Genomic DNA, 72,089 nt, shown 5'->3' with positions numbered 1-72,089 from the left:
ACAACCGATGGAAGAAAATTATTGCGTACCACTCCAACGATACAACGCAAGGGTAGGCGAAGGTTACGGTGGACAATATCCAATGGATCTACCACAACCGGAAAGAACGAAGGGAGAAATGATCAGAAACAAAAGTGGCGAAGAATCGCGAATTTCATATGGAACTATGACGAAGTACGGCAACGATCATTTCCCCACAGTCAGAAAATTTCAACACTTTTGAGAAGGAAACTCATTACATCCACGAACTTTTATTATTGAATTACGAGTAGGATTACCAGAACACTGGACGCCACCACACAAATTAGACTTTATATGCGCACACATGTCAGGAACAGTCACAGAAACCATGCAGAATGTTGCAGCGACATGCCGATCGTACGAAGATTTCAGAGAGAAGTTTCTCTCACGATATTGGTCCAGCGAAGCACAGAATAGAGTGAAGTACAAATTATTACAGAACCCATATTTTGTAAATTCAGGAGAGAAGAGTCCCGTGAAATTTTTCGAAGTAATGGCAAACAAAAATCAATGCTTACGTGTACCATACAGTGACGGAGAGTTGATTAAATTATGCGTGAGGAAGTTACCATTGAAATACCAACAATCAATAGTAGGTCTCGGAGGCAATGACGTCGAAGCATTTAAAGGTATTCCAAGGGAACTAGAGTTCATATTTTCGGAAGATGACGCAAGAAAAAGACGAAGCGCACGTGAAAACGAAATAAAAAAGCAGTGGAATCCACAAGATACAGTACGAAGAAACAATAATTACGAACCATGTGATAACTTCGCACCAAGAAACGACAATAGATTTCAACAAAGAACCGGTTATGGATTTAGAAGAGAATATGGCAATAACTATAATTCACCCAGGAACGGCAACAAGTAATACAGAGGGAATAACGACCACCGGAACGGGTACTGGAGAACCAACAGACCGACAAATTATCAACAAAGAAACTACTATCAACAAGCTGAACAAGAAAAGAGAATACAGATAGAAGAGGTGGAGGTAAGACCACCAAATCCTGATAAACGTTCGAATTGACAGCTAAGCGCCCATGCCAAAGGGAATGATGCACCGACCCAGGACAATTTCAGCATCTTGAACAGAGAAGTAAAAATCTTATCACGAGAAGAGAAGAAGGAAGAAACAAATCCGCAGGGACCAGATGAAAACGAAGACAGGAAAACAACAATATCGTGTTGGGACGAGATTAATTGGGAGAATACTGACGAGGAAGATGAATTACCAGAAGCGTGCACAACGAATGTAGGAGGAAAGGACGAAGTAATGAGAATTGCAGAGCTATTTGAGATGGAAACCAGGGAAAGCGAATTCAATGAGGATAATGCGCAGTCGACAGATGTTAAAAATAAGTTACTAGTGGGCACAAAACCCAACGTATATAATGAAGCGATAATTAGAGCATTTAGATGCGATTATGTGGAAGTAGCGACGAAGAAGGAGAAGATAGACGAGGATGAGGAAAAAGTAGAGGATGTTGAAGAAAGTGTAAATTAAGGAAGAAATAGAGAAGAGGAAAAAAAATAGAGAGAAGTAGCAGTCGAAGCTTATGCTACAGAAAGTTCGAATTCACAAGGGAAATTCCTGAAAAGACTCATGTATGATTCAGTGGAGGATTCGTTGATGCAAGAAGAAGAAGAACATAACCAACCCTTTCAAATTCAACCAATTGTGAAGGCCATGGTAAAGCATATCCCAGTCAATATTGTAATTGATAGCGGAAGTGAACTGACTGCGATCTCAGAAAATTTATTCATGCTGTGTAATGCCAATGAGGAATTACCAGATCTGAAAACACGTAAGATTAAAGTAAGAGGTCCAATTAGAAACAATGCTGCGGAAGTTACGAGACAAACAATGTTAACTCTTTCGTGACAGGGTCAAAAGATCGAAGCCAACTTCGTGATTATACCGAAACTAACTGTAGATTTGATTATAGGTGCAGATTTTTTAAATGAGAGACAAGTGATAATAGATATGGGGAAAGGTAGCGCAACATTCGGGAATGTCACACTTCTCTTTGAGCAAAAGCTAAAATTAGAAGAAATACCAGTTATAAAGAAACAATTAAGAATGACGTGAGATAAAGAGGATGAAGAATTAGAATGGTATGCACAAAAGGGGAGATCGCCTCAACTCATGTTAGAAGTCCATAAAGAAAGCGACGAAAAATTGCAAGAACTTCGAGGTATTTCGGAACACAGTAAAAGAGAATTAGAGGGTATTTTACGAGATAAAGCAGAGGTATTTTTACCTAAGACTGGCAGTATTAAACACCTTCAGTACAAGTTTGAAGCAAAACAGCACAAACCATTTAGAGTGCCACCCTATACAATCCCATTAAGCTACAGGAATAACTTCACCATATGAGCCATATCAAAAAGTTTGAAGATTAATTTTATTACTGGTAAATAATCAGCACAATATTTCAGGATTATATTGGAGATAAGATCATCAGGAGAAAGAAGAATGAAGAGAGAGGAAGGTGGGAAAACGAAAGTAGTTTCAATTAAAACAAAAACAAAAATAACACCAATAGTAGCATAGATTACGGTGAAGGGATAAAGGGTACATAGTCTAACAGCATGAAATACTAAAATGCTATACACCACAACACTACACAAAAATAAAAAACGAATTTGAGGATTCTTGTAGAAGTTAAGACTCAAAATATCTTAGAATAGTAACATGGAAAGGGCCCCAAAATTTGTAAAGCTTTTTAAGAAGGTGTAAAACAATGTAGGTACTAGACATATGTTAGATGATTATAAGTAAAACTTTTTGTAAGAACCATTGTAAAAACTCCAGCAAGGACAAGATGCAACGATCCACAAGTTGCAATGTGAGAAGTATCAAGAAAGAAAAGGACATAATTAGTAAGACACGATTCCTACAAGGCAGAAGCGTCGAGAGAAGGGAAAGGACAGCGAGACCAACAGAGGGTAGTTGAAGTGGACAGTAAATCTGCTGAACCACAGGGTGGCAGAGCCCTCTGGGACAGAACATGGAACCACCCCCCACTCAGCAGAGCGAGCAGAAAACGGCCTGACGAGAAGACAGCCTGGGCAAGCCACCACTGGCAAAAAAAAAAAGTGTAAAAGTCACACTACTGCTATTAAACAGCACGCTGATGCACAAAACTGAAGAAAACTTCCACAAAGTAAAAAAGGACACGCCCAAACAATTTATCAAACTGTTGCTAAGAGGAGAACGTCAAAGCGACTAGTTATCAATAAAAATTTCCATATCCTGTCTAAAGAAGAACCAAGAAGCAAGTAAGAAGCAGAGAAAAAGCAGTAAGAACAGAAGTTGAAGAGTCACAAGATTGAGACCAAGAAAGAAGATGGGTGAAGAATAGACGACATACCTTACCAAATCCCTATCCTATTGTAAACTAGTCGTCTGCGAAGTATTACTACAAAAACCGACTGCTTTCAGCGACACATAACGATGACTTTCACGCATACAAAGCCAGTAAACCACGAGATTCTGCACTCACAGCTCCATTCCATTATGGGACCTCCACAACAGCAACACACACTTGCAAAGCCAACAAGGAACGACAAACAAAGCTGTAAATCAAATACTTGCTCACATCCATCTCGCTCAAGTCCATCACCTTCTTGCAAAATCATTCGCCAACCTCATGCTTAAACATTTATAGGATTGTGTGAATGTGTGAAATCAAATTATGTGATGTAGGAATTGTGCAAAAGAAATGTGTGACATACTAAATAAATTAAGCACACCAGACAGTTAATAAACTACAAAATAACTGTCACTGACTATGGACTGAAGTAAAAAATAGACTGCCGATAAAAATAAGTCATTAGTTCTGAAATGGACAGTATATAAAAAACAAAAGTAAGGCATAATAAATACCAAAACTATATGCCACTTATTTTCTCCTCATAAAAATAAAAGAATAACTATATTTTACTTATTTTCTCCTTATAAAAACAAAGAATAAAAAATTATCTTGTTGGATGTTTTACCTTTCTTTTATCATTTGTACCATTTGTTAGGATAATATCTCAATACTTGTGTATGTATATTTCTTTGTCAAAGCAACTCTTGGAAATAATTCATATTTGTTAGTGCAACAATGTTGAAATGAGTGTCTAGAAACAAAAACATTTTACTTGTGCATGATATTTAGAAAATGTGTTAGGAATAGATTTTACTTAATTACGACATTTATAAAAAAAATATTTGTACGAAAATCGATGTGAAAGACTTCGATAACTTTCGATAACAAACTTCTTAAAAAACAAGCTTCACACATAAATAAAGAAGGAAAATAATTAAAAATTAATAATAATAATAATAATAATAAGATAAAATTATTCTTCTCTTGTCAATATATACATATTTTTGAGAATAATGTGGAAGAATATAAAAATATAAACCAGTAATACAAACTAGCATAGAACCAGAATAACGTGGCTGAACAGTAGGCAACAAAATTTAGATAAAAGAATAATTTTTGACTGGCTTAGACAACGATTCAATCATTGCCTAACTTCAGCGCAAAAATTGAGTTCGAAGGGTGGTGATATTTAACGTGTCAGGCAAATCCAACACCTTCCATGAAAACCCTGACATGATAAGCAAATCCAGTAGTATGTCACATAGCTCCAAATAAATCGTGACATTAAATTAACCAAAGTAATACGAGTAACGAGTGAGCAAATGGAATACCACAGCCTAACACAAGAATGCCTAAATGCATGTCATACCTTCCCACCGTGAGACAGACGCAGTTCCGAGGGGAGAAACGAGAACAGAAGCTGAGAGCAGAACCGTGTTCAGCTAGAAGGCCCTACGATGAGGGACGGACACCCACGTCGCCAGCTAACCGCTAGGACCACCCCCCACCAGCCCATGTTAAGAGATAGAGCCCTCCAGTAGAACAGTATAGATCTTACGATAACACTAAATGGGCCACACCAACTGCAAGGTTTAGCATGAGACTTTTTCGCGTCTCTGTTACGTTGCAAACTTTAAGAACATTGCCCCACCACGAAAAGTATAACGTTTCTCATTGGATAGACAGAATTTTTGTAGGCGGAGCTGAAGGTTAACATTGAGACCCTGATTGGTCAGATGAAAACACAGCCAGATAGGTTTTTTTTAAACCAACTTCGGTAAATTGTAGTAACGACAAGTTAGGGAAGAGTTGCTTCAGAGATGGCGAGATGCATGGAGCTGTGCCGGACGCCGTCCTCTGACGAACACCGACAAGGTAATGAATGCACGCGATGTCGCATTTTTGAGCGCATAAGGCTTCACTCAGAACTGCAGAAGTCTCATCTGTTACATCCCCTTTTTACGTAATACTAGTGTCGATCGTCAATTGAAGCTCATGGTATTCACATTTGTTACGTGAAGTAAAAATCTGAAACACGATGATTTTTCTGTTATATAATTATTGAGAAGCCACATCATCCACTGTAATTTACGACAAGTTAGATGAGTAATTAAAGACTATTGAGGGTCACTGTAGACCATTTTGATAGTTTTCTCTTTTGTGAAACTTAATTTAAACCTAGATTATAGATGTGATATGGCATAGGTCATCCTTCGATCCATTGTAGAACTTGGAAACCCACTCAGGGAATATTCGTTCACATTTTTGTTGAACGCAGTTGGCTTTTATCATCCTGTATTAAAAAAATTCCCTTTTATCAATAGTGCAATTTATAAACAATGTTTTGTGAGTAGAATAAAATTTCAAATGGTAAACTTAACTGCTTTTTCGACGTTATTTTACCAGCTATCTAAAAATAGGAAAGCCATGTAGCCCTTCCACTAAATTTAGTCAGTATTAAGATTCTTTTACAGGGAGTGCAGCGGAGCTGACGCTGAAATCATTAAGTGTTTGGTTATATCATCGCTAGTCTCACCGAACTCTTCTGAACTCTACATGTCATGTGTGGTCTGGCGTCTCCTTACCAGCAACAGGTCCCAGGTTCAAACTAGTCAATTCCCTAAAAAACACGCTCAGAGCGTCGTTGCGCGAAAGTTGTAGGGAGACATGACATAGAACAACAGACACCACGCAGAATGTTAGACATTGTATGAGGTCAAAGCACAGAAGGCACTCCCGACAAATACATATCTTGATAAAAATCCAGTTGGTAAAATGCGCACAGCTGGTAACATGCGCACTTTTGGTAAAACCCACATATCATCCACGCATGTTAGCAACGAAAATGACTCTCACAAGCTTGCCGAGTGCTGTGTGGCAAACTTACGAGAGTCATGTTCGCCATCAACATGCCGAGATGATACGACAGCTTTACCAAACGTACTGTACAGGATGGGCGTATGGGCAGGTGGTGGGCATTATGAAATGAATGGGACAAAATTCAGACAAAGGCCATTTATTGGCGAAACCATGTTAAAAAGGGGTCACATTGGCCTAGGGAGGTGAGGGTGAGCCAGAGCGTATAGTTTGGCGGAACGTAGTTTGCGAAGCTAACGATATAGTTGGCGTCTGCCAATCTGGCCAGTCCAAGTGATATGCCGGCTGCGAAAACTAAGTCCCCAGCGCCGCAGCAACAGGAGAAGCGGGAGATGATCACTGCTACAGGGCGCACGTCCAAGAGAGCGAGAAGACAAGAGAGCGGACCCGGCGACAGGCGTCCGGGTATATTCGACGCACCATGTGGCTTCCTCCGCCGTGGTTGGTCGGGATCGAGAAAATCGTGCGGGCGGCATGGAATTTTCCAGAGCGTCGCCTGCTAAGGGAAGCCTGGGGCGGCGTCAGCTCGTCAGCGCGTGGCCAAGGTGCCCTTCGTCGGTGCTGATTTCCTGTTGCGAAACTGTGGGACGAAAGAATTTACAGTCAGCTAACACTGCCGGAAATGGAAAAATGATGTTACCGTTTGGAACCTCATATAATAAAGTAAAACCCCTTCTGTCTGGCTCATCCTTTACACTCCTCCACCTCCCATGGGAGTGGAGAACGTATGTGAATTCGCTCAAAGCAATTATTATTTAGATGTAAACAATTTTAGTTTGCAAAACAGAGTAAACATCACTTGATTAAGAATGGCCCTCACGGAAGATGGCAGGGGTCTTAATCAATGGGAGAGTTAGAGACTCTAAAGACCTCCTGGGGGTCGCAAAGGGGCTCACACACTTCAGCAATATTATGTGTATACAAGAATCATCGTAAAACATCAAAACATCATAAAACATCAAAACATCATAAAACATCAAAACATCATAAAACATCAAAACAAATTTAGATTAAAACATAACAGTGTGAATGAGGTAAACATGCTAAGTGTTCTTGTTGCTAGAATGAAGTCAAAGTTTCCTTTTTTGTTTTTTGTTGAAATAAGTTGAAAATTTAAACATGTCACCACTGATGTCACAGTAAGAAATAAAAAAAATAGTAGTTTGAATGTAGCAATTTATGCAAAAAAATGTTTTCGTTTTTCCTTTTGAAATGAGATTCAGAGATACATATAACCACTGGTGAGTCACTGCCGGACCGACTGGTGTGAGGCGGCGTTGGGTTGTGTTTTCCTCAGGATGCAGCGCGCCAGCTGCCGGCGGGAAGGGAGCGTGGCCGTGCCCGTACACTAGAACTCAGTGCAGTGGGTATGAGGGGAGATTCACATGTTCCAAACACATTTAGAAAGGGAGTTATCACTAAGGGAACACTTCACTGAACTACACTAGTTTTTGCACATAAGTTGATATCACAACCGCACTCTTAAAACTAACCGAGGGCACATGCCTCATAGGTTTTTTTCCTTAACTGCTTAGTTTCGTTGTTAGTTTTTTTTTTTTAGTTATGGGCGATATTTGCCCTGAGGCTGAGGTTCTGGAACCATGGGAGGGGGCGGCCGGAACTGTCTACAGAATCCCCTCTTGTACAAAGTCCATATTAGTGCAATAATAAGAATGACAGTGGCTGGAGTTATCGTAGCGCGGGATATAGTGGTGGTATGGAATGTGGTGGCTGTTTGCCACTCATTTAAGTGTGCCAACAGGCCAACGCAAGAAATTTGTCCTTTCTCATTTTTTAAGAGGTCGTCAATTGACGCTAAGAAGCGATTATTTCATACATTCGACAAAACCGGCAAGTAAGTTGAGAAGGAACCTCCTGGTATAAAAGACATAAGTAATGGGGCGTGAATACTAAGTGACTAGACCGTACTGGCATGAAATATTATAAGTGGTGCTCCAAGAGGAACCGTTTGCTAAAGATCTGCGCGGAGGCTATGCCTGAGTGGCAGCTGACTGCAAGGTAGGATCTTGCGCTATAGAGCGACACAGAGAGTGATGAAGTATACCGACAGTGTTCACTGCGCTATCTGTACTTTACAATCTCTCCACATGTTCTTGGCCTCCTGCGCCCGATGAGCGTATTTATGTGCTTCAAAGTAAGAAGTGACGAATATTAATGTCATAAAAGGGGTATACTATTACTGAATAAAGGGGAATAGATGTGCTTAATCGCCATGGTTTTTTTTTCCAATGATGACCAGCAAAACAATAAACATGGCGCTACGTCAAAGCGACGGGCGATAGAAGTGAGATTACAGGTGACATCACGCTAGATGCGTTGTTACAGTGGGTTCTGTTTAAAATTACATTATCCATTAGTAAATTGTTTCATAACAAAGTTCCTATGAAATCCTTTATAGCCTAAACGTAATTAACACGTAACACGGAAATATAAAAGTAAGGTACACAAGTATCATATTAAATTGCTGCACATGCTATATCAATAAGTAAACAAAGTCAAATGCCTCTTTGAGCTGACCATCCAAGTGTAATAACGTTCAAGTTGTGAGAAGAAGTTTCTCGGCATCAATCTATTTGCTGACCACCATAACGTGAGAATGACAAAGAAAAGTGACACCAGTTTGTTGCAGGTTTGAATTTCCATTCTCAGACACGAAAACTGTGCTGATGAATGTCAACGCTGTCGATAGCAAGAGGAGAAAATCAAAACTCGACAAGAATCTAGAGATATCCACAGTCGAAACCGAAAGTGTAAGGATTTGAATTAGAAACAACTAAGTTGAGCGTAATTTCTGAAGTATTTTTCCTTTATAATGGTATAGTGCACGGCGCAACGTTGACGCGACGTTATCGCCTGATTATCTGTGTATATGACAAGGCTGCGATTCCAAGATAGCTCCTATGAACTTTTTCCTAAAACTCGACATGTCTCACATAAAAAGAAAACTTTACTGCGCGACCAAATTCGCCGTCTCTATCCTCTCAACATATTGCGACTAAACTCGCCGTCTCTATAACTCCGTGGTGCTGGCCTCCTCGGGCCCAGCTGGTTGCTTAAATCGCCGTCTATCCTTGGGTACATCGCAGTGTCCTGGCACACGTCATACAGTTAAGTGCTACTACCTCAGTGGTCGATATTCCTTCGGAAAATACAACGGAAAAACAGTGCCAAAGAAGGAACAAGTTTTGAACGGAGATTTCCGTTTACTGGCGGTTTAGCTGCGGGCTAGACGCAGTTCACGTCTGATGGTGCCTGATCAGCTGTTGTCAGAGAGCACGGAACACTATTCTCGTGAACTCTTCTTCGACATGAAAGATTAAGGTCTAAATGTGTTAGTCCTCATGAACTGAATAGTTTTGTGTTGGAATACGGCTAGATAATAAACTCCAAGAGGCGCTGTTCTGTTGAAAGTTGACAGATGAAAGTGTTTAGGATGGACTATGTTGCGAAATGGAAAAGTGAAGAAACGAAACAGACAGCTAAGGGTCCGCACGGGCGCCAGCCGCGACACGTCAGGCACGTGCCCTCGCGGGTGTGGTTCTCTTGTTCATCCAACAGACAAGGTGTATGGCCAAAGCTTGCTCGTTCTGTGTGCGTGATTCACTCTGTTTATGTTATCTAACACGGGGGTAGGCATGTGGTATGTCCCCACAGATAAATATTCAAATGCAAATGAAAATTAAACATGGTTACATCTTAAATTACCATTCCAAAACATTATTACTAAGCACTTAAATAATTGGCAATAGTCGGGAACTTATTCTAGAATCCTTGAAATCCCACGAAAATGATTATCCTGATCATTCTAGTAACACAGTGACACATGGAAACACTCGGTTAATACAAATACTAAATTACTGGTGCTCTCAGACTCTAGCTAAAACTCTCTAAACATGTAATAATAGTATAAATGAGACATGGATAAAATGACAATACTAAAAAATAACACATCGGCATAAGTAATTGGACATAAATAACTAGACATAAGTAATTGGCAACTCGTCACAGTGATACGAGCGGTGGCAATACTGCAACAAAAGCAAAAGTTCGAAATATTATTTCCTTCAAACAAAACTTCCACACCCTCCAGTTACATTTCGTAGCAAAATGAATGCAAGCATCCCCTGGTATCCCTTTATTGTCTCGTTTATATTTTCATGCCAACTTACAGTCTTTGGTACTATTACGTTCAAGAAAACTGTCGTTAAGTCATGGCAATGTTGTGTGTAATGCTGTAGAATAGTGCAACGTCATGTTAAAACTTCCTTTAAGAAGATTCTGATGAAAATTGGTTCTATGTCTCATTCAGTGAAGAGACAAATAATTATTAAACGTGTGATAAGCAGTTTCCTGTGTTGATTTGTATTTGCAAATATTGGTGATCATCAGTCACCCAGTTAATCGTTCAAGGTTATGAGTGTTGTTCAAAAATGGTTCAAATGGCTCTGAGCACTATGGGACTCAACTGCTGTGGTCATAAGTCCCCTAGAACTTAGAACTACTTAAACCTAACTAACCTAAGGACATCACACACATCCATGCCCGAGGCAGGATTCGAACCTGCGACCGTAGCGGCCGTGCGGTTCCAGACTGTAGCGCCTTTAACCGCTCGGCCACTCCGGCCGGCCTCTGTTGTTCCTTTTGTTAATTCTCTCACCTACCTGCTTCCATATATTCATTATTGGCATCTCGACGAAGCTAGTTGCATCGTCGATATGACTTACCTGTCGGCGCTCATGTTTTTAATAAGAGTTCATTTGCCATATATAAAGTGTGTAGGGAGCAATGTAAGGTCCTTAGTATTGAAAAGATGCGTAAAGTTATTGAAAGGGTTTGTTATATAATGGTTAAGAATTTCTGTGTGGAGATTCAGTGCAGCTTGAGGTGCTAAGGTGCGACACGCGTCGCGCTTGAGAGATTGTAAGTTGCTGACCGCACAGCTGACGGTACGACTGTGTCCGGTTTCATCTGGCTTGGCGGTAGTACTGGCGTCCACACTGGGTCCGTCCTCTTTCTTTGCGTGGACTTAAGTTCCTCGGTATGGTCACAAAATTTCCTTCCAGAGTGACCTTATGTTGTTCACGACAGTTATACATGAAGGATGTTCTTTCCTTCAGTCGCTAGAGGTCACAAAGCTATCGGGTTCCAATTCTTTTACTTTAACACTCTGTTCTTCTAAAATTTAGGTAACTGGCAGGTGTCAGGCTTCCAAATAAATTGTATTTTGCGATGTCATTCCAAACCCAACTCCTTGGCTAACACGTTTACCACACAGTGGTCGTTTACAGGATAGATATAGCGGTAAGTGCCGGCTTCCTTGACGCCATATACACTCCTGGAAATGGAAAAAAGAACACATTGACACCGGTGTGTCAGACCCACCATACTTGCTCCGGACACTGCGAGAGGGCTGTACAAGCAATGATCACACGCACGGCACAGCGGACACACCAGGAACCGCGGTGTTGGCCGTCGAATGGCGCTAGCTGCGCAGCATTTGTGCACCGCCGCCGTCAGTGTCAGCCAGTTTGCCGTGGCATACGGAGCTTCATCGCAGTCTTTAACACTGGTATCATGCCGCGACAGCGTGGACGTGAACCGTATGTGCAGTTGACGGACTTTGAGCGAGGGCGTATAGTGGGCATGCAGGAGGCCGGGTGGACGTACCGCCGAATTGCTCAACACGTGGGGCGTGAGGTCTCCACAGTACATCGATGTTGTCGCCAGTGGTCGGCGGAAGGTGCACGTGCCCGTCGACCTGGGACCGGACCGCAGCGACGCACGGATGCACGCCAAGACCGTAGGATCCTACGCAGTGCCGTAGGGGACCGCACCGCCACTTCCCAGCAAATTAGGGACACTGTTGCTCCTGGGGTATCGGCGAGGACCATTCGCAATCGTCTCCATGAAGCTGGGCTACGGTCCCGCACACCGTTAGGCCGTCTTCCGCTCACGCTCCAACATCGTGCAGCCCGCCTCCAGTGGTGTCGCGACAGGCGTGAATGGAGGGACGAATGGAGACGTGTCGTCTTCAGCGATGAGAGTCGCTTCTGCCTTGGTGCCAATGATGGTCGTATGCGTGTTTGGCGCCGTGCAGGTGAGCGCCACAATCAGGACTGCATACGACCTAGGCACACAGGGCCAACACCCGGCATCATGGTGTGGGGAGCGATCTCCTACACTGGCCGTACACCACTGGTGATAGTCGAGGGGACACTGAATAGTGCACGGTACATCCAAACCGTCATCGAACCCATCGTTCTACCATTCCTAGACCGGCAAGGGAACTTGCTGTTCCAACAGGACAATGCACGTCCGCATGTATCCCGTGCCACCCAACGTGCTCTAGAAGGTGTAAGTCAACTACCCTGGCCAGCAAGATCTCCGGATCTGTCCCCCATTGAACATGTTTGGGGACTGGATGAAGCGTCGTCTCACGCGGTCTGCACGTCCAGCACGAACGCTGGTCCAACTGAGGCGCCAGGTGGAAATGGCATGGCAAGCCGTTCCACAGGACTACATCCAGCATCTCTACGATCGTCTCCATGGGAGAATAGCAGCCTGCATTGCTGCGAAAGGTGGATATACACTGTACTAGTGCCGACATTGTGCATGCTCTGTTGCCTGTGTCTATGTGCCTGTGGTTCTGTCAGTGTGATCATGTGATGTATCTGACCCCAGGAATGTGTCTATAAAGTTTCCCCTTCATGGGACAATGAATTCACGGTGTTCTTATTTCAATTTCCAGGAGTGTAGATCTGTTTATTAACCGTGGTGGTGATACAACCTAGATGGAGATCGATCTGAAATTCCAACGTTTTCTAATCTTGATGGTTTAGACAAGCGAACAAGGAACAACTGCTTCTCTCTCACGATTTTGTTTCTTACTGAAAACTCAAATAGACAACACAAATAGATTCCCATCTTCAGATAAGACTAGTAAAATCTGTAGGGCAATATTAAGCTGGTGAATTTATTTCTACAACTATCCCTTTAGGTTTGCAGTTTATACTGCAACGAATGTACAAATACGTAGCGTGTAGCTGAATTCGCGCAACGGGGCAAGGGGCACGTGGAGAAGGACGGTGTCGTCGAGGGGCGAGGGGGGAGGTGCAGGTGCTGCCCGCGCCAAAGACAAGGGCGACGGGTGGGGGATGGGGGAAATGCAACGGCCGCTCTTCTCGGCAGGCAGGCGGGAGGGAAGTGAAGGGGCCGCGTTGACAGCTGACAGGGAGGGGCGAGACGCGCCGCATGTGAACAGCTGTAGACAACAGCGGCGGTATTTACATGACTCCTTCAGTGGCATTTAATGTACAGAAATACGTGGAACCAAGAAAAACTTACCTTGTTGTCTGTTCACATCGTATCACGAAAACAATAAAATAGCATTTGAGGAAGACTCCTTTTACTTTAGAGTAATATACTGTATTTGTTGTTTAACTTTGACGTACTTATTCATGTTATTATCGTTGTGTTATCATTTAGCAAAACATACATATAATAGGGCGTATTTCAATGACAGGTAGATGACAGCATGTAGTCACCGATCTACTGGCAGTTACGAAGGCGTGTTTCTATCAAGTTCTTATGGTAAACCTTTAAGAGCTGTGTTTGTGTACTATTCACTAAATTTACAGGTGAAGTGTGAATCCCTTTGACATATACACGATTAACCGATTCTTAACTCAGTGTGTTCTTTTGATAAGGAGAACTTTCCCTTTAATTCCATGATTAAAGAACATTTGTGTTTTTAATTCTCGACAGATACGATAACAGTAGTGGAGACGTTAAATGACACAATACAAAATGATTAAAGACCTCATTCACTTACATTAACATGTGACATCATAAATTCTATTATCAATGGTTGCCAATTCTTATGTCTACTTATAATTAACATGCACAACTTAAATAAATGTATAGTAACAACGATGTTTTCCGTCAATTTATTCTCTTGCCAGATCTACTTTCTGGATCGTAAATCATAGGAGTTGACCTTAGAGCATATCTACGTTGCGTTCTAGGTAGTTGCTTTACCTTCTTTCTTGCTTTCTCGGGTGAAACCACTGGCGTGATAGGCCCGGGTTCACTGTTAGGTGGGGGTGGCTCAGGTCCTTTATAGAGTTTCAGTCTGTCAAAATGAACGATCACTGTGTGTTCTGCTAACTGAATTTCCGCATTTATTGGCGAAGTAAGCCGGATGATACGGTACGGTCCTTCATAAGTAGGTGTAAACTTCTTGGTTCTTCCCTTTTTTGCTCAACATAACTAGGACTCCTACTTTGTACTCGAGAACATTTCTTTTTGATTACTTCCCTTTAACAGTTGGCCGGTGGTGTGGGCATTGTTCCCTCTTACTTTTTTCCAAATGGCTTTTAGACGTCGTGCTAGACCAGGGCTTCACAACATACGTGCTCGCGGAGCAAGCTGTGAGCAGCAAGGCGCGAGCTTGGAGCAGCGCGAGCACGCTAACCCCCACTACCGGACCAGAGCGTAGAGTGGGGAGAGTCACGTGGGGCACACAACAGCTGCCGCCAGTCGATGTAAATCCGCGTCCACCTGCAGGGATATCACTCACGAATTATTACTGCTACAAATGAAACAAATAAAGGAGAATGTACACGTGCCACACAATTTTATTAGCTTAGTGTATGCCTCTACCATCTGTAGACACTGAAACTAAGGAATTCCACGACAATCCTATATTTCCATCACTTTCTTCAACACTACTTAAAATATCACCTCCGGTTGTAGTGTTCTTCATGGCTACTACATCGAGGAGCTCCTCCCTCACCTGAAGATCTCTATTAACACCTCTAATAAATATGGCAAGCTGCGCTGTTCCAGTGATATCAACACTTTCGTCCAGAGCTAGAGAATACGCCATAAAATCTTTACAGATATTTGCAAGCTGGCTCTGGACGTCGTCTGCCATGTCCTGTATGCGACGCATACTGGTCATGTTAGATAATGGCACAGTCCGAAACTGTTCAACTTCAGATGGACACAAATGTTCCGCTGCAACTACCAAACATTCTTTTATTAAATCGCCATCAGTTAAGGGGCGCAGGGATTCTGCTAAAAGCAAAGCAGTTTTGTAACCCACTCTGAGAGCTGCCTCAGTTGATTTTTCTTCGTCGTCCAGATCTTCTTCGGATAGCTTCCTTTTAAGTTTAATAACTTCATGTGCACGATCTGGTCAATCACATTTTCCACGTCCGTAGACTTTCGCGTAGTTCGACATATAATGTCGCTGCAAATTAAATTTCGTAAAAGAATTCAGCGTTTTGTGACATACTAAACATATTGCAACACCATCTTTTTCAGTAAACAGATACAATTCCTCCAAATGGGGGTTGATCTGCGAAATCATGGTTGGGGTTACACAACGGCGACTTCACATGATTTTTAACCAGCGAAGTGACTGTTAAGAGCTGATCGTAGTACTTTAAACGTTACACAGTCGGCGCGAATTCAATAGGCACGCTGCGGCCCTATTCAAACGTGCGCGCGCGTTTCCCCTCCCTCCCCGCCGCCCTACTCCGCGACCTTGCAGCTGCTCGCGAGCACGTGCCTGAGCAGACGCGAGTACTCGCGCTCAAAACCGGCCAAAGCCCTGTGCTAGATCTTACACATCTTTGGATTTAATTCCAGGGGGCAACTTGTCAATTTCAAAAGGTGTATTCATACGGTGGCCATATACTGCTTCATAAGGTGAGTACCCCGTAGCTTCATGGACACGGCTGTTATATGCTGACGTAACGTATTGAACATACCTGTTCCAGTCAGAGTGATGTTTATTAACATAGTAAGACAGCATGCGCATAACGGTGCGGCGGACTCGCTCCAGGCGACCGTTCGCTTTTGGGTGGAACGGCGTCGTTCGCCACTATTTAATTCACAATAAACGACAAACTTCTGTAAACAATGCAGACAGGAAATTCGTACCTTGGTCTGTGAGTACAGCTTCAGGGCTTCCGTATGATGACACCAAATGCGTGACAAAAGCACGCGCTACTGTTTCAGCGGGCATATCCGGTATAGGAATGACAATCAAGAACCTAGAAAAATTATCTATAAGGGACAAAATATACCGGTTATTTTGGGGGCTCACAGGGAAAGGACCGACAATATCTGCTGCTACTACGGCCAGGGATAAGTGGCTTGTCGTACCTGCTGTAAAGGCACTTTCGTTCGTGGTGGTAATGACACCTTAGCGCAAGGTAGACAATTTTGAATATACTTTTGCACGTCTTTCCGTCTTCCTGCCCAGAAATAGCGGGTGACCATTCGGCAATTTGTGGTGCGAAGGCCGTTATGACATGCTTGCAGGCTATCGTGACACTGTGCGATAATCTTGGAAATTAATTCTTTAGGGGTTACTGCCTGTTTACCCAATGGAGTCTTTCGATATAAAATTCCATCTTCGACTGAAAATTCAGGCAAAGCCACATATTTCTGACATTCGACGTCTCTTTACTGTGCTTCCCTTAATTCTTCAATAGAAACGTCATTAGCTACGATCACTCTGACTTTTCGGCTTAATGCTTCGTCGTTTTGATGTAACTTGCCCGGTTTGTGTTTTACATCAAACTCTAATTCGCTCGATTTCTAAGTCCAGCGAGTTAGCCTACTAATAGGGTCATCCACCGTAACGCTGCGTGATCACTGATGACAGTGAATTTTCTCCCATGCAAATAACATCGGAAATAAGTTACGCCAAACATGAGTGCTAGAAGTTCCTTCTCAGTTGTGGCTGTAATTTGACTCTGCTTTATCAAGCTGTCGAGACGAATAACCAATTGGTCGTCCTTCGTCGTCTATCTCTTGTGACAGAATGGCTCCTACAGCATAATCTGAGGCGTCTACTGACAGTATGAATGGTTCTTCAAAATCCGGGTATTCTAGTACAGTGGCTCCAGTTAAAACATGTTGAATTTGTTGCATAGCTTCATCACATTCTTAGGTCCAAAGAAAACTTACTCCTTTTTCCAACAAATTAGTAGGGGCTTAGCAAGGGTAGCATAATTATTCACAAAACGTCTGTAGTTGTTTGCAAGGCCTAAAAATAACTGTAGTTCCTTGACATATGTCGGTGTTGGAAATTCTCTTACTGCGGTGGCCAAACGGGGTCCGGTTAGACACCTTATCCACTTCTTACATGACCTAAATATTGTACTTGTGATTGGGCGAAAGCACAATTTTCTAATTTTACTTTCAGATGAGCTCCTTTTAACCTTTTCAAAACATTCCTCAGTCTTTCAGCATGTTCTTTTATTGTTTTAGAAAAAATAATAATGTCATCAAAGTACACCAAGCATGTTGTGGGTTTCAACCCACGCAGCAACAAATCGGCAAATCTTTGAAAAGTTGAGGGGGCGTTCTCAAACCAAATGGCATTCTTACAAATTCATACAATCCTGCAGGTACAAAAAAAAGCAGTTTTATGGCGGTCCTGGGGTGCAACAGGGATTTGATGGTACCCAGAACGCAAATCAAGGTCGGTAAAATACTTACAGTTGCCCACTCAGTCTAATGTCTCATCAATGTGCAGTAACGGTTATGTGTCTGGTGTCAAATTCAAATGGCTCTGAGCACTATGGGACTCAACTGCTGTGGTCATCAATCCCCTAGAACTTAGAACTACTTAAACCTAACTAACCTAAAGACATCACACACATCCATGCCCGAGGCAGGATTCGAACCTGCGACCGTAGCAGTCGCACGGTTCCGGACTGCGCGCCTAGAACCGCGAGACCACCGCGGCCGGCTGTCTGGTGTCGTTACCCGATTTACTGCCCACATATCGACACATAGGCGATAGGCTAATTGCTGCTGAATCGTGTCTTCAACTACAGACTGCAAATGGTAAGGTAGACGGTAAGATTTTTGTGCAATTGGCCAAGCTTTTCCGGTCGGAATTTTGTGCTGAACCAAATCCGTAGCCGGTAGAAACTGCCTCGCATCAACCACGATAATTTCTCTAATACTGCGACATCTTTATCTCCTCACTGTTTAAATGACCTAACTTCTCTGCTAACTGACTCCTTAACGTCGACGCGACATAGCGCACTTCTCTAACTGAACGTTTCTTTCTTCTCCTTCCTTTCTGATCTTTACCTCGCTGCTCGTCAGCTCCTCCTATTTCCTCAAAAATTTCCTGTCCATTGGCAACAATAGTACCCTTCGGTATCACAACAACTTTTACACCAAAATTATATATACTTACGGGTATAGCAAATCCCTTCTGTCTCCTTTCCGGTCGGCAGATACTTCTCTTTATAAGTACTGACTGACGATCTAAGATATCATTCTAGGTGAGCGGGTCATCCAGAATGTCTGTCTTACGCTGTTCTTGATTTTTGACATCTATCCAGAGAATCTTTCCACTTCCGCCTTTTACACTCACAGGGTCAGTGGTTTTTATCGCCAACATCCGCGGTTTTATGGGGGACTGTGAACGGCGCCTTTCGCAGCTCACTCGTGTCTGACGGGGGTGCGGACTGCCAAATCGGTGAACTGCTTCGCCGAACTGCACAGTTTGAGTTTGATAATCCACCATCCCCTGATAACTGTGCAGAAAGTCAGTCCCTAGTATGATATCAAATCCACCTGCTTTAGCCTTACTACTTGCATCCTCTGACTGTATTTACCCTCGTCTGCTTGCAGATTCACTACACATGAACCTGCAGGGACAATTACTTCCTCTCCAAGGCCAATGATATGGAATCGAGGTGGCTGTAACACCCTTCGATCATTTTTCTCCATAAACAATACACTAACTTGAGCAGCAGTATCAACTAAAATTCTAACTGTTTTGTTCCCGAGTACGCCAACTAGACTAACGTGTACCACCTCTTTACATTTTCCGCTCCTAACCGGGTGTATTACTTTTGTCGGGGGGGGGGGGGGGGGGGGCGGAACCTGCTCCCCACGCGTTGTGGCGGTGGCAACGCATCTTATTTGAAAATGGTCACTTTGTGGGGCGAAACATTATTAGCATGACCTACTGTCTGGGAAATGGTTCAATACGGCGCACGACACCGCATTGTGGTATGGTTGGGCGTCCCACAATGCTGACAAAATATTTCCCTAGGTGGAGCCGGTACTGGGTCCGGCGGGCGTGGTGCGGCTGCGCAAAAGTGCAATACCTCTTCTTGTACCATTGTCAAACGAACAGCTTCAAACAGAGATGCGGGGCAGGCTGCTTTGACTTCTCCTCCGATGCGGGGGCCAATACAGCGAACAAATGCATCAATTGCACGCGCTTCCGCTTCTTAGCGCAAAATTCTGTTTCCACTGGCATTTTCACCTAGTTTGTAGGTACGACAAGATGCGGCTCGTAGGCGATCTGCCAGGGCTTCAAAATCTTCATTAGGTTTGTGTCTAAGGGTTGATAATTGATCTCTGTAATATCCGGTACCTCTAGTATCGGAATAACGCTTAGTTAGTCCGTGTGCCAATACTTCAAAATCATGAGTGTCACGCAATTCGTCCACCGTTTCTATAAACATTCGGGCTTCCCCTGTCAACTTCAGTCTGGCTACATTGACCAATAGATCATCCGGCCAGGCACAAGTGCGACCCACATCTCGAATATTTTGTAGGAACATAGCCAGATTTTCCCAGAAAAGATGGGAATGAAATTAGACACGGGAAAATTGCTTACGGTCGCCATGTTAGCGGCAATTGTGGTGTTTGCATTAGAGGCAGAATCAGTGTTAGTTGCCACTGTTTGAGAATTTGTTACAGGGGTGGAGCTAGCCACAGTTCATGCACTAGCTTCCAGCGTCTGTTTCAACAGGCGGTTTTGTTCAAGTAACTCCTGATTTTGTGTGAATAATTGGCGCCTATGTGCATTAATGGCCTCTAGGAGGGTCTTGCGAGGCAGGTGCCTCTGCTGGAGTATCCCGTTCTGTCCCTCGTGTTCCCATCGGCATGTTTACAAATTTAAAGGACGCTAGTGACAAAAAAATGCAATAATTGTTACAAGAAAAGGACGGCCACAAAGTTTTCTAAACCCGAGACGGACGATCGAGAAAGATAATGTTGAAAGCAGCGACTTGCATTGGCGGTGGAGGTGGTGCGACGTGTTGGTGGCGGCGACGGCGTGACAGAGCGACAGCTGGCGGGCGGCAGCGGCGGCAGGACCCTCGGGAGGCAATAAAAGTGTTGGCGGTGGACGGCGCTGGCTCGGCCGGTTCGCGATGGCGGCAGGCCCCTGGTGCGTCGGCGACAGCGGCGGGCGGCGGTGGGCGGCGCGCCGGTGGATGACGGCGGCCGGGCCGGTCGCGCAGTGCAGGCCCCTCGATCGCAGGCAACGGGCAGCGCGGCGGCGTCCGACTCACGTGAATGGCTAACGTGGGCTGCCTCGCTGCAGCGCGCGCTCTGTTTAGTGTTTCGTGGGGCAGCCACGGGCCGAGTAGAGCAAACGTGGCGACCGGTTGGCGCATTCCATGCACAGAGTGCACGGCGTGTTGCCGGAAAGGATTTAGTATAGCGACAAAGTCGCTAGGGGAACGGATCCACACTTCTGACAACAGTTGTATAGGATGGGCGTATGGTTAGGCGGTGGATGTTATGCAATGAATAGAACAAAATTTAGACAAAGGCTATTTATTGGCGAAAGCATGCTAAAAAGGGGTCACGTTGGCCTAGGGACGTGAGGGTGATCCAGAGTGTAGAGTTTGGCGGAACATAGTTCGCGAAATACAGTAGAAGAAGAATGGGTAGCTTTGACGGATGAAATAGTGAAGACAGCAGAGAATCAAATAGGTAAAAAGACGAGGGCTAGTAGAAATCCTTGGGAAACAGAAGAAATTTTGAATTTCATTGATGAAAGGAGAAAATATAAAAATGCAGTAAATGACGTAGGCAATAATGAATACAAACGTCTCAAAAATGATATTGACAGGAAGTGCAAAATGGCTAAGCAGGGATGGATAGAGGACAAAGAAGGGAAAGCAGAAAGGTGGAAGGAGTGTATACAGGATCTACACAAGGGCGATGTACATGAGGACAATATTATGGAAATGGAAGCGGATGTAGATGAAGATGGAATGGGAAATATGACACTGCGTGATAAGTTTGATAGAGCACTGAAAGACCTGAGTCGAAACAGGGCCCCCGGAGTAGACAACATTCCATTAGAACTACTGACATCATTGGGAGAGCCAGTTCTCACAAAACTCTACCATCTGGTGAGCAAGATGTATGAGACAGGCGAAATACCCTCAGACTTCAAGAAGAATATAATAATTCCAATCCCAAAGAAATCAGGTGTCGACAGATGTGAAAATTACCGAACTATCAGTTTAATAAGTCACAGCTGCAAAATACTAGCGCGAATTCTTTACAGACGAATGGAAAAACTGCTAGAAGCCGACGTCGGGGAAGATCAGTTTGGATTCAGTAGAAATGTTGGAACACGTGAGGCAATACTGACCCTACAACTTCTCTTAGAAGAAAGATTAAGGAAAGGCAAACCTACGTTTCTAGCATTTGTAGACTTAGAGAAAGCTTTTGACAAAGTTGATTGGAATACTCTCTTTCAAATTCTGAAGGTGGCAGGGGTAAAATACAGGGAGCGAAAGGCTATTTACAATTTGTACAGAAAGCAGATGACAGTTATAAGAGTCGAGGAGTATGAAAGGGAAGAAGCGGTTGGGAAGGGAGTGAGACAGGGTTGTAGCCTATCCCCGATGTTATTCAATCTGTATACTGAGCAAGCAATAAAGGAAACAAAAGAAAAGTTCCGAGTAGGTACTAAACCCATGGGAACGAAATAAAAACCTTGAGGTTCACTGATGACATTGTAATTCGGTCAGAGACAGCAATGGACTTGGAAGAGCAGTTGAACGGAATGGATACTGTCTTGAAAGGAGGGTATAAGATGAACATCAACAAAAACAAAACGAGGATAATGGAATGTAGTCGAATTAAGTCGGCTGATGCTGAGGGAATTAGATTAGGAAATGAGATACTTAAAGTAGTAAAGCAGTTTTGCTATTTGGGGAGCAAAATAACTGATGATGGTCGAAGTAGAGAGGATATGAAATGTAGACTGGCAATGGCAAGGAAAGCGTTTCTGAAGAAGAAAGATTTGTTAACATCGAGTATAGATTTAAATGCCAGGAAGTCGTTTCTGAAAGGAGTGTAGACATGTATGGAAGTGAAACGTGGTCGATAAATAGTTTGGACAAGAAAAGATAGAAGCTTTCGAATGTGGTGCTACAGAATAATTCTGAAGACTAATGGGTAGATCACATAACTAATGAGGAGGTATTGAATAGAATTGGGAAGGAGTTTGTGGCACAACTTGACTAGAAGAAGGGATCGGTTGGTAGGACATGTTCTGAGACATCGAGGGATCACCAATTTAGTATTGGAGGGCAGCGTGGAGGGTAAAAATCGTAGAGGGAGACCAAGAGATGAATACACTAAGCAGATTCAAGAAGGATGTAGGCTGCAGTAGGTACTGGGAGATGAAGAAGCTTGCACAGGATAGAGTAGCATGGAGAGCTGCATCAAACCAGTCTCAGGACTGAAGACCACACCAACAACAACAGTTCGCGAAGCTAACCAAAGATGGCATCTGCGAATCGGGCCAGTCCGAGCGGCGTGCCAGGTGTGAAAACTCATTCCCCAGCGCCGCAGCACTGGGAGAAGCGGGAGATGACTGCTACAGGGCGGACGTCCAAGAGAGAGAGAAGACGAGAGAGCAGATCCACCGGCCGCGGTGGTCTCGCGGTTCTAGGCGCGCAGTCCGGAACCGTGCGACTGCTAAGGTCGCAGGTTCGAATCCTGCCTCGGGCATGGATGTGTGTGATGTCCTTAGGTTAGTTAGGTCTAAGTAGTTCTAAGTTCTAGGGGATTGATGACCACAGCAGTTGAGTCCCATAGTGCTCAGAGATATTTGAACCATTTAGAGCGGACCCGGCGACGGGCGGCCGGATATATTTGACGCACCACGCGGCTTCCTCCACCCTGATTGGTCGGGATCGAGAAAACCGTGTGGGCAGCATGGAATTTTCCAGAGCGTCGCCTGCTAAGCAACGCCTGGAGCGGCGTCACCTCGTCAGCACGTGAGGGAGGCGCGTTGCCAAGGTGCTCTTCCTCGGTGCTGATTTCCTGTCACTAAACTGTGGGACGAAAGAATTTACAGCCAGTTAACACTGCCGGCCGTGGCTTAGCCCCAGTGGAAAAATGAAGTTACCGTTTGGAAGCTCATACAATAAAGTAAAATGCCCTACAGTCTGGCTCATCCTTTACAGTACACTCGAAAAGAACGTGTGCTGTGTTGATGGTTTTTTAAAGCAAAACTATTTACAGGACCATTTCGCAGGAGAATGATGCCTTATATGACATGGTAGTTGGCTGTCATATTTGAGGACAGCTGTTGGAGAGGATATCGGAAATTCCACGTAGAAACCGCTGCCATCTAAAGGAAGTTCCACAGCGTGACTCACAATACAAACAACTTGAAATACCTACTACCATGACACAAACACATTTCCTTTCACAGTTTCACTAGGTATGTTGCTGACTTGCTAGTTGAGCTCTTGGGCGATTTCGGTTTGGAAATAGAGAGATCGATGTCATATCTGACACTGTGGAAAATTTGATGTAATTTTCCAAACGAATTATGCCAAGAATAACGTTCTGCTTTCTGGATTCGCTATGTTGCACGCACACATCTCTTCAGGCACTAGCTGAAACAATCTGTCAGGAAGCAGTATTGTAGATTATACATGGACACTGAAGTACACTTGCTCGTAGACGCTTTTGAGAAACTTCAGTGTGTATGCACCGACACACACATGCTGGGTCCTGCCTTCTATTATGCGACACCAGGGATTTCTTGGGACACAGTGTTACAAAGAATACATGATAGAATCAAACTGTTGATGAATATTGACATGTTGTTCATTTACGAACGTGTGATTCGCAAGGGACGGACTTTACCAGTGTGTCTGCACCGGTACACCAAGAGAAATAATCCGTGAATAAGTGATGAGGATTACATGTCATGTGATGTTGTCAGTTACATGTTTTACTTGGATGGAAACAACATCTACGTATACGCCATTAGCGGTCTCTCGAGATTTTAGGGTTTCGATAGCAGTGAGAAGGGATAATCGTTGGATTGGATAAGTTCCGGAATGTCACTGTGCTTTCTGTCGAAGGTTATGTCGTAGAGGCGCACCTGGTACATCCCTTGCCACTGTGTACGAAGCGCCTAGTTCCATCCAGTGGTTTCGCCTCCAAGCAACAAGATCAGACATCTCATTCATCCACCCGTGCCTCCTTATTTCCTGCTGTCCACTAAATCACCAATGCAAGAAAGAAAGTTACAAACCTTTTTCCTTCCAGTAAATATTAATAAACAGTCAACAAAAAGGGCTCTTTACGTTTTGAAACTAAAAAAAAAATTGGCCAGTAACTGAGGCACACCTGTATTTTTACGTATATTAATATTCTGAATTCACATATGCTTGTATCTAGTTTATTCCTTACTTCTGACAACAAGCCGAAATCTGAGTTGTGTAACGTAGGTGGAAAGCTGACAAATCGTATAGAAATTCGACAAAATTCATTGCATGAAGAACCAGACTACTTAAAAATCTGAATTGAATTAAAAATCAATACGAATGTGTTTTGGGAATAAGTACACTGAAGTGCCAAATAAAGTGGTAAAGGCATGCGTATTCAGATACAGAGATATGTAAGTAGGCAGAATATGGCGCTGCTGTCGGCATGTCGTATATACAAGCGTCTGGCGCAGTTGTTAGATCGGTTACAGTTGTTAGATCGGTTACCGCTGCTACAATGGCAGGTTATCAAGACTGAAATGAGTTTGAACGTGGAGTTGCACTTGGTGCACGCCAGCCGCTGTGGCCGGGCTGTTCTAGGCTATTCAGTTCGGGATGTGTGTGATGTCCTTAGGTTAGTTACGTTTAAGTAGTTTTCAGTCTACGGGACTGATGACCTCAGATGTTTAGTCCCATAGTGCTTAGAGCCATTTGAACCACTTGGCGCACGAGCGATGGAACACAGCATCGCCGAGGTAGCGATGAGGTGGGGATTCTCCCGTACGGCCATTTCACGAGTTTACCGTGAATATCAGGTATCCGGTAAAACATCAAATATCCGACATCGCTGCGGCCGGGAAAAGATCCTGCAAGAATGGGATCAACCACAACTGAAGAGAATCGTTGAAAGTCACAGAAGTGCAACCATTCTAAAAAAGCTGCAGATTTCGATGCTGAGCCATCAACAAGTGTTAGCGTGCGAACCGTTCAACGCATAATCGATATGGGCTTTCGGATACGAAGGATCACTCGTGTACCCTTGATGAATGCACGACACGAAGCTTTACGCCTCGCCTGGGTCCGTCAACCGCGACATTGGACTGTTGATCATGGGAAACACGTTGCCTGGTCGGACGAGTCTCGTTTCAAATTGTATCGCGCGGATGGACGTGTACGGGTATGGAGACAACCTCATGAATCCATGGACCCTGCACGTCAGCAGGAAACTGTTTAGACTGGTGGAGGCTCTGTGAGGTGGGGAGAGTGTGCAGTTGGAGTGATATGGGACCCCTGACACGTCTAGAAGCGACTGTAACAGGTCACACACATGTAAGCATCCTGTCTGATCACCTGCATTCATTCATGTCCATTATGCATTCCGACGGACTTGCACAATTCCAGGAGGACACCCCACACGTCCAGAATTGCTACAGAGTGGCTCCAGGAACACTCTTCTGAGTTTGAACATTTACGCTTGCCACCAAACTCCCCAGACATGAACATTATTGAGCAAATCTGAAATGTTTTGCAACGTGCTGTTCAGGAGAGATCACCACCCCCTCATACCCTTACGGATTCATGGCGTCAGTTCCTTCCAGCACTATTTCAGACATTATTCGAGTCCATGCCACGTCGTGTTGCGGCACTTCTGCGTGCTAGCGAGTGCCCTACACGATACTAGGCAGCTGTACCAGTTTGTTTGACTTTTCAGTGTGTAAACTATAAAAATGAGAATTATCTGTACCGAAACCACTTCCATGCACAAGTATTCACCACACGGGTTTGTAAAGTCTCTACCTAGTGACTCGGATCAGTTCGAAGATGAAGACTATGCTCCTTCCTTTCCTCTTGTACATTCTTAGTCCGGAACGTGCCTAGACGACCTTGAGAATCGATGAGCTGAGTGATTTCGACTGCCACATACTGACCATCAGCAGCCTTCTCAAAGAAATATTCACAGATGTTCTATAAAACTTTGTAAGATGTCCATGATTAAAGAATTTGTTGCTAGCGCACTCGAGCAGATGTAATTTCTATGGATTGCTCACGCGCTGCTTGCGATATGTAAGATATAAGAGAATCTGAGACCAGAGAGCAGTGTTGACTGCAGTAGGAATTGTGTAGCAGTAGCAGCAAGTTGTTGCTAGCGAGAAGACTGGTGTATCGTGTTGGCTGGGCCGGTCGTGGTGCAGCGATGGCGGAGCCTGAGCGTTATAATATAAGGTAAAAGCAGCCTCGCGCATATGTAGTATTGATATACCTAGTCCCATGTAAATGTTTTTTAAAAAAATCTGTTAATAATAATCTTTCTCATAAAAAGTAACTTTTGACATTCATCTCAATTTAAAGAATTTACTAATTTCCCCAATCCATGGTCATCCCGATCATTGCTAAAAAAAATCAGTTGTTCTTTTTATACATGACAAATCTATCGGCCAGCATTGCACAGAGCTGCACCAGAAAAATTTCTTATAGGAGCAGATATATATGCGTTATCCGGCGACTAGACTGAGGTAAGAATTTTCAATTTATTCAGTATGAATTTTCACGGCCATGACGCAGCACTGCTGACGTTCTAAATTTACCAGTTTAAATTCACAGTCATTATTGAAAGGCTATAAGTGAGCGACAATTTTATTGAGAGGTTAATCACATTATATTATTGGTAGGTTACGGAACTTAACTGTTGGTAGGTTACGCTAAACGTCAATGTTATGGTTATATTTTTTTTACTATTGCAAGGTTTCGGAACTTTTACTGTTGAGAGGTTACAATAAATGTGAATATTATTTTATTTTGCTATGGGGAGGTTACAACTTGAGTAAGACTATATGGCACAATTTCAGAGTTGTAAAAAATGTATCAGGTCGACAAAATTTGTTTTTTTCTAAGAACATATCATTCCTAAGAAATTATATGTGGACATGATTTTTCAAAACAAAAATCAAGGTACACCGGACACAGAAAAACAACTCGGTTACGTGTTTGCGTAATTTCAATGAAATACGTGGTTAAGGGAGCCAGCGTTTCATACAGTAGATTCTTAAATTACTAATCCTCAGGTGAAAAGGATAGAAATAGAGAAATATGATTACATATTCTTGTTTCTATTGCACTTTGTTATAGATATGTTACAGTAGAATAGATTTTTAAAAAACTCAGGGAATATTTTTGTTAGTTTACTAGTTATATAATTTCTGTGCTAAAGTTCAATTCTAAAAATTGCGTTGTCTTTAATCCATACAATTACCCTACCTCTCGGAAGGCTCTAATCATGTGCGTTATGGCTTTATACAGTGCTTCTACCGTAAGAGCATACACGTCGCATGCACAGTTAACAACACTCACATCCTTGCACGTTGTTGGCCTGAAATAACTGACTCTTTGCTTTCTGGAAAATGCTTTTTGCGAGTTTGGTCTATAGATTACTCTTGTGCCCTCTGAATACACTCTAGTGATCTGCTAAATTTGCGCCCACTTACTATAAGTGAAATGGAAGACACATATACCAGCCGGCCGGGGTGGTCGAGCGGTTCTAGGCGCTACAGTCTGGAACCGTACGACCACTACGGTTGCAGGTTCGAATCATACCTCGGGCATGGATGTGTGTGATGTCCTTAGGTTAGTTAGGTTTAAGTAGTTCTAAGTTCTAGGGGACTGATGACCTCAGAAGTTAAGTCACGTAGTGCTCAGAGCCATTTGAACCATTTTTGAGCAGATATAACACGATGACGCAAAACTATGTATTATCTAAAATAAGATTTCCGTTACTTGTTGTTATACTGAATGAAGTACCAGAGATAAGACCAGATGCTACATATCTCAGCTACTTATCGTGGTTTCCACGATAATCACGGTCACATGTCCACAAGCCGCATACATAAAGCATCGCGCGATGTTGTGACCACAGCACGACTCCTCAAGATGCTCAGACAGACATTCCTCGTCTTGACCCTCGTTGCTTGTGTGTTGGGTGAGTACTCACAGTGGAACAGTACACAGTACTGAAATTAACAGGTCAATGTTTGGTGGACCAGTAGGTGCCCTAAGCTTTTGTGTCAAGTGCTGACAGACTATAACTACCTAAACTACATCTTGCAAACTGTGTTTCCTGGAATAACCGCATGATGGTAATTTACACGATCATGTAACACTGTTATGTTCCATTGTACTCATACTCTCCATTGTAAACCGTGCCCCGACGATGCTGAACTCATTCGCCGTGAGAGACCTACAATGAGGAATAGGTGGAGGGGCCAGGAATGAGCGGTAGAACATAAATGTCGTGTGCAATTCTGAATAGTACTTCATAGTACTTAGTAGTACTCATTTGCGAGAACGCTGCCCGTCAACATTTTGGCTCGCGTCTGATGCATGGGTTTTGTTGGCTCGTTGCTTTAATGTCTGCTGGGTTCGCTAAGCGATGCATGCTTCATCTGCAGGTGCGACGCTGCCAGTGCGTCGTCTACCCCACACTGGACCCGCTCGGGGCTTCTCTGTGGCCAGGGGGCGCATCTTCGGGGGACACGACGCCGCCAGAGGTGAGTATCCGTCTCCTAAGGGTCTTCCCTTGTTATTATTAGATTAACGAAGCGTGGTACACATCAAGTGAAGAGTGTGGTGTCACCGCCAGACACCACACTTGCTAGGTGGTAGTAGCCTTTAAATCTGTTAATATACGTCGGACCCGCGTGTCGCCACTATCAGTGATTGCAGACCGAGCGCCGCCACACGGCAGGTCTAGTCTAGAGAGACTCCCTAGCACTCGCCCCAGTTGTACAGCCGACTTTGCTAGCGATGGTTCACTGTCTACATACGCTCTCATTTGCAGAGACGACAGTTTAGCATAGCCTTCAGCTACCTCATTTGCTACGACCTAGCAAGGCGCCATATTCAGTTACTATAAGAACTATCTTCAAGAATGTATTCTGAACGGATGTTGTGAAGCATGTACCGTCAAGAGCGACGTTCATCATTAATGGATTAAAGTTAAGTATCAAACTAATTATGTCCGCTTTCTAAATTCTCATTCCTTGTCATGTTCCAGACCTCACGTCAGTATAGATCTTCCCTCCTCCGCCAGCCCTCATGAGCTAAAACGCGTGCACTTCGGCCTCCACAGGTAACACTGTGTTGGCTCTTCCGCTAACACAAATAAGAGCATTTATTGTTTTCTATGGGGCAGCGTACCCGACTCCGCAACACGCTAACACAGTAGAAGAAGTTGATGGTGCCGTTCGATATTGGGTGATGAACAGGATGTCAGCTAGTGTGCTTTGTTAAAAACGCACTCCACACGACTCATCAGTGTCTAATGAGAGGTCTTTAGTTGCCCATATATGTCTTAATAGTGTTCGAAATGTAGTATTTAAAAATTAATAGACACACTTGCAGTATTTACAGCCTAACTGAAATATTAACGGAGCCATCTTGTGTAAAACGAAACTGCAGGGGATAGGCAGAATAACGTGAACAATGGTAGTAACGGGATGATTGTGTCACGGTCAACATCGCAGGTGACGAACGCGTCACGGTGGATTGTGCGTGATCAGTACAGATTAGGCATCAGTGCAGGTTGTTTACGAGTAGTGCACACTTCGTATTTGCATTCAGAGACCGATGTCGACGTGCAATGGAAAAACAGGGTTCCAAAGAGGGCAGATTGTGGGCGCCCTATTAGCTGGAGCATCAGTAACCAAGACAGCCAGATTATTGAATGTTTTTTTTTTTCAACAGTCACAACAGTCTGCACAAAACATGGAAAGACATACTGGGGGAAAATCAAAACTAAATGACAGAGATCGTCGTACGGTAACACGGATTGAGTCAAAACAACACAAAACTACGGCGCCTAAAGTGACTGCAGAACTCTTCGAGACCCCGTATCCATCGCCAGTGTCCGCCGAGAACTCCATAAAGCGAATATTCATGTACGAGCTGCTATACCGAAATCTTTATCAACGACAGCCAACGCAAAGAAGAGTAAAACATGGTGTCAGGAGCATAACTCCTGCATGACTGATCAGTGGAAACACGTCGTATGGTTCGGCGAGTCATTGTTTTCGTTATTTCCATCTTCGGGACGAGTTAACGCCTGGAGAACGCCAAAAGAAGCCTAAAATCCTGATTACTTGATTCCAACTGTTAAGCATGGAGGTGGAAGTGTGATGCTGTGGGCAGCCATACAGTGGTATACTGCTGGTATTACTCTCAAACGCCGTGTTACAATCAACGATTATGTGAACATTGTAGGTGATCAGTTGTACCTCATGATTCAAATGTTCCCCACAATAATGTCATATTTCAGGACGATAATGCACGTATTCACACAGCCAGGACAGTATGAGAGTCATTCAGCTGGACTGCAGCGTCTTCCCTGGCCAACATAGTTGTCGGAGTTGAACATTAATGAACCCTTGTGGGCAGCATTGGAGCGCAGACTCCGGAGTAGATTTCCACCTCCTCGTCGCTACAGGAGTTAGAAGAGGTTCTGATCGAAGAGTTTCATGACATTAAACTGGAGAGTATACAATCATCATATGACAGTACTCCAAGAAGAAATTGGGGTCAATCTTATTAATAAACCATCCCCAAGCAAGTACAAGTGTTTACATTATTTTGCCTATCCCCTGTAATATACTCCACTGTTGTTGTTGTTGTAGTTGTTTGTGTCCCGAAAGGACACTTCGTCATCACTAAAGTGCGATACCTGTTGTGAATAAAGAGCATAAAGTACATGTTACTAAATAAATTTACGAAAGCCGTTCTAAAGGTGTATGAGATTCACAGTATAAAGCTACTTGAGTAAATAAACCAACCTTAGGTGCTGTCGCATTGGATTAATGGTTATTAAAATAAAAGTTGGATGCTTTCTCTTTTCAGTGATTTATATTCCTCCACTAAGAAGGAGAAGCGGTGCGATTGACTTTTTCAAATTATATGTACGGTGATGTAGATTAAGATCCCAGGGGTCACGCACTGCAGCCATTCACCCTGGTGGGTCCCCATTAGAGAGTAATTGACGAATAAAGAATTCGGAATTTTGTGTGATACTGAATGGCATTAGAAAAGTTGCATTAAACGGTCTCTTTGTGCGATATAATGGTTAGGCTAACTGATTCGCATGCAGGACGCTGTGGGTTTGAATCTCATCAGGTGCAGTGACTACTTGAATTTTTAAATCTTTATCGAAATGACTTTGATCATAATTTTTATTCATGTAATAGATTTAAATGTATTTTTTTTATTTCCACTCCTATGTCACATAATTCTAATTATAATATAAACTTATTTTTTGCTCTCAATTTTCTTCCTGCCATCCTTTCTACACAAGGGATCTTTGTTCTTGTGGTTTTAATTAAGTTTATGTATTAATTTCCATTTACTCTCTTTTGTTTCATCACCCTATTTTTTCATACATATTATTGCGTTCGTTATACCTATTTCTCATTTGGTTGAATTTCGTTTTGCTAATGAACCTGTCTTTCATTTAATTTCATTTGTGTTATTTTGTCCATAGTACAATAGATATTTAGGTTTTCTTTTAAATGTTTGCCTGACGATTACCAATCAAAAAAAAAAAAAATGCACATCTCGTAATAAAAATAATTTTCTGACTTCATTGCACAAATATAAATAGATTATTTCGTCTTTTGTTTTTTTACTGACAGATCGAAATATTAAAATAACTGAATTTTATAACAGATGAATATAACTAAACTCATATTCACAAAAATTCCAATTGTAAAAGGAATGATAGAAAGAAAAAATGAAATAAATGAAAAAGTTCATAATTATGGTGCCTAAAATGATGAGAGAAAGAAAAAGAAAGAAAAAATTACATTTAAACCAATTAATTGAATAAAAATAATGATCCAAGTAATTTCAATAAAGATTTAAAAATAAAAGTTTTTGCATACTTCACAAGCTCCTGCTTGAGAAGGTCTTCGTCTTTCCATTACACCACGCAATCACATCACAGAAGACACCTTCTTAACGCTATTGAGTGTCACACAAAACACAGAATTTTTTTTTTTCATCAGTTACTCGCAAACGAGAGCCCACCATGGTGAATGGCTGCAGTGTCTGATGTCTGCGATCTTAACCAATATCACTGTATAGGTAGTTTCAAAAAGTCCATCGCACCACCAGCGACCTCTCCTCGTAAGGGGAGACCACATCAACAAACATTTTACCACTGTAGGTGTTGTGCAGGACTGCTATGCTGCTACATCTACTGTTTAACTGCATTCTGTTGCCTTGTACCTAGTGCCCTGTATTTTGTCACTCCATTTAATGGAGGCTAAACACGATGAACACTGAATTAGAAAGAGAGAGGAGGTTCGAGTGTTTGGGAGCGATTTGGTGAAGTAGTATGGCCGAAGACGTTTTCATATTGAATCTTGCGGATTCACTCTCGATTATTTAGTTGATGGATGGTTGCCGTAGGCGTTGCCTAATGTACGTGTTGAAAGGGTAGCGGGGCATCCGTTAGGGATATGATAACTTTGCTTTGCCGAATCTGCAGTCTTTTTAAGTGTCTGTCACCGGTCATATTACCCATATCTTACAAGATAGCTGAAAGTATGTTGCTGAGACAAACTGTTAGATTTCCGTAGTCAGGAAGTGCAAGAGTGAGCTCTACAAGAGTACAAGAGTGAGTACAACCGGTAAAATAGACCACAATCCTTACTGGCGACACCGGCTGTGTGTCATTTTTACTCTAACAATAGGTATTTGCAACAGATATCGAATGCCTTATAGAACTGCTACTGTGTGGTGTTCAACGACCTTAACTGAGGGTAGGTGCACGAAGACGCGAGTCGAGCATGCAGCTGAATTGCCTCCCTACGTTTGTGCTTGGTGTTACTGATTATCATTGGGCTTACGGATAGATGGTAGACACATATGCTCAGGGGGCGCTGATTACGTATCACAGACATCGCAGACATTGCAAACAGATTAGGTTTCGCTTCGATGGACAATTATTTAAGGTAATTAAGACTGATGTGAAACCGACGCCTTCCAGGAAATTAATTACACAAACTTTTTCACTGTGATAGGTCTCTATTCATCGTATCTAAGTCAGCATGTGACGGTGTACACCAAGACAGTACAAATTCCGAAAAACAGCTCGTTCTGGCTGCCTACTTTCCCCGCAGCATTTCCCAGCCTCCCGTAGCTGACTGGCTCCTACCGGGCCTCCATCTCTCTCTCTCTCTCTCTCTCTCTCTCTCTCTCTGCGTGTGTGTGTGTGTGTGTGTGTGTGTGTGTGTGTGAGTGGCACCTTGATACTGTCTCTGTACGTGACGCCAGCCAGCAGGAATGTATTGCGACAGTTCTCCCGCGCATTTCGTTAGAGGTTTTTGTAACTCATGAAAACTGATTGCACTGTATTATCCGCTAGACGCTGAATGTTCGAGATCTGGCAAGAGACTCAGTAGAACATCGTTTCTGCCTGTGTAACGTGTGTTGGTGGGTAGACACAGTACTACGTTATGGAATGTAATTATCTTACTTGGACAGTTATTAGTATTTCTCTACAGATATCGTTGCAATAATCACATTATTTGATTCTGCTTATGTGTGTTAAGACGCTGATATCATCATCTCTCTGTAAACTGACAATATGATGACTTCACACTCACCCACAGGAATACTGAGATAAATTACCTCGTAATATTTACGATCACTTTTCTAACCTTTGATTCTCGCACAGGGCTCGGTCTCGTATTAACGGGGTACACAAAAGAAGTATGGTTCTCTCTATTTTATTAAAAATCTCGGGAAAAAATTTGCGTTATGTCCAAATCCCAAAAGTAAACGTTGTGTTAATGCACTTATTCCAATAGTATAGGTAGAAGTTCCATTAGAAAGTCCATCTTGAAGTCGATTAAATCAACTTTATGTGACGTAGCCACAGGATTTCCATATTTCTCCAAAATGGATGCCAGAATTCCTCTTGCCGGCACATTGTCATTTCCATGTAGGAGAAACGGTAGCCTGGCCTCGTTACTGTGTCTTCCAGGGATGTACTCGGAGAATTCACAACGTAAATAATAGTAAAATGACCAACATGTCACCTACTTTAATACTAACGACCATCCCATGTCTAATCTCTCCTGGCACTCCAATTGATCACATTACTTATTGGCATAAAGTTATCGTAAAACGGTTATGTGATGGGTGTAACAAACTCCACTGGCGGAGGTTACAGCAGAGGCATTGTGCGTCACGAGAGAGCGCTTCCCAGGAAGAGTCGGACAACATATTATTCCCCCCCCCCCCCCGCCCCCCTCCTACATACGTCTCGCGTAATAACCACGGGAGAAAATTTGAGAAATTAGGGCCAGTACAGAGACACACGAAAAATCTTTCTTACCACGCGTTATTCGCGAGGGGAACTGGGTTGGAGGGCTCAGTTAGTAGTATAGAAAGTTCCTTCCGCAACGCACCATTAGGTGCCTTCTGGAGTATGACGCAGATGTAGATGCAAGAACACCCACTGCAATATGAAGTACCATACCTCTTAATATTTACGACCGTTTTAAGTAAGCTTTGCTCCTCACATAAGGGGAAGACTCATAGTGGTAGTATACATTAAAAATGCACGCTTCATGGCTCATCTCTATTTTATTTAGAATCTCGGCAAAAACTTTGTGTTATGTCGAAATCCAAAAGTTAATATTCGTTTATATGAAACTGCTCAAATACTGCAGGCAGTTCTTCCAATAGAATGTCCATATTAATGTCGGTTACCTCAACTTAATACGGTATAGCCACAGGATTTCTATATTTCTCCGAAATTATTTCCAATATTGCTCTTGTCGTCACATTGTCATTTCCATGTCCTTCCTGTAATTAAAACGAAAAATAATTGCCATCACATAAAATTACCCAAGTTTCTGCGTCAATCACATTCCCACATAAACTGGGTTTCGAGGATAGAATTTCAAACAGTTGAATAAATGACATCATAGCATGCAACAGTAAATTCACAGTTGTTGCAGACTGAATGTCCAGTTTGATAAATGAGTTCCACTTTTCTCGAGGGTTTCAGAGTATTGAATATCTTTTTGATGTTTTAACTAATGATGGAATGTCATCTGAAGAGTAAATGGCAATGGAGTGACGTCATCACAATCATTCACACCGACAGATACATGCACCAGGAACGGACAGGTGTCTTGATTCAGTACGTTTCAGGAAGACGTAGCAAGGTCAAACTTTTCGGACACAAATTAATGACTTGATATTGTCGCCATCCTGTTTCAAAAGTTACACCGACACAGTAAAAGAACTCAAGCAGTGCTGTATGGATCTTCTTCACAGGTGAGATTCCTTATCAAGCGTCGCTGCAATACGTGCTGCTCATTTACCGGATGCACAACTGTGGCGGCTCCATCATCTCTAGCACTGCCATCCTCACCGCAGGACACTGTTATCAAGGCGTTGGATACTACATCGTGAGTGTGCCTACAACGGAATGTTACAGTACCTAGCTATAAATTATGTTTCCTCTTCAGAAATTCAGTCAATTTTGGGGTTTCATCTAGATATAATGGATGCCGAGTTTTAATGTTGTGCAACACTTATGAGTTCTTCAGGGCAAATCTTTTGCAGGTTAGGAGTCTGAACGGAGATTACTGTTTGTCTGTACTTTCACATGTTCAGTTAAGTTAGAGACTAAATAACTAACACACCAACGATTATCTTTTTAAAACTATTGAGAAACCGATTTAGACCTTTTCACAGTGTTGTGCTGTTATTCAGTAGTAAGGTAAGTTTTGTTACAGATTCTAGCTAAAGAACAACCTTTTTTGGTTGTTTGATTCTCTTTGTCGGCAATGGGTTATTTTAGTAACGAAGGAGTATTTCAACGAATTATTAAAAGCAAAAAAAGGAACGTGGTGAAATTTTTACATACAGCAAGTAAGATTGCTGGTACAAGTGTTCAAATGATATGGTGAAATAAGGTGTATCGAGTATATTTTTTATGTGGCTACTGCTGCAATTTAAAAAATAACTATTTAAAAATAATAAAGATATAGTAGGTATCAAGATGGACAGGTACATGGGCTATTGGTTTATTAAGGTCCGATCTATCGTGAAATGGAAACCACAGTGAAAATCCGATTAACCTATGCATATAGGTGTTGGGTTGTGTCTCTAGTACGCCCGTCGATCGCATCACGTCGTTCTTTTCACATCTGAGCGCACAGCGAACCCATAAATATGTCTAGAAAATGATGCCACCTGCCAAATATGCCTGCCTGCCGAGAGAGAGTCTCTTGATTTCATGCTACCCACATAACACAACTGCCATCCACTTCCTTCTTCATGACAATTCTCGGCCACACACTACAATGGCAGGGAAGATGCTCATGCAGTGTTTCAAACGGGATGTGTTTGACTACTTACCACACAGCCCGGAGTTGGCTCCCTGTGAGTTTCATCTCTGTTCACATCAACCGCTGGCTACTGGCTCAGACATCGGGCTGCAGACCAGCACAGACAATTGACGGAACGCACAGGTGACTGCTTACTTTGAAGAGGGTAGAGGAAATTTGGTACAACGCTACGACAGTTGTCGGAGCGGCGACTGTCGGGAACGTGGAGCAATAAAACATTTATTGATTTTTACCTTGGTTTCCAGTTCTCGACTGATCGGACCTTAATAAATGAACAGCCTTTGTGAATTGACTAATGATAATGATTGTGGACTCGTACAATGATTTTATATCATTTATAGATGAATAAGAGTTCATACGGCAAGCATCGCACATATGCACTTTATCCACACTCAGTGACATAAAACCGTTATCTGGTAGACGGTGTAACGTGTTGACAGGCTGTGGCTGGAGAGAACGACCTGAGCACCAGCGAGGGCAGCGAGCAGGAGATCCGAGTCTCGGAGCAGATCGTGCATCCTGACTACCCAGGGTGAGTACGCTATCTGACCGCTCTCTCTGAAAGTTCGGTGGTAAAATTATGTTATTTTCATATTACACGAATTATGAAAATTTGTTCCATAAATCTCGATTGTCTTAAGTCACATGAAGCAATTATAGCTTCACTGAAATGAACAATCTTGTTCTACTTACAAGAGGAATGTACGAAATTTCTCGCACCGATATGATTTATTTTGAGCTCAACAATACAAACGCACTCTTCATAACGGACATCTAAGCGGATGGGTATACTTTACGTCCACGCTAAAACTTTTTTCAAAACTTCGTGAAATGTTGTCCACATACGTTAACAACTTACATTTTGAAGGGGTACTGAAGTTTTAATAGTGTCCAGAAGATGAAAATACCTTTCAGCACACTCTTAGTAATATTAGCACACTTTCAATAACGTGTAGAACAGAGGGTGTGGAAACTTTGGGCCCATCCTAAAAGGAAGTTTAAGAAAAAAGCATACTTCGTTTTCACTTCTGTTGACTTCTGATCACAACATACTTTTTAAAGAGATACAATATGTAAAAAATGTACTGAATCTGAAAATACGGAATATAGTTTGTGTGGTGTCACAGCCAGACACCACACTTGCTAGGTGGTAGCTTAAATCGGCCGCGGTCCATTTAGTACATGTCGTACCCGCGTGTCGCCACTGTGTCATCGCAGACCGAGCGCCACCACAAGGCAGGTCTCGAGATACGGACGAGCACTCGCCCCAGTTGTACGGACGACATTGCTAGCGACTATACGGACGAAGCCTTTCTCTCATTTGCCGAGAGACAGTTAGAATAGCCTTCAGCTCAGTCCATGGCTACGACCTAGCAAGGCGCCATTAGCCTTACATAGTTTGATAGTTATCGTATGAAATGTCTCAACAAGAAGAACGATGTATACAACAATGATTAAAAGTTAAGCATAAAGCAGCTACGTACTTTTCTTGCTACCATTCAATAGTTATCCTGTTCCAGACTTCACGCCAGTCGGCGTGTGTGTACGCGTGCCTTTCTTTCGGCTACCCGTCACTGTGGACTGGCTGCCTTAGTAGTCCACATCAGTTTGTTTGCGTAAAGTGTCATCTATTACTAGTAGAAGAATGCATTAAAAACACTAAACACTTTTGTCAGATTATTAATACATAAAATAACTTATCAGAGTACAATATTTTCTAAAGATAGGAGGGAAGTATCCCACCCTCGCGTACTGCGACGGTTAACAGTGGATGTAGGGCGCCATAAGGACTTAAAAGTGGTTCAAATGGCTCTGAGCACTATGCGACTTAACTTCTCAGGTCATCATTCGCCTAGAACTTAGAACTAATTAAATCTAACTAACCTAAGGACATCACACACATCCATGCCCGTGACAGGATTCGAACCTGCGACCTTAGCGGTATCAACAGTTTCTGTAAAAGAAAGTCAACTTCGTAACTTTTGGCGTCATTGTATTGTTTTTGCGGTCGCTAGCTTCAAGGAGCCCGCGGCCGAGTGACGAACAGGTTAGTTTTATAAGTGGCGTGTCTCGCTGTTGGCACTGCTTTTTTATTTCTTTCCAACGTAATTCTAACAAGAGATTTATTTAGCCTGTGCAGATGAACAATATCCAATGAATCATTTACTATTAATGTGGCGACTGAGAATGGAATGAACATTCTAATGAGTACAGAATATGGATTCAAAGCAAATCGGATAAAAAGGAAGTAATGAGAAATAGAGAAATGAGAATGGCGAGAAACGTAATTAGATGAATTAGACGAAGGTAAGGAATTCTGCTACCTAGGCTGCAAACACTGACAAGAAGAAGACATGAGTGAATGACTTCCATGGTACTAGAGGGAGCAGTAGAGGCTAAAAACTGTGGAAAAAAACAGAGATTGGAATACACCCGGCAAGTAATTGAGGATGTAGGTTGCAAGAACTACTCTTAGATGATGAGGTTGGCGCAGAGCGGAACTCGTGACGGGCCGCATCAAACCAGTCGGAAGACTTAAAAAGAAAAAAGAAAGAAACCTGAGAAACCATATTGAAACGTTCCCTTAGAAAAATTAGTGAATTACTGTGCTGGTAAACCCCTTACGTTTTTTGGTATTCAAACAGCTGAGCAAAACTGAACGTACTCAGACGTTTCTCTCTTTACTTATTGTGATCATCACTAAACTGACACACAATATTTTTGGCGTAACGCAATCTGACTTTCAATAATCCCTACAAACGAATGGCCCTGACTAACAGTAACCTATACCCTTCATCAATCACTTACCTCACAAATATCTTCGGTACTCGAACTACTGCAATACAGCGAGCGCCAATACTGCCACCTAAATAAAAGATTATAACTACTGAAGTCACTAACTACTGATAGGCATAGTTAGAAAATGAAAGATTTTGATAAAGAACAAACAATGTATTTACCTTAATAGTGTTCAAAAGTCATAATATACACTCCTGGAAATTGAAATAAGAACACCGTGAATTCATTGTCCCAGGAAGGGGAAACTTTATTGACACATTTCTGGGGTCAGATACATCACATGATCACACTGACAGAACCACAGGCACATAGACAGAGGCAACAGAGCATGCACAATGTCGGCACTAGTACAGTGTATATCCACCTTTCGCAGCAATGCAGGCTGCTATTCTCCCATGGAGACGATCGTAGAGATGCTGGATGTAGTCCTGTGGAACGGCTTGCCATGCCATTTCCACCTGGCGCCTCAGTTGGACCAGCGTTCGTGCTGGACGTGCAGACCGCGTGAGACGACGCTTCATCCAGTCCCAAACATGCTCAATGGGGGACAGATCCGGAGATCTTGCTGGCCAGGGTAGTTGACTTACACCTTCTAGAGCACGTTGGGTGGCACGGGATGCATGCGGACGTGCATTGTCCTGTTGGAACAGCAAGTTCCCTTGCCGGTCTAGGAATGGTAGAACGATGGGTTCGATGACGGTTTGGATGTGCCGTGCACTATTCAGTGTCCCCTCGACGATCACCAGTGGTGTACGGCCAGTGTAGGAGATCACTCCCCACACCATGATGCCGGGTGTTGGCCCTGTGTGCCTCGGTCGTATGCAGTCCTGATTGTGGCGCTCACCTGCACGGCGCCAAACACGCATACGACCATCGTTGGCACCAAGGCAGAAGCGACTCTCATCGCTGAAGACGACACGTCTCCATTCGTCCCTCCATTCACGCCTGTCGCGACACCACTGGAGGCGGGCTGCACGATGTTGGGGCGTGAGCGGAAGACGGCCTAACGGTGTGCGGGACCGTAGACCAGCTTCATGGAGACGGTTGCGAATGGTCCTCGCCGATACCCCAGGAGCAACAGTGTCCCTAATTTGCTGGGAAGTGGCGGTGCGGTCCCCTACAGCACTGCGTAGGATCCTACGGTCTTGGCGTGCATCCGTGCGTCGCTGCGGTCCGGTCCCAGGTCGACGGGCACGTGCACCTTCCGCCGACCACTGGCGACAACATCGATGTGCTGTGGAGACCTCACGCCTCACGTGTTGAGCAATTCGGTGGTACGTCCACCCGGCCTCCCGCATGCCCACTATACGCCCTCGCTCAAAGTCCGTCAACTGCACATACGGTTCACGTCCTCACTGTCGCGGCATGCTACCAGTGTTAAAGACTGCGATGGAGCTCCGTATGCCACGGCAAACTGGCTGACACTGACGGCGGCGGTGCACAAATGCTGCGCAGCTAGCGCCATTCGACGGCCAACACCGCGGTTCCTGGTGTGTCCGCTGTGCCGTGCGTGTGATCATTGCTTGTACAGCCCTCTCGCAGTATCCGGAGCAAGTATGGTGGGTCTGACACACCGGTGTCAATGTGTTCTTTTTTCCATTTCCAGGAGTGTATATATATCAGTTCATGACAACCAGTATTACATATTTACTCTCTCTGATGGACACACGTCCAGATCATCCGCTCTCAAAACTCCAGCCATCTCTCTTCCCACATCCACCACTGCTGGCGGCTCACCCCCAACTGAGCAACGCCCAACACTACAATAGCAAATTCCAACAATGCAAACCAGCCACGGACTGCACACAGCACAGTCAGTGAACCTCATACAGAGCGCTACATGGCGTTACCAACATAAATACCTAAACAGCCTTCTTACATAGCCCCCATGCTCCCCAAAAAAATTTTACAAATTGTTTTTGGCAATGGCCAATGCAGATTTGAAAAACAAATTCATAGTTACAATAACAAAGACATCAAATGCACACACTTATTGATACACTGTTGATCAAAAGCCAAATTTTTCTCTCAGTCCATAAAGACAGTCCTGATCATTCATAACAGTAAAATTGCTGTGTTTTTCTCAAAGTCTGAGCAGTAAAAGAAAATGCACACGAAAGTAGTGGATTTCCATGCAGTCTTGAAGAAGTAGTGTTGTACTTCCGACGGAAAGACACTGCTGACTCAGGACATGCAGACAGGTAATGGGCCACGACAGAGCAAATCCACAGCAGAGTCAGTCGAAGTTTTGAAGAATATTGGTAGGTAGGTCATCACAGAGCAGACCACTGTAGTCCTGTTAGAGATTACGGTACTGGTGGGCCACCAGAGGTGCAGACCCACTGCAGTCCTTGTAGAAATTATAGTATTGGTGGGCCGTCAAAGATGCACACCCACTGTAGTCCTTGTAGAGATGGGCAGCAGCCATCTGTTGCGACTATGCAGGTGCACAATCACCATCGAAGAGTCTTATACTATATAGCAAGTCCATAAACCACCACTTGTACACTAACAAAGTTATTGGAATTGTCCTTAGAACCAGCAATGCTGTTAACCAGTCCCTTTCTGAATTATTAACACACATGAAAACACTAACAGTCCCAACTTCTCACATATTGCGCATATACTAAGACCAACAGAAACGTGTGCAGTGAAATGTAACTTAATTTGATGAACTGGTGTCAATTACAATTTTATAACATGAGAATACAATTACAAAGGTACAAAATACAACATTAAAGAACATAATAATACAGATAACATTTGTAGTAATACAGGCTTTACAAAAGAATAGAAATAAACATGTACATCAGTGTTACAGGAATTATGACATAAGTAAATACATCAAAGATCAGAATAGCTTTCGAAAATAATGTCTAAACATCTTTACAAAGTAAACAACATATTATTAATGCAAATTATATTTCAGGGCAACAGTATTCCTCATCATAGTGAATGTAGCTTAGTATTAGAAAAATTCAACAACATAAATCTTATTAGCTAAACACATAAAGACAGGAAAAACACAAATACACAAGGGTACACAAACAAATAGCAGAATAAAATAAAAGGAAAGGACAGGGTTTGTTTTCAGTGAGACGTCTGGTACAGCAGTCCAACCCAAAATTTTATTCCACAGATCTTTTCTCTTATTTCAACATTTGTTTCCACAAAAAAAAAAAAAATCCTATCCAAGCATGCTTTCTGTATTCTATTCATATCCTCTTTGAAAATAGTTATTCTCCACTGTACACAACTTTTTTGGCCAAACCATCTCCTTATAGCTTCTGAATGCATTTCTTCCAATTCATCACAACTCGTTCTCTTATATAGCCTACCCCATCTTAAGTAACTTAAATCTACAGAGCTCAGATATATATACTAAGGGACGAGGCAATGCAGCAACACACAACAAACTAACACAAACAGCAATGACAAAAAAATGCAAACTGGCAAAGCAAGCAGCAGTATACCTAAATTAGCAAAGCAGATGCAACATTACCACTAATATGAACCAATGTGCAGCAAAAACAAAAATAAATCAGTAGTAAAACTTGTTTAATACAATGTAAAATTCAGTAGAACTATGCCTGGCAAACAACAACAGCAAATGCTGTAAGTTATAACTAAACATGACAAATCTCAAGCAGAAAAAATATTACAGTAAAGATAAGAAATGTCTAATAACTATCAAGATTGTGTCCTGTCATTTCGGATTCCTGAGGCGAACTGTTGCCGACCCATCGATCGATAATGCTTCCCTGTTCACTAATTGTTTCACTGTCTACACCATTATTTGCAGCCTGCTCCATTTCCCTATGCACAATTTCAAATTACTACTTTGAACACTAGTTAATTCATTACTCGGTGGCGCTAACACACTGCTTTCGTCTTCACTGTCATTTCTCAGTTTACTTTGGAGCCTAGTATTACGTTTTTCACACGCCATTATTGTCACAATATTTCACACGATAACACAGAAAAGCACAAGTTGAAGAACAAAATAAGAAAAAACATTAACATAGCATTGAAAATAATATCTCGTTAATTGCAAGCGCAGCTGCGAAATACTTGGTGCAAATCTACATGCATGCCACAACTGTTTTACTGTACAAGAATGAAAAACTACAACTACAAAGGAAATTCACTCTATAATTACGAGCTAGCAATAAACAATAGCTACACTAATTACACAAACTAAAAGAAAAAATCAGAAGATTCCAGTGAGGTATCCTCGGTTAAGGGTCGACATATGGAACGTCCCCTTAGAAAAATTAGTGAATTACTGTGCTAGTAAACCCCTTACGTTATCTTATATTCAAACAGCTGAGCAAAACTGAACGTACTCAGACGTTTCTCTCTTTACTTATTCTGATCATCACTAAACTGACACACAATATTTTTGGCGTAACGCAATCTGACTTTCAATAATCCCTACAAAAGAATGGCCCTGACTATCAATAACCTACACCCTTCATGAATCACTTACCTCACAAAAATCTTCGGTACTCGAACTACTGCAATACAGCGAGCGCCAATACTGCCACCTAAATAAAAGATTCTAACTACTGAAGTCACTAACTACTGATAGGCATAGTTAGCAAATGAATGATTTTGATAAAGAGCAAACAATGTATTTAACTTAATAGTGTTCAAAAGTTATAACATATATATCAGTTCATGACATCCAGTATTACAAATTTACTGTCTCTGATGAACACACGTCCAGATCATCCGCTCTCAAAACTCCGCCATCTCTCTTCCGACATCCACCACTGCTGGCGGCTCACCTCCAACTACGCAACGCTACGCGCTGGTAACAGCCAACTGCCCAACACTACAATAGCAAATTCCAACAACGCAAACTAGCCACAGGCTGCACACAGCACAGTCAGTGAACCTCACACAGAGCGCTACATGGCGTTACCAACATAAAAACCTAAACAGCCTGCTTACAATATATTCTCTAAAGTTTTGGAAATGGGTCCTCATTTTCATGTTTCTACTGTATGTATCATTCCAACTTGTGCAGCGCTCCACAGACTAGACATTACATTTGACACAAATGTAGGTACACTAGTATAAATATAATAAGTATAAAATTAATAATAATAATAACGTCGTGAACTCTGCCATAGCCGGTCGCAAGCCTGGGGCCTCATCTCGCAAATGATGAGGAGGTAGTAGTGGGAGTATCAACCTTGTTAAAATACCAGGGTCCATCTAGTTCCGGATGGTAGTACCCTGTTATAGGGCCACTTGCCTGGGTTACAGTGAAGACCTCAACGGCATTTACAGTGGAGAAGACTAACGGAGTATACGTATGAAACCCAAGGCGCGTCTGCAGTCCTAGCCACTGGCGAATGGTCAGCGGCTGTTCACTCAGTGAGTGCGGTGGCAATGCATGCTTCAGAACTGACAAACCAGTTGGGTGACCACTGGACACAAATGCTTACAAGTAATCATGACTCGTGTAAGTAATAATACCAATACCCCAGGTAGTAACCAATCCTCCCGTCGACAGGCGGCAGCCGGGCACTAGGGTTTTCTGGGGGACCCGGAATTCCACGACCACAGAGAAAGTCGGAGTTCTCTGGGAAACTCCCACACAAGACACCAACTTACATAGGCACCGGTAACATCAACACTCTCATACTGCCTGGAAAGCTGCACAACCTACTGACAGAACTCTATAGGTAGAAGATACTGCCGGCTGGCGTGGCCGAGCGCTTCTAGGCGCTACAGTCTGGAACTGAGTGACCGCTACGGTCGCAGGTTCGAACAATGCTTCGAGCATGGATGTGTGTGATGTCCTTATGTTAGTTAGGTTTAAATAGTTCTAAGTTGTTGGGGGCTGATGACCTCAGAAGTTAAGTCCCATAGTGCTCAGAGCCATTTGATCCATTAGAAGAGACTGATCCTCCCACTGCAAGAGACACGAAGGCACCACACACTAAGGCAAGTACCGCATCTTTAGGAGCAAAACCGATAGGGAAGTTGCCAAAGGCGCTCCACTGTTGGGGATGGCCTTCGTGGTCCATAATACCATACTCGACTCCATCAGAGAGGTCACACCAGTAAACGACCGACTGATGACCTTTCGTGTTCAGCGCGCCAACAAAAACTACGCACTGATCAATACACACGTCCTCACTAACCAGAACAACGAGAGTGACCCACAGTCCGCGGATAAATTCTGGTCAACCCCTGACAAAGTATTGTCCAAAGTCCCCAAGGATGACATCTAACTTCTTATGGGTGATTTTGATGTACAGATCGGCAGTGAAAAAATGCACACGAAAACAGATGGAAATTGTCCCGCATAGTAATTCACCAACAAAAGTGACACATGGCTCATAGGACTTTGCCAGCAGCACAACCTCAACCATAACTTATGTTATTTGAGATGTGTACATGAACAACGTACTGTTGGAAAGAGCTAACTCTCGAGCTTTACATGGTTCCCGCTAGGTAGCATCAGTGTACGCCCACTTCAGTTCTAGGAAAAATGGACAGCAGAAAGCGTTTTGGTTCTACGTTTTGCGCAATACAGGTCAGTAATAATCGATCAGCTTGACTTTCGTACTAGGTATGGCGTGCATCCTCCTACAGCACACAGCATTAGACGATGGCATGAGCAATTCCGAGTAACAGGTTGTTTGTGTAAAGGCAAATGTCCCGGCCGTCACCGAGTTCCTGACACAGACGTAGAACGCGACCGCCGTAGTTTCAAAAGGAGTCCGCAGGAGACAAATAACGCCCCGTGGAGTTCCGTAATTTCGTTCTTGGCGAGATGGAGCATGACAGTTTTCTTCCACACTTAGTGTTTAGCGACGAGGCAACATTCTATTTAATGGGAAGGTGAACCGTTATAATGTGAAAGTATGGGGTACCGAACAACCACATGAAGTTGTACAACATGAGAGGGACTCTCCAAAATTTAATGTTGTTTTGTGCAGTTTCACGGGGAAAGGTGTATGGTCCTCTATTCTTTGCCGAGAACACTGTTGCAGTAAGCACGTATCTCCTTGTGCTTGAGAACTTTCTTTACCCACAGTTGGAGACTGACTAGAACGACTCCATTTACCAACAGGATTGGGCACCGCCGCACTGGTACCTGGAAGTGCCGGAATTTTTAAATCAAACGATTACTGAACTATGGATCTGTCGCACTGGACCAAATGATTCAGCTTTCCATTACTGGTCTCCAAGGTCATCGGACCCTACTGTATGTGACTGTTTCTCGTGTTGGCTTATAAAAGGCTCTCTTTCTGTGCCTCTATTAGCAACAACAATGAATGAACTGAGACAACGCATAACAGCAGCTGTGGAAGCTGTATCTCCAGACATACCCACCACCGTCTGGGAACCATCTGAATATTGCGTTGACATATCCTTGTATCTCAAGGAGGGAATATTGAAACCCTATGAAAAGCTGCGAAAAAAAAAATTGTGTTTGCCGTTCATCAAAAAACAAAATTCATTCTATATATTTAATAGTTTCAGAAGTATAGTCATATCAAATCGTGTGATGATTTTTGTCTGTGACATTTCTAATAGTAAACCCGTGTTTGAAAAAAAATTAGTGTTCCGATTGATATATCACTTTTACACACTTGAGAAAGCAGCTAACATATACCAGTGCTTGCAGAAAATGATTTGTTTCTCCTTTAGCGGTACCGTCGTAGCTCCAAGCGACATCGCCGTCTTCAAGCTGCAATCCCCACTCACTCTCGACGATTACGTCCAAATCATCGGCTTGCCCATCGCTGATTCACTCCCTGAAGGTATGTAAAATAAGAACCGTAGCTGTTGCTTCACAATCAGAACGATGTTTTCAGCTTAAGTTCAGAATATTTATTAACTGTGCTATGAGAGTCCCTGGAAATGAAAACTGAAGTAAGGGAGAATATAGTACCTTCTAACACTTTCCAGACTTTCGTCATTAACGAAACCTGTAATAGAAGTTAGATGCTCGTACATTTCCTTACTGCAATTACATAAGTAATGGCATTCAATCGGTGTGCTGCTGTCATTTTCCGAAATTACAGAAGTTACTCCAAAAAGGCAAGATTCTTCCAAATTTGGAAACATGTTACAAGGTACAACATAGTCGCATACAGGGGTGGGTAAAAATTTTAAACACCGAAAACACAACACATCACCATCTTACGGTGTAAAGAAACCGTTGGCAGTGAAACTAATGGACTGGATAATTAAAGGTCCTGTATTGTTTTCAAGCAAGTCTAAGGAAAAATCAAGACATGTTCATAGTATTTGTCGACCTGGAAAAAGCGTTCGACAATGTAAAATGGTGCAAGATGTTCGAAATTCTGAGAAAAATAGGGGTAAGCTATACGGAGAGACGGGGAATATACAAAATGTACAAGAGCCAAGAGCGAATAATAAGAGTGAAAGATCAAAAACGAAGCTCTCCGATTAAAAATAGTGTAAGACAGGGATGCAGTCTTTCCCCCCTACTGTTCAATTTGTACATCGAGGAAGCATTCATGGAAATAATTCAGCCATGGAATTAAAATTCAAGGTGAAAGGACATCAGTGATACGATTCGGCCATGCCATCGGTATCCTGACTAAAAGTCAAGAAGCATTACGTGGCCTGTTGAACGGAATGAACAATCTAATGAGTACAGAATATGGACTGAGAGTAAATCGAAGGAAGACGAAACTAATGAGAAGTAGCAGAAATGAGAATAGCGAGAAACTTAACATGAGGATTGACGGTCATGAAGTAGCAAAATAACCAATTACGGACGGACATGGAGGACATCAAAAGCAGGCTAGCAATGGCAAGAAGGGCATTCCTGTCCAAGGGAAGTCTACTGGTATCAAACCTACGACTTAATTTCAGGAAGAAATTTCTGAGAATATACGTCTGGAGCAGAGCATTGTATGGTAGTGAAACATGGATTTTGGCAAAACCGGAACAGAAGAGAATCGGAGCATTTCAGATGTGGTGCTACAGGCGAATGTTGATAATTAAGTGGACTGGTAAGATTAGGAATGAGGAGGTTCTGTACAGAATCGGAGAGGAAAGTAATATGTGGGAAACACTGAAAAGGGACAGGCTGGTAAGACATCTGTTAAGACATGAGGGAATGACTTCCACGGTACTAGAGGGTAATGCAGAGGGTAAAAACAAAAACTGTAGGGGAAGATATAGATTGAAATGCATCCAGCAACTAACTAAGAACGTAGGTTGCAAGTGCTACCCTGAGATGAAGACGTTGGCACAGGAGAGGGATTCATTGCGTGCCTCATCAACCCCCCCCCCCCCCCCCCCCCCCAGATCTCACTGAACCCACGCCAAGCTTCACTTCTTTCGTTTTCTTTCTTTCGCTTACGCCATAGTCCCGTAGCTATCACAGGGTCGGCGTGGTCACAACGGATTTTGCAAGGTTAGTTTTAGGGGTGGCCGGATGCCCTTCCTGCCGCCACCCTGTGCCCCACAGGGATGGAATCACTGTACCCCAGCTGTCTGCATCTAGTGTAGATCGTGAAATAGTGCGAACGTGTTTCGAATGTCTGCGACGCGTGTGACTGAGGCGGAACGTAGGGACTAGCGTGGCATTCACCTAGCGGGATGTGGAAAACCGCCTAAAAACCCCATCCAGGCTGGCCAGCACACCGGCCCTCGTCGTTAATCCGCCAGGCGGATTCGATCCGGGGCCGCACGCCAAGCTTCACTCCTGCGACGTAAACTCGGGCAGAAGATGGTAACAAGGTGAAACGAGAGTCAACCGACCAAATTACTTCCTTCAACTGCTCTATAGTGCTGGTGTTATGGCTTCAGCACCACAATTTCCTGTTATGGACATTTGCATCACTGGTAAGTGGTTTTCGAATTTCAATGCACTCTGCAGTTCCCTGCTTATGAAGCTCCCTCTGTGTTGTTTTGGTGCTGACAGCTTTCGACATTTAGTTATGCAGTGACTTTTGTAGCTACCGTTCTGTTGTTTTTCACCGCAAACCTCTTCAGTAACGATGTGTCACGATTACTCAACACACACTTTCATCCGTGCTGTCACTTAGTGATGATGTTTTTTTGTGTTTCCCTTTATGAGGTACTAACCTTCCATAAAGTGCCCCTTGAAAGAGCAGACACTTCGGATTCCTTATTTACGGAAGCACCCACAATAGAGCACCAACAATTTACTTAGCTCAGAAACAATGCACTCACAGCAACTTGTAACATTTTTCAGATCATGACTTCGCAACGTAATAAGGACATTGCTCAGGCACGCTTAGTGTAAAAAAAAAGTCTATTTACGTTGAATAATGTCTTTCTAGCGGTGTTTTCGTATTTCTGACCAATCCCTGTATGCAGGAATAAACATTCTATTGAAATTTAAAAGTACAGCTATAGGGAAATTTTTTTCATTACTGCATTTAAAAGCATAAATTTTAAATTATTGGTCCACTAGACACCAGTAATCAGTAGGGGAAATCAAATTAAGTGAAATATTATCCAACCCTTTTAAAAGTGAAGTACATTATGAAACTGAGGTTATTGGAAACCAGCACAAGTTTCTGTTTTCAAGATACGTATAATTGTTAACACATTGATGAAATTTAGTTAATTTGCGAATATTACTTGTTCTATTGTAGAAATGACTGTTCCGTCACAACTCACATTTCCTTATGTGATCACTAAATTGGAACACCAACCGGGATATGTTCAAATGGTTCAAATGGCTCTAAGCACTATGGGACTCAACTGCTGAGGTCATTAGTCCCCTAGAACTTAGAACTAGTTCAACCTAACTAACCTAATGACATCACAAACATCCATGCCCGAGGCAGGATTCGAACCTGCGACCGTAGCGGTCTTGCGGTTCCAGACTGCAGCGCCTTTAACCGCACGGCCACTTCGGCCGGCCCCGGGATATGTCATGTCCTCCTAGGTACACTACCCTATAAGGTACAACAGTCTCCAATATTATCGGTACAGAAAATGCCAGTAAGTCTGCAATTATTAAATTAGTTACGTGTAAACACTCCCACCAAAACGACGACCAACCTCGATTGACTTCGTCTTCATTAGGACATAGCGTTGTGTCTGCCACGACTACGATTCCGTTTTTGTAGGAGGATCTGCGGCGGTCATGTCTGGCTGGGGTGCAACAGAGACGGCCACTACCCCTGATATTCTGCAGACTGTCAACGTCACCATCATCGACTACGAGACATGCAGACAAAACATAGATGACCTTGAGTTTGGAGACAATCCGCTTACAGATACCATGGTCTGCACAGGACCGCTATTTGATGGCATCTCCGTCTGCAGTGTAAGTAGTTGCTTGCAATATTTCTGCGCGGTTGGTCCAGAATATGTCGTCTGTATTCTAACTTAGTAACTCTGATCTAGAGATACTAGAAAACTTATCTTCATTTTGCATTCATCTAATGACTATGAAATTGAGTATACTCGCATACGTTTTTATTCGCCTATCTTATGTTCACCACAATCTTAGCTGTAACACTTTTCGAAGTCAGGTGGGCTTTATTTTTCTAGAAATAATGTGATATTACAGCTTCACCCTTCATATCTCGTATCGGTGTTTCAGGGTGACTCAGGCGGACCCCTGGCGCAGAATGGCATTGTGATCGGTGTGGGGTCCTGGGGGGTAGTTAGCCCGTCGTGTGGATATCCCGGCGCCCCTTCCGTCTTCACCAGAGTGTCTGCTTTCATAGACTTTATCAACCAAAATCTGTGAACCCGCACCTCACATGTATAAATGATATGTGGAGGGGCAGATACAGCTTTAATACATTGCTTCCCACCATCTGCAGTTCCGTTCAGTCGTCCTTCTCAGTTGAGAAAGTAATGTAAAACTTGAAACAAGAGTGCTAATAAAATTACCAATTACCATTCTAGAATTGGTGGTCTTTTTTTTCTGTATTTTCCAATCTCCGACAGCTACCCTTACGGTAGTGCCACATAAGATGTAAGTCTCACTTTCAAAACATTCCACATATACTGTGAATCCTATCCTTACATACATCCAAAAAGACGCATCACGGAGAAATTATTCGAGTAGTGCTGATGTTCTGTACATGTACAGGCACATAAATGATAACATGATAATTAAATCGAAACCCTTAGCTGCCGACAGATGTTGCTGATATACATCAAAGGGGACAGTTGAAAATGTGTATCCCGACCAGGACTCGAACCTGAGATCTCCTGCTTACATGGTAGACGCACTATCTATCTGACCCTCCGAGGGCACAGAGGACATTTCGACTGCAGGGACTTATTCCTTGCACGCTCCCCGTGAGACCCACATTCCCAACTGTCCACAACCTACATTCGTATTGTTCGTAATGGATATTTGCCCATTCACTCATTACTCGCGGCAGACTAAGCTGACGAGTCCCGTAAGAGCTCGGGCAAGGCGTGCGCATTCGAACAAAAGAAGGTCAATGGCCAGGTAGCCTTTGACTATATGAAGATGCTATCTGTTCCCGAAAATTTCGATTTTTAATCTACACAAGCTGCACGGTCATGAGTGGTATCTGTTCTTTCGGGAACAGATACCATCTTCGTATAAATGATAGCAATTTATTCCAGAGAAAGAGCTTCTCAAACTGAGAAAATCAGTAACGCACTGGTCCATCTGTGGCCTTTAGGTTCGAATTGTTCAGATGGCTCTGAGCACTATGGGACTTAACTTCTGAGGTCATCAGTCCCCTAGAACTCAGAACTACTTAAAGCTAACTAACAAAAGGACATCACACACATCCATGCCCGAGGCAGGATTCGAACCTGCGACCGGAGCAGTCGCGCGGCTCTAGACTGTAACGCCTAGAACCGCTCGGCCACCTCGGCAGAGTGACACTTTGGCGATATTCTACGCCCCATTAGTCCACTGCCCGTCTTTGCGCTTGCCAAAACCTACGTTGGCCAGCAAGTTCGCTGGAACCCTCCCCAATCGGGAACGTTGGGAGCATTACTGGCAGGCAACCCTAACCCCATCGTGATTCTGACGATCTAATGCCGCAGTCGAACAGAAATTGGCACGATATTGGTCAGGAGGACACGTAGAAGCTGTGGATTAGTGCCAAGCCGAATAACTGCTTGCCTAATGGGCAGAGGTGGACTAACACTTTATTGAGTTGTTCAATTTGTGAAGCTCTATGTCTTGACTAAATCATTAAATTATTCTAAATTCATCACTTTTTTCTGTGTCTGTACATGACATCCCATTCGGATAATTCTTTCATGGTGCGACGTGTTTTCTATCTTAGAGTGTTTTTGAGCAATATTTGTTGGAACTGTGTTCTGTATGTGTCCATTTTGGAACACAGAATTGTTTAAGATTACAGTATCACACAATATAAAAGGACGTTATAAAAATGACCTACACGCATAAACAAGTAATGAAGAAATTGGCATTTATTTCGCATGTAAAATAAACAGGTAAATTTTTAGGATCACTGCAAACAAGCAGAACGAAGTTCTGAAAGCCAAAGACTACAATGCTCCTATTGTAGGTGATATAAGAGCGTCAAGTAGAAATTTTTAGCAATGTGTAAGTGGCATAACTGCTGTCGGAAGAATAAAACCAGTATTTCTACATATGAATATATTTAACAGCATCATACAGACCATCTCATAAATATAGAGCAAGAGAAAAACAATATCAGAAAAAATAGTCGCAATAATCGGTCCTTCCTAAAACAGACGAGCATGTGTGCCTAAAAAGTCGTTACAGGCAGCAAGCAAACGATGAAGACCAAATGCACATAACAGTTAACTCACAGAAAAAGTGAAGATAGGTAGTGTTTAACGCAAGTAACGTGGCAAAATTGTTCATGAACTAAACAAAATGACTTCGTCTCAGTACGATTTGTGCAAGGTATCGTTACTGCTATCATGTTTTATGAAGCAGGCAAAAAGGAATACAAACGTCTCAAAAATGAGATCGACAGGAAGTGCAAAATGGCTAAGCAGGGATGGCTAGAGAACAAATGTAAGGATGTAGAGGCTTATCCCACTAGGGGTAAAATAGATACTGCCTACATGAAAATTAAAGAGACCTTTGGAGATAAGAGAACGACTTGTATGAATATCAAGAGCTCAGATGGAAAACCAGTTCTAAGCAAAGAAGGGAAAGCAGAAAGGTGGAAGGAGTATATAGAGGGTCTATACAAGGGCGATGTACTTGAGGACAATATAATGGAAATGGAAGAGGATGTAGATGAAGATGAAATGGGAGATACGATACTGCGTGAAGAGTTTGACAGAGCACTGAAAGACCTGAGTCGAAACATGGCCCCCGGAGTAGACAACATTCCATTGGAACTACTGACGGCCCTGGGAGAGCCAGTCCTGACAAAACTCTACCATCTGGTGAGCAAGATGTATGAAACAGGCGAAATACCCTCAGACTTCAATAAGAATATAATAATTCCAATCCCAAAGAAAGCAGGTGTTGACAGATGTGAAAATTACCGAACTACCAGTTTAATAAGTCACAGCTGCAAAATACTAACACGAATTCTTTACAGACGAATGGAAAAGCTAGTAGAAGCCAACCTCGGGGAAGATCAGTTGGAATTGCGTAGAAACACTGGAACACGTGAGGCAATACTGACCTTACGACTTATCTTAGAAGAAAGATTAAGGAAAGGCAAACCTACGTTTCTAGCATTTGTTGACTTAGAGAAAGCTTTTGACAATGTTGACTGGAATACTCTCTTTCAAATTCTAAAGGTGGCAGGGGTAAAATACAGGGAGCGAAAGGCTATTTACAATTTGTACAGAAACCAGATGGCAGTTATAAGAGTCGAGGGACATGAAGGGGAAGCAGTGGTTGGGAAGGGAGTAAGACAGGGTTGTAGCCTCTCCCCAATGTTGTTCAATCTGTATATTGAGCAAGCAGTAAAGGAAACAAAAGAACCAATTCGGAGTAGGTATTAAAATCCATGGAGAAGAAATAAAAATTTTGAGGTTCGCCGATGACATTGTAATTCTGTCAGAGACAGCAAAGGACTTGGAAGAACAGTTGAATGGAATGGACAGTGTCTTGAAAGGAGGATATAAGATGAACATCAACAAAGGCAAAACGAGGATAATGGAATGTAGTCGAATTAAGTCGGGTGATGCTGAGGGAATTAGATTAGGAAATGAGACACTTAAAGTAGTAAAGGAGTTTTGCTATTTGGGGAGCAAAATAACTGATGATGGTCGAAGTAGAGAGGATATAAAATGTAGACTGGCAATGGCAAGGAAAGCGTTTCTGAAGAAGAGAAATTTGTTAACATTGAGTATAGATTTAAGTGTCAGGAAGTCATTTCTGAAAGTATTTGTATAGAGTGTAGCCATGTATGGAAGTGAAACATGGACGATAAATAGTTTGGACAAGAAGAGAATAGAAGCTTTCGAAATGTGGTGCTACAGAAGAATGCTGAAGATTAGATGGGTAGATCACATAACTAATGAGGAAGTATTGGATAGAATTGGGGAGAAGAGAAGTTTGTGGCACAACTTGTCCAGAAGAAGGGATCGGTTGGTAGGACATGTCCGGAGGCATCAAGGGATCACCAATATAGCATTGAAGGGCAGCGTGGAGGGTAAAAATTGTAGAGGGAGACCAAGAGATGAATACACTAAGCAGATTCAGAAGGATGTAGGTTGCAGTAGGTACTGGGAGATGACGAAGCTTGTACAGGATAGAGTAGCATGGAGAGCTGCATCAAACCAGTCTCAGGACTGAAGACCACAACAACAACAACCTCATGTTTTAATAAATAGCGATGCACAAGTGACAGTTAAATATAGCAGCGTGCAAGCAATAATGCTAACTACACTGCAAACGTCTTTATCCCCTTCTTCGACAACAAGAGCACCTAAGGACAGAAAGTGTTCACAGTAATAAGATCTAATGAAGCTACTCTCTAGCTTTCTAGTCAATGAAAATGAGGGCCGCCGCCGACGCCAAGGCCCTGGCGCGCGGGGGGGGGGGGGGGGGGGAGGGGGGAGGGCAGGGGACTCAGCGTCCTTACTCCAGCAACCGTCCACCGTCCGTGTAGGGGCAAAGGTCGAGACCCGGGCATAGCTGTCTCTGTCATCGCGGAGCGAAGTGTAGTGGATTCACCGCCTTACATGTTGATCCACTACAAGCGCCAATGTCACAACTGACTGTGGCCTTACCTTCGCCGCCAGATCGGAGTCCTCACGCAGCATCACCAGGCAGTGTCCCAGCAGCCGATGCCAGCTGCACCATCCAGAGCTCACGAGGAGAGGAGTGCATGCCTGTATAAAATTGGAAATATAATAAAGTTATGTTGTTAAATTTCCACAGCTTGTTCCACACTACCTACCGTAACACCACACACCATTCAGTCTACAGTTACGATTATGGAGGTGGAAGAGGTTTTCGTTACCAGTACTAAGATCACCAAAGAGGAAATTGGCCAAATCCCTGGACGTAAGATCGTGCGACAGTGTAATGTGGTGTTTGAAGACCCACCACCTTATACCATGTGGAGTTGGATAACACCACTGCACGTCATATGCGGCTGGACACTATTGTAGATGCATAGATGGGATGGAGACGTTACCTTTGACAACATGCTTAAATTTGGAAGAGTAACTTATGTGTCAGGACCACATATTTCCCTCTCCCCTCAGTTTCCATTATCATTGAAACAGGCAGACATAATTCTTCTACTTGGCTCCAGATACTTTATTGCTTTGTGCACGCTATTTTAGAATATCTAAGCCCTCGACATGAAAGCATATAGATCAGTACAGCTTCCCTAATCACGTTGTTATATGAGTAGCTTTTTCATCCATACATACCCACCACGAAATTTAATGTGTCTTACATATCTTCGTCCGCCCTTAATGATTTCTGTTTTTCTGCTTGCTCTAATGTTAGCTTATATGTGCTTGCTCTAACACCTGCCCTACTAAGCTAGCCGACTTTTGGTTTTTCATATTCTTTCAGGGCCTGTTGTTATTAATATCTCGTCACTTCATACGTAACCAACGAATTTCATTTTTAACATATGCCTATAGTTCCATGGTAAAAATTCTACGAGTTTCATTTTGTAGGCTTTTGCAGACTGGGTGTATATCAACTGGAATTTATACTCACATTGAATTTCCAATTGGTGGAATTCTTTTAGTGAATAAAGTTATCATCATACAGATAAATCTTCTTCAGTATCATTACTCATTTTAATGGTTGGTAGGTCGCTGGTCCACTTCCTTTTTAATTCCCGTTTCACTTTGCTTATGACCTACTTCAACAGTACATATGCTGCACAGAGGTTGAGTTAATTCAACTGTGCTTTCAGACCTTCCTTACTGCAGGCCGCAATGCTTTAAAATATATATCATGCTGTTGTGCTTTTTATTTTCTGAAGTTTTCTTCTATTCTTTCCATCACATGTAACTTGTACAAGCAGTACAGTATAGTACAAATTAGTCACACAGCAATCTCTCATCATCATCTCCAGCAGCAGCATCATCACCTTTCGAGTACTCTTCGGCTGGCGCCGTTTCTCGCTTCCTGTATTCCCTACCTTCTCATCTTGCTAGTCTACTACTTGTAATCCTCTTGATTCCAGCGCATCAAGGGCCCATCGACCCCAGCTCCTTCTACATCTACATCTACATTTATACTCTGCAAGCCACCCAACGTTGTGTGGCGGAGGGCACTTTACGTGCCACTGTCATTACCTCCCTTTTCTGTTCCAATCGCGTATGGTTCGCGGGAAGAACGACTGTCTGAAAGCCTCCGTGCGCGCTCGAATCTCTCTGATTTTACGTTCGTGATCTCCTCGGGAGGTATAAGTAGGGGGAAGCAATATATTCGATACCTCATCCAGAAACGCACCATCTCGAAACCTGACGAGCAAGCTACACCGCGATGCAGAGCGCCTCTCTTGCAGAGTCTGCCACTTGAGTTTGCTAAACATCTCCGTAACCCTATCACGGAAATAACCCTGTGACGAAACGCGCCGCTCTTCTTTGGATTTTCTCTATCTCCTCCGTCAATCCGATCTGGTACGGATCCCACACCGATGAGCAATACTCAAGCATAGGTCGAACGAGTCTTTTGTAAGCCACCTCCTTTGTTGATGGACTACATTTTCTAAGGACTCTCCCAACGAATCTCAACCTGGTACCCGCCTTACCAACAATTAATTTTATGTGACCATTCCACTTCAAATCGTCCCGCACGCATACTCCCAGATATTTTACAGAAGTAACTGCTACCAGTGTTTGTTCCGCTATCATATAATCATACAATAAAGGATCCTTCTTTCTATGTATTCGCAATACAATACATTTATCTATGTTAAGGGTCAGTTGCCACTCCCTGCACCAAGTGCCTATCCGCTGCAGATCTTCCTGCATTTCGCTACAATTTTCTAATGCTGCACCTTCTCTGTATACTATAGCATCATCCGCGAAAAGCCGCATGGAACTTCCGACATTATCTACTAGGTCACTTATATATATTGCGAAAAGCAATGGTCCCATAACACTCCCCTGTGGCACGCCAGAGGTTACCTTAACGTTTGTAGACGTCTCTCCATTGGTAACAACATGCTGTGTTCTGTTTGCTAAAAACTCTTCAATCCAGCCACACAGCTGGTCTGATATTCCGTAGGTTCTTACTTTGTTTATCAGGCGACAGTGCGGAACTGTATCGAACACCTTCTGGAAGTCAAGGAAAATAGCATCTACCTGGAAGCCTGTATCAAATATTTTCTGGGTCTCATGAATAAATAAAGCGAGTTGGGTCTCACACGATCGCTGTTTCCGGAATACATGTTGATTCCTACAGAGTATATTCTGGGTTTCCAAAAACGACATGGTACGCGAGCAAAAAAACATGTTCTAATATTCTACAATAGATCCACGTCAGAGATATAGGTCTACAGTTTTGCGCATCTGCTCGGCGACCCTTCTTGAAGAGTGGGACTACCTGTGCTCTTTTCCAATCATTTGGAACCTTACGTTCCTCTAGAGACTTGCGGTACACGGCTGTTAGAAGTGGGGCAAGTTCTTTCGTGTACTCTGTGTAGAATCGAATTGGTATTCCGTCAGGTCCAGTGGACTTTTTTCTGTTGAGTGATTCCAGTTGCTTTTCTATTCCTTGGACACTTATTTCGATGTCAGCCATTTTTTCGTTTGTGCGAGGATTTAGAGAAGGAACTGCCGTGCGGTCTTCCTCTGTGAAACAGCTTTGGAATAAGGTGTTTAGTATTTCAGCTTTAAGCGTGTCATCCTCTGTTTCAATGCCATCATCATCCCGGAGTGTCTGGATATGCTGTTTCGAGCCGCTTACTGATTTAACGTAAGACCAGAACTTCCTAGGATTTTCTGTCAAGTCGGTACATAGAATTTTACTTTCGAATTCACTGAACGTTTCACGCATAGTCCTCCTTACGCTAACTTTGACTTAGTGTAGCTTCTGTTTGTCTGAGAGGTTTTGGCTGCGTTTAAACTTGAAGCTCTCTTTGCTTTCGCAGTAGTTTCCTAACATTTCTTTTGAACCCCGGTGGGTTTTTCCCGTCCCTCACAGTTTTACTCGGCACGTACCTGTGTAAAACGCATTTTACGATTGCCTTGAACTTTTTCCATGAACACTCAACATTGTCAGTGTCCGAGCAGAAATTTTCGTTTTGATCTGTTAGGTAGTCTGAAATCTGTCTTCTATTACTCTTGCATGATTTCACTTCTAACAGTTCTACCGCAAATCGGTTCGTTAAAGATTTATTTTTAATTGTACTTTAATCACCTGTGAAGCAGGTATTCTTGGGAATAATACTTACATAATCTTGCAGTGTAATCGCACACAACTATATTTTATAGTAAGCTAACGATACTTTAGCGAAAGCTTACCCAACTTCACTTTTATGATTTTAGCTTTTAAATAATTAAGGTTTTCACTTTCCTATGACCGATCATTGAATTTTTGTACTTAAACTTCCAGCCTTAACAATTTCACTTGGAGTAGTCCATAAAAAAAGCATCCAGATTTTGCTCTTATTTTAACTTTTGCTACTCCTTTTACTTTGGACAAAAATTCACTTTTAAATACATGAATGCCAGAGTTGTTCATTTAAATCAGGATACTCGCTTTTAGTAGTACTTTGGTGAGGACCCTATGTAGATTGGTGATCAGGACTGAAGTTATGGTTTCGAAAACGAATTGACGTTTTATGTTATTATTATTGAAACAACACACAAATTAAATAGACCATGCCAATATACAGTCCGTAACTGAATTTATGAAGTCTGTGAAACAGTAGCGAAGGTTAGTGGCAGGCGAAATGTCAGCTAACAGTACTAGTGGCTCTTGATGTGCAAATGCTCTATAAAGTCTCTTCTAGGCGTCCAATTTTCAACTTATTAGAGCCATTCCATTATTCCGTGAATACCAAATAATAACCAGATCCACATCCGAGGCAAATCCTTTCTAATGGAGCTTCAAATTGTCTCTCTTAGCACTATCGAAGTGTACAGTGCAAAGGCTAGTCACACATTGCGTGCCGTTCACACGAATGAGCCGCTCAGTTCGAGCACCAAACCCACCTTCTACATCAGCCCATGCCACTTTCCTTGTGGAGGGATTTCCCTACAGCATTTACATGTTACAAATACAAGTGCCCTATGCATGAACCACTTTTACCAAACATACTTCATTCACAAACATATTCATATTATAATAATTTAAAATTTGAACATATCCTTTTGATTTTTTCATATATACATTAAAAAACTCTAATTTTCTTGTCCCTCATCAAGGCGTTCAAACAACAGTGAATGCCCACTTCATAAATTACAGATACACAGTTATTTAAACATACTCCTAATCAATATAAGTGTTACACATGCCCCATGTTTCATTGAGGTTTCCCGACAGGGATACATCAATGAAACATGAATAACTCTTCAAAACCGTGTTGGGCAACCAGAAAAAATTTGCACATACATTACACAACAAATATTTCACATAAAAGTTTACATAAAACACTGTTTCATCAAGTACCAAAACATGAATTTTGGTCATATTCAGAGAATATGTACTATTTTATACATGCGTGCATGTTGTAAGAAAAACATATAGGAATTTACATATTGCTTACATTAGACAACATTTTTGTATGGATGATGAGGTGAGTCAGTATTTTTAATGCTTTCCTTTCACATGATTAGTTGATACCTATTTTTTACTGTATGATCATTAAGAAACTATGTTTTGTCTGCTTGAAACATTCATGCAGTTCATCATGAGAAACATAACACTCAGTACACTATACAGACTTTTCCTCCCTGTCCCTTCAATATTCTAGGCAGTCTACCTTTATTTTCAAATTCTACACTTGTCTGCCTATAGACATATTTGGCAATCCATCTGGTTATGCTGCAAGTATACAAGCAATACAGTCCCTATGTATATCATAGCCTGGACCTTACATATAAATTGTATATCCATTTATATTACACAGAATCTTAAACTTACAGACATGTATCAGTAGTCTCATAACAGAAATGTTTTCTAACATAACAACACTTGATAACACAACATCATAAACAAGAATATACAGAGTAGAATACTATTTGGTTAATTCCATATAAACTATTGACCCTTTTTACTCAAGTCTGTGGATGTAAGGTTTTAAATCTACAATGTTACGGACACCTATTGGCTTCTTTGACTTAGGGTAAACAAGACAATATGCGTTAGTGTGCTGAGTTCCTTCCACTTCAAAGGGACCATTATAAATATATTTCAACTTAGAAATTTCTTGGTTTATTTCTCTTGTTTTTTTATGAGCTTTTACGAGAGCAAAATCGTCTGTTTTGAATTTGGTCACTTTAAGGCCCTTACCATGCCGTTTGGATCTGGCTTCCGCTTTTTGTTTCATTCTTTTTCTTACTTAGTCTTTTTTCCCTCAGATATAGTTCCACACGGGGTGGAAATGGTTTCTTCAATTATACTTTTGCTCTTATGATTAAGTAGAATTTCCTTGGGTGTAAATCCTGTAGTTTCATGGGGGAGGGTATTCATTGTAATTTCAAAGTCTACAATAAACCTACCCATGCCTTATGAGTGTGGTGGCAATAAGTTCGACACAATCTAACTAGTTCACGCATGTAACGATCCACTCGATTGTTTGCAGGATAGTATGCCGAAATATGTTTCACTTGATTGCCATTCTGTTCCATCCCTTCCTTTAAGATTTTTTAAATGAATTGGATCCTTTATCCGATAGTACTGCCTTTGGCTCTAATATCGCATTGAAATATTCAGTCATTCTAATAAATACTGCTTTTTCGATAGCTTTCCTAATGGAATAAAGTTTGATAAACATCGAAAATACTTCTAATACTACTAAAATATAGGTACAATTTCCAGAAAATTTCGGGAGAGGCCCATATAAATCCACTGACAATAAGTTAAGAATATCAGCCCTCTGGCAAATATAACATGACTTAATTCGATTCGTTATTTTCTTTGTTGCACTGATATTTATTTTTAATACATCAGAAAGGTTTTCGATACACAATTTCGAACTACAGTGTTCTAAGGTGAGGTGAAAATAGTCAATTACTTTGGTCTCAGATTGAGATGTCCTACACACTTTCCACTCCTCTCTACTCACATCTTTTCATTTGTATAGAATACCCCTGAAGATCTTATAATACTTAATAAGTTGAGCATATTTTGTATTATGAAAATTTACTTTAACTGACTTCCAGACTTTGCCTTCATTTTGGTAGTACCACACGTTCTTGCAAATCTGTTCTTTTTCCACTGTACCTCACTGATGAACCTCATATAAAGTGCCGTCTTCGTTATTTTCCTTTATCACACTGTCTATCCCTTCAGATAGTCTGGATAGAGCATCTGCTACATTATTATAACTTCCTTTAACATAAAGAGTTTCATAGTCAGACTGCTGGAGGTACAGTACCCAATGGCTTAATCTGCCGGTAAACAAACGGCAGTTTGTAAGAAACATTAAGGCTTTGTGGTCAGTATGTATAGTTCTTTACGCCCTCACAAATAATTTCTAAACCTTCTCAAACCCCATATGGCGCTAGAGCTTCCTTTTCTGAAATGGTGTAATTTCTTTCGTAGTTAGTGAGAGTTCCACTAGCGAAAGGTATTGTCTTATGTTTTGATTGTATTGCATATATGTTTTCTTGGAAAATTTCTATGCCGATTCCACATGCACTGCTATCAGTCCTAACTAGAAATGGTTCACTCAAAACAGAGTGATGCAAGATACTATTCCTCATTAACTCATTTTTCAAATTTTCGAAATCTTATTGGCATTCCTGTCTAAATGAATGTACTATTTTTCTTAAGTAACCCACTTAAATGAGGACTATTAAATGCTCGCCCCTTCGCGAATTTTCAGTAGAGTCCGCAGAGATCGAGATACGCTTTCAGTTGCTCTCGGTTCTTAGGTGGTGGGTATTTTTCAATGGCATTTAACTTGTCTGGGTCCTTTCCAATCCCAGAAGTTGTAATAATACGTCCCAAGAATTTTATGCCCTGTTTTACGAATTCGGATTTTCTCAGTTTTAGTGTCATCCCTCCTGCTTGAAGAGCAAAAAAGTTTTATTCTAATAATTCTCAGTGTTCTTTCCAATTTTCCATGGCGATCAACAAGTCGTCCACGTATATGGTCAATCTGGCATTTAGTTCCCATCCTAACACGGAATCTAAAGCCCTAATAAAGACTGAGACGGGAGTGTTAAGACCAAAAGGAACGACTTTGTATTGACAACGTTTGACGTAAATAGAAATGTGGTACACTTTCGAAACTCTTTATACAATGGAATTTGACAATACTCAGTCGTCAGATCTAAGCTAGTCAAATACTGCACATTGTGAAACTTTTGCAACAGTTTGTCTAAATTTTCTGGACGGGCTTCGTCTCTTTTTACAACCTTGTTTAGTGTTTGTGCATCAATTACTACTCACATGCTTGCATCTTTCTTGTTTACAATAATGAGAGGATTATTATGCTCGCTATTGCTCCCTCGATAATTCCCCATTCAATCATTTTGTCGATTTCCGCCTGCACAGCTTCTAATAGCAATGAATCAAATATGGTGTCCTGCGAAATTTCGTTCTCCTCAAATTCAACTTCCAAAATACCAGATTTATAATTAATTTTGACAAACCCGCTACCACAATTAATGAATACCTTTACCTTATCTAACCAATCGATACCTAAAATCATCTCAGTATTCAATTCAGTCACAAGCAGGAAGTCATGTTCAAATTTTCGCCCATTAACATCAAATTCCACCAACATTTGTCTTCGAATAATCTTGATGGATTTACCAGTTTTCAGTACAATTATCACGCCAATTACGGACATCATAACTAACCCAGGTTTACTGGAAATGTGTTCAAAGAAAGATTGTGAACTGGCACTAATTTGGAATCCAGTGTCTAAAAGTACTTGCAATTTAATACTGTAAATTTAATCTGGGATGATTTGATCGTCCTTTTTTCTGAATTTTCTTGTTCCTTCCATAATAAATCTTGTTTGACCATCAGATCGCTCCAAGATATGTTATTTACTGGCAAATCACTTATGTCTGGGGCTTTTTCAGTTTTCTGATTTCGACGTCTTTCACGACTCTAATCATTTCGTACCCTAGTCTTGTATCATCTGGTGGCTCTTTCTTTTTCGGTTCGATATTTACTGCTGTATAAAATTTCATTTTGCTTTTGAGAGACATATTCCATTATACTCTGTTGCCTTTCTTCCATTTCTACATATTCCTCATCACATTCACTGTCTGATTCTAATATGAACACTATTCTTGGCAGGCTCCTCTTTTGACCTTTCATCAGTTTCCGTATTATCAAAATTTCGACTCTTTCCTAAAACTGTCATTTCACTTTCAGTCAAAGGCGATTCTTTGTCTAAACTATCTTCAATATCACTTCTGATGACGTCAACCTTAACTTCATACTTAGTATAATCGTTATGGATTTGAGTGGTTTTCATCAACAGCTAATTGTACAAGTCTTTCGTCAGCCAGGATCGCCTCCTCTGTAATTTTGAAGGATTTCATCCTCCTCCAGATTCCTATTTATACCGACCATTTTTCTGTTTCTAACACCAATTTGTTTCACATCGGCTGCTGGAATGGTTTGTGCAGCGCCTTCTTCTCTCCTACCGACCACATCATCTGAAATCGCTGCTCATGCACCTTGCGCGGCGCTGACTACTTTCATCTCCTTTTCATGTCCTGATAACGCCCTCTTTTCGACGTTTCCTCTTTCGTTTCTCCCTTTTATTATTTCCCTGGCCGTATAGCCCTCTTTAGAATCTTCCTACTCATATTGCTTTAAAACGTAAAACAAATCATCGCACTACTCCGTGATCCATGAAGATAACTTTCTGCACAATTTGTCTCTTTTTTTTTTTTTTTGCTTGGTAGTCGATGCTTGCACTTTTACTTAACAACATGCTCGATTTCTTTCTCATTTCGGTGATATCTCACAGCAAAACAGGTCCACTGTATTCCCTTGTGACGTCATCTCTCCCTGCTGCCACTACTGCAGCTGCACTACGGACAGCTGATCGGTGCACCATGTTCATTGCATGCGGTTGCTCAGTTCTCACGCTCGCCACTGTAGCATAGCCTGTCGCTTGTGACTCACGTTGTTCTGCCCGTTGTTTTGCGTGCACAGTCCTGTGGCGCTGTGCTGCCACTTACTCGTGTCTTAAATTCACTTCATTTTGGCCGGTCTGATTTCTTTACTTTGAGCTGGTAATATTTGTCCTCGCGATTCTGCCCCGTAAAACGTGCAGGCCTTAGTTTCCGTGTCATTTTGATTTTTATAGTTTCGTGGTGCAAATTCTCTACTGCGAAATGCGTGATCTCTGCCTCTACCTTTTTGCATCATATGAGGGTTGCAATTTAAATAGTGGCAACTATTTATTCACAACTGATACAAAACAGTTAGATGTTTGCAACTGTTACTGTCCTTCAAAGTAGTCGTCAGCGTTATGTAGAACCTTTTGCCAGTGATGTGGAAGGCGTAGTATACCATTAGAAGAAACTGTTCTGTTGATGGTGTGAATGGAGCGGTCTACTGCATGTCGAATCTCTGGAACAGTTCTGAAGCAAATGCCACAAAGTGGTTCCTTCATCTTCAGAATCAAATCAAAGTCGCAAGGACTTAAGTCTGAGGAGTATGGTGGATGGTACAGTACTTCCCAGTCTCATCGACCAAACAGAGCAGCGACAGCTTCTACTGTATGCGCTTGTGCATTGTCGTGCAAAATGATGGATGAGTTGTGCAGAAAGTGTCGCCTCTTCTTTCACAAAGCTGGTAGCAGGTGATGCTCCAAAAACGAACACTAATACTGTGCATTAACGGTCACCCGGGGAGGAACATGATGCAATTCTATCGGTTGTGAATAAATAGTTGCCACTATTTAAGTTCCAACACTCGTATTTACGCAGTAACGTTCATTATCATTCTGTTGATTATACTAGTGATTATCCCAATTCTGGTTGTTTTATTTTGACGATAACCACGGTTCACTCTCCAGTGGTCCTCGTCTTCGACCCTTTCCAGAAATGACGAGAAGCATTTGTGATTACTTTCCACGTAACGTTTTGAATCCTCTGGGAACTTTTTCCATTGTTTTTCACACTATTTTTGATTCTGTTCGTCTGTTTCTCTGGTTAGTCATTTTCCGATACCACATTTCGCAAAACTCTTTCATTGAATTCCCGCTCTGTCGTGATATAACATGGTCATGATAAACTCCTGCCATAATAGGCAGTCCTGTTTTTGCTCTGACTGGTATTCCTCCATGAATTGCTGTTTAAATACGCGAAATGACATTTGTTCTGTATCCAAATTTAGGCCCCACCTTTTTCCATCACCAGCTATTGCGCTTAGGACCTCACTTATCCTTTCCTCGTCTACTACGTAATCAGGAAAATTCCTTTCACAGTTTTTAAAAAAATGTAACAGGTGCCACCCATTACACCCTTTTCCCAGATCGAATCATTCTCTGTCCTCTAGACATCTGTTACACGTTATTCTGTTAGTGACATAATTCGATATTTCTCTTATTTTCCGTTCAAAGTCCCTCACTTTACCTTGAATTTGGGACATGTTCTGTTCACATTTCATTTCGAATATTGTCACTTGTTTACTCAATTCCATTTCAGAATTGCTCTTCAACGTCATTTTTGTGGTTGTAGCTTTAATATAATTGATGTTTTCACTTTATTATTGATTGATATTCGAAGTTTTGTACTTAAACTTCCTACCTTTACAATTTCAGTTGAAGTAGCTCATAAATAAAGCATCCAAATTTACTCTTAGTTTAACTTTTGCTAATCCTTTTACTTAAGACAAAAATTCACTTTTAAATACATGAATTAAAGAATTGTTCATTTAAACCAGGATTCTCGGTTTTAGTAGCACTTTGGTGAGAACCCTGTGTAGGTTCCTGATCAAGACTGAAGCTATGGTTTCGAAAACGAATTGATGTTTTAAGTGATTATTATTGAAACAAAACACAAATTAAATAGACCATGCCAATATACATTCCATAACTGAATTTATGAAGTCTGTGAAACAGTAGCGAAGATTAGTGGCAGGCGAAATGGCGGCTAACTGCACTCGCGACTCTTGATGTGCGAATGCTCTATAAAGTCTCTTCTTGGCTTCGAATTTTCAACATATTAGAGCCATTCCATTATTCCATGAATACCAAATAATATCCAGATCTACATCTGAGGCAAATCCCTTCTAATGCAGCTTCCAATTGCCTCTCTTAGCACTGTCTAGGTGTACCGTTCTCAGGTCAGTCACACACTGCGTGCCGTTCACACGAAGGAGACACTCAGTTTTACCATCCAACCCACCTTTTACATCGCGCCATGCAGAGGGGATTTCCCTACAGCGTTTACATGTTACAAATATACGTGCCCTAAGCACCAACCAGCTTTTAACGAACATACTTCTTTCATAAACATATTGATATTATAATAATTTAAAATTTGACCATATTCTATTGCTTTTTTTCATATTTACGTTACTGAACTCTAATTTTCTTGCCATACATCAAGGAGTTGAAACAACAAAGAAAGCAGTGTTCATAAATTGCAGATACACAGTTACTTAAAATAAATCAAGTCCTAGTCGATATAAGTGTTACAACTTGTTTATTACTCTCGTTTCTGCTGCGTCCATAGTGATGTTTACGACAACCAAACGGTGTTGCAATTTTTTTATTTATTTTGATATTCCACAGTAGTATCTTCATTTGTCGTAGGATCTCCTTCCCTGCCCTATTTTTTTATTTATATAACCTTTACTGGTATCCTGAATAGAACCAACCCGTTTTCAGAAAAGAATATTTCCATTGCTTACTGAACGCCCTTCGTATTTCGCAACCGTTACTGGAACCACTTTAATAATTGTGTTGAAAATTGCCACCAATACAAATTTCCACAATCTGAAATATCGTTAATTGCTTCAAGGCATTTTGTCTCCGATCCTATATCAGGGAACTAATATGCTACTGAAGTTCAGTGGTATGTAGTCTTTTCGGACATATGAAACTAATTAGAATTACTGTTGGCTCGGCTTCAACTGTTGTGTGCTATGAAGAACTCCCTCGAGAAATGTTTCGAAGAAAGGAAATACGCTGCTGTCTGCAGTAACTTAACACTGCGAGTAAGAATTCAGGCTGGGTAACCAAAGGCTGTTTGTGATTTAGTTCAACCTTATGGCGAAACATATACAGTGTGTCCAATGTTCGTGCTGCTCCGATTTTTGAATTTGAGACCTTAGACAAGAGTTGTCACTGCGAAAGAGGGATTAAATGGTTTTTAATCATTTAGAACAAACGAAGATCATTCTTCAGCCACAGCGATCGGTAGAATTGCTCAATATTTTATTATCTCATGAAGTCTTTCACCTGGAATTGCTGAAAGTATTTGTGACGACATTAATCCGTCAATGTCCTACGTAAAAATCTCGTAGGCTAGTAGATTATAAAAACATGGTAGGCTCAAACGAGATCTAGATCACGCCAAAGAATTCTTCTGAGGTGAAGACTTCAGCGGGAATTTAGTCGGCAACATGATCATTATCATTCTAATATCTCTTAGCCCTAGAGCAGCTTTTGCGGTCTAGAATTAAAGTTTATCATCCACATCTCCACGAAACGTCTCTGATCGCTTCTGTCGCTAGGTCTGTAGTTAAGGACTGCTTCTTGGAACCTAATGTTGGGTATCCACTTGCGTTGCGCACCTGGCTGAGAATTTTCCTTGATACTGCTATACTGTCAGCAATGTTAGTCACAAGCTGTAAGTTCCCTTCCTTTCCTTTACTGTACCATATTGTGTGGCCTGTAGTCCAGCGAGTGAACTTTCCCCCTTTAGCTGTTTTTCTGTTCTCATTCTTCTTCCGTGCTCCCACTTCAATAGCTTAACAAAGCATAGGTCTTGCCAAAGTTTTGTGTAAACGGATACGTTCGTTCACTTTTGATTTCATGACCTTGATTATTGACAGTGTAGACAATATTTTTTTGAGATACCCAAAGTAAATTAAAAGAAATTTCTTTCGATTTTTGCACTTTTGCCAAATTTTTATTACTGTTATAGATTTTCCTCTTTTGAAGTACTTGCCAGCTACGGACACTATTTTGGTTTCGTTAGTATTTACTTACATACACTGGGTGATCATAAGTATCTGGACACCCACAAAAACTTACATTTTCCATATTAGGTACATTGCGCTGCCACCTACTGACAGATAATCCATATCAGTGACCTCAGTAGTCACCAGACACCGAGAGAGAGAGAGAGAGAGAGAGAGAGAGAGAGAGAGAGAGAGAGAGAGAGAGAGAGCAGAATGGGCGCGCGGGAATAGCCGAGCAGTCTCAGGCGCTGCAGTCGTGGACTGTGCCGCTAATCCCGGCAGAGGTTCGAGTACTCCCTCAGCCATGGGTGTGTGTGTTTGTCCTTACGATAATTTAGGTTAAGTAGCGTGTAAGCTTAGGGACTGATGACCTTAGCAGTTAAGTCCCATAAAATTTCACGCACATTTGAACATTTGATGTGCGCCTTTGCTCAAATGCTAATTATGTGCATCTCATCGCCATAAAAGGATGCTGAAATATTCGCCTGATGCTGATACTTCCTTCAGAGTGTTATACACTCCTGGAAATGGGAAAAAGAACACATTGACACCGGTGTGTCAGACCCACCATACTTGCTCCGGACACTGCGAGAGGGCTGTACAAGCAATGATCACACACGCGGCACAGCGGACACACCAGGAACCGCGGTGTTGGCCGTCGAATGGCGCTAGCTGCGCAGCATTTGTGCACCGCCGCCGTCAGTGTCAGCCAGTTTGCCGTGGCATACGGAGCTCCATCGCAGTCTTTAACACTGGTAGCATGCCGCGACAGCGTGGACGTGAACCGTATGTGCAGTTGACGGACTTTGAGCGAGGGCGTATAGTGGGCATGCGGGACGCCGGGTGGACGTACCGCCGAATTGCTCAACACGTGAGGCGTGAGGTCTCCACAGTACATCGATGTTGTCGCCAGTGGTCGGCGGAAGGTGCACGTGCCCGTCGACCTGGGACCGGACCGCAGCGACGCACGGATGCACGCCAAGACCGTAGGATCCTACGCAGTGCCGTAGGGGACCGCACCGCCACTTCCCAGCAAATTAGGGACACTGTTGCTCCTGGGGTATCGGCGAGAACCATTCGCAACCGTCTCCATGAAGCTGGGCTACGGTCCCGCACACCGTTAGGCCGTCTTCCGCTCACGCCCCAACATCGTGCAGCCCGCCTCCAGTTGTGTCGCGACAGGCGTGAATGGAGGGACGAATGGAGACGTGTCGTCTTCAGCGATGAGAGTCGCTTCTGCCTTGGTGCCAATGATGGTCGTATGCGTGTTTGGCGCCGTGCAGGTGAGCGCCACAATCAGGACTGCATACGACCGAGGCACACAGGGCCAACACCCGGCATCATGGTGTGGGGAGCGATCTCCTACACTGGCCGTACACCACTGGTGATCGTCGAGGGGACACTGAATAGTGCACGGTACATCCAAACCGTCATCGAACCCATCGTTCTACCATTCCTAGACCGGCAAGGGAACTTGCTGTTCCAACAGGACAATGCACGTCCGCATGTATCCCGTGCCACCCAACGTGCTCTAGAAGGTGTAAGTCAACTACCCTGGCCAGCAAGATCTCCGGATCTGTCCCCCATTGAGCATGTTTGGGACTGGATGAAGCGTCGTCTCACGCGGTCTGCACGTCCAGCACGAACGCTGGTCCAACTGAGGCGCCAGGTGGAAATGGCATGGCAAGCCGTTCCACAGGACTACATCCAGCATCTCTACGATCGTCTCCATGGGAGAATAGCAGCCTGCATTGCTGCGAAAGGTGGATATACACTGTACTAGTGCCGACATTGTGCATGCTCTGTTGCCTGTGTCTATGTGCCTGTGGTTCTGTCAGTGTTATCATGTGATGTATCTGATCCCAGGAATGTGTCAATAAAGTTTCCCCTTCCTGGGACAATGAATTCACGGTGTTCTTATTTCAATTTCCAGGAGTGTATTTTGGATGGCGTACAGTGTATTCTCTTTAACTCCATTGTTCATAAGCATTTCACAAGTTGCGACAACTTTGTCACCAGCTGTTGTTAATAACCGGTCTGCAAAATGTAGGGAAACATGTGTTAATGTACTTTCACAAAATGATCTGCAAAATTTGTTATTTACGTTAGATTTTGCTTTCGTGTTTCGTTGTGTTTTGAAAACATTCAAACTGTAGTGAGGTTTGTGAAAGAGGGTCCCAAAATTTCTTCACGAGGATTGTTGTAGCCTCTGCATCAGGTACCGAGTGAAGCGATGCAGTAGCAGCACAACGGACTCGCATACGCGAGGACGACATCCCATACATGGTCCTGCCACCCAAATTTAGGTATCCCGTTATTTTACTAAACTGACCCAGAGCAATGTCGGATAATACCTTCTAAAGCGGTAGTTCGATTTTCATACCCAAGTTTTCGTAATGGTAGCTTGTGCCGCGTCTCAAATGACCGCACCGTCGGCGGGTTCATAGCGGGTTCGTCAATTTCAGTGCATAATAACGTGAGCCTAAGGGGGATGAGAAGAAATGGTTAGGACTTAACTGCTGTAAATTCGACGTTTATTTTTTTTTTCAAGGAACGTTACTGACGA

The 72,089-nt window shown here is 42.5% G+C and overlaps 1 protein-coding gene across 1 annotated transcript; it reads left to right on the top strand.

Annotated features, from left to right (window-relative positions):
• The first annotated feature begins 29,037 nt into the window (after window positions 1-29,037).
• On the top strand, window positions 29,038-51,556 carry LOC126455799 (trypsin-1-like). Its single transcript, XM_050091560.1, has 5 exons — window positions 29,038-29,151; window positions 37,461-37,552; window positions 47,494-47,606; window positions 50,928-51,127; window positions 51,407-51,556. The coding sequence occupies exons 1-5, from the start codon at window positions 29,038-29,040 to the stop codon at window positions 51,554-51,556; spliced, it is 669 nt and encodes a 222-aa protein (XP_049947517.1).
• The last annotated feature ends 20,533 nt before the right edge of the window (window positions 51,557-72,089 follow it).

This window comes from Schistocerca serialis, chromosome 2 (genome assembly GCF_023864345.2).
Source record: "Schistocerca serialis cubense isolate TAMUIC-IGC-003099 chromosome 2, iqSchSeri2.2, whole genome shotgun sequence".
Lineage (NCBI taxonomy): Eukaryota > Metazoa > Arthropoda > Insecta > Orthoptera > Acrididae > Schistocerca > Schistocerca serialis.
Note: the sequence above shows the minus strand (reverse complement) of the source record. Positions and strands in the feature narration are given on the sequence as shown.

Coding starts and splice junctions, on each gene's coding strand:
- LOC126455799 (XM_050091560.1), top strand. CDS start 29,038: ATGCTTCATCTGCAGGTGCGACGCTGCCAGTGCGTCGTCTACCCCACA. Junction 29,152..37,460: donor GGGACACGACGCCGCCAGAG/GTGAGTATCCGT, acceptor ACGTGTTGACAG/GCTGTGGCTGGAGAGAACGA. Junction 37,553..47,493: donor GTGCATCCTGACTACCCAGG/GTGAGTACGCTA, acceptor TTTCTCCTTTAG/CGGTACCGTCGTAGCTCCAA.